Source organism: Carcharodon carcharias, chromosome 3 (genome assembly GCF_017639515.1).
Source record: "Carcharodon carcharias isolate sCarCar2 chromosome 3, sCarCar2.pri, whole genome shotgun sequence".
Taxonomy (NCBI): Eukaryota; Metazoa; Chordata; class Chondrichthyes; order Lamniformes; family Lamnidae; genus Carcharodon; species Carcharodon carcharias.
Genome location: NC_054469.1, coordinates 45,369,455 through 45,436,660, shown reverse-complemented (window position 1 = coordinate 45,436,660; position 67,206 = coordinate 45,369,455). Strand labels below are relative to the sequence as shown.

At 44.0% G+C, this 67,206-nt stretch overlaps 1 protein-coding gene across 1 annotated transcript; it reads left to right on the top strand.

Annotated features, from left to right (window-relative positions):
- Positions 1–26,316: 26,316 nt before the first annotated feature.
- On the top strand, positions 26,317–35,958 carry LOC121275988 (gap junction delta-4 protein). Its single transcript, XM_041183932.1, has 2 exons — positions 26,317–26,380; positions 34,715–35,958. Exons 1-2 carry the CDS (start codon positions 26,317–26,319, stop codon positions 35,956–35,958), a joined length of 1,308 nt encoding a protein of 435 aa, XP_041039866.1.
- The last annotated feature ends 31,248 nt before the right edge of the window (positions 35,959–67,206 follow it).

The window sequence follows — 67,206 nt, the reverse complement described above, 5'->3', positions numbered from 1 at the left end:
CTGACTGACATCATTGAAAGAGGTGGGAGTGGCAGGACCATGTTCCTTGTGGCTGGGATAGATCGCTGCAGGAAGAAGAATTATTTCTTAATGTATAATGTGTCAGAAACCACGTAGAATACCCACCACAACCAGTTCTGTCTTCACTGGGACCAACTTAAAGTATGCTTGGATGATCAAATGTGCTTATTGTGCCAATGGGGTGAATGTTTCAATGGAGCATTTCAAAGAGTGTTGGTCAGTACTCCTGACAGTGTCCGCCAAATTTTCCTGACTGCACTCCAACCCGCTCCCCACCCTGTGAAGCAGCCACACACAATGTATTATAAATTGTTCCGGTGCCTATCCTTTCCTTGGTATCTGGGACAAGGTCAACATCTTGCTGCTCTTCCAATGGTGGGCGCCACTTGAAGAATTTTGGCACCACTTTCTATTACCAAACCACTGAGATTCATAGCGAACAAAGGAACATTCTTTAAATTCACTATTATGGGCAAATACACCCTTAGGGTGGAATTTTCCGCACTGCTGGCGTCGTTTCCCCCACATCAGATGTTGGGAACCTCATTGTATTACATCAGCATTTCACAAACGCACATGAAAGGCGTGCACTTGGCCGGCTGCACTTTGAGGGGAGCTTGGAGGTGAATACACAGTAACGTTGTGCAGTACTCTCCAGAGTCGCCTGTTTGATTGGGGGATCGGGTTTAAGGGCAGCCCTACCATTGAATATTCCGCACAAGTATTTGGGGTGAGGGGTAGGGTGGGCGAGGGAAGTGACCACACATTAGGAAAACCTGTATAAAGTAACCATTTCTCTGCAACTCAGGCACAGCCACATTGATATGACCGGGGTCGGGCTCCTAGCTTATCCGCCCACTCAAGCAACGCAGAGGCATCAAGGTGCCACCAAGTTCTCCAGAGTTCACCACACCACCCGCCTCCCCCCCAACCCACCCCAAGTGGACTACAGAACAGTTGGATGAATGAACACCTTGTACAATCTCCTTGCTAAAGCTAGCCATATAGCATGGTGGAGGCAGCCCCTCACAATGTCAGCATCCCGGTTTGGACCAGTCTCCCCCATGGTTCAAGCCAACAGGGCAGCCATGCAGAACACTAATCTGCGGCCATCCAAGTGGCCAGCACTAACCCGGAAGAGTTAAGGGGCCATCACACTTAACCAGGACAGGTTCTTGGTACACCCATGCTAACCACGTGTATCTCTCTTTCATCCTGCAGGAGAAGTACATCAGGATCATAGAGCCTGGTGAATTAGCTGTATGCCTGATGGCCTACAGAGCGCGAAGACAATGGAGGAGAGAGTGACTGAGACTCCTGGCTGCGCAGAGGCAGGAAAGCAACCTCAGGAAGAAGGGGCAACAGGGGCTCCCTCCCAAGAGCCACAGTGAGCTGACGCTGGTCGGCACCTAGCGACACCCAGGGTCTATAGACGCTGCCTTTTGTTCCTGCAGTTGACCGAGAACCAATGTAGCTGAAGACTGTGCATGTCTAGGGAACTGGTCGGTCACATCTGCCAGCTACTGCAGGATTTGGTGTCAGGGGGACATGGAGGGCATCCACTGCCAGTGGCTGTGTATGTGACCGCGGCACTCGATTTCTGCGCCAGTGGCTGCTTGCAGGGCTTCACACGTGTGGGATCTCACAAGATCCAACAAGAAATGCACCCATGAGGTCACAATGCCATCTTTGCGAGGGCACATAACTTTGTGCATTTCGCTCAGGACCAGAGCATTGGATTCACCCAGATCTCGGGTTTCCCACAGGTTCAGGGTGCGATCGACTGCATTCATGTGGCACTCAGATCTCCATCGCAATACATGGTGGACTACAGCAACCATAAGGGGTTCCATCCACTAAATGTGCAGCTGGTGTGCAACCACCAGAAACACATCCTGCAGGTGTGCACACGGTTTCCAGGGAGTGTGCACAACGTCTACATCCTCAGCTGGTCACAGATCCCTGGGGTCTTCCAGGGTCCACAGAAGCTGCAGGGATGGACCATAGGGGACAAGGGCTGCTCGCAGAGGCCATGGCCAATGACACCCATGTGGTGGCCTCAGACTGCAGCAGAGCAAAGCTATAATGAGGCTCATGCTGCAACTCGCAACTTGGTGGAGCAGAACATCGGGATGCTGAAGATGAGGTTCCGGTACCTGGGCCGGTCTGGTGGAGCTCTACAGTACAGTCCGCAGAGGGTGCCACACATCAACATTTTCTGCTGTGCCCTTTAAAACCTGGTGCTCCAACAGGGAGATGAGTTGTCTGAGGAGGAGATGGAGGAGCTGCATGCATCCTCTGTTGAATAGGATGCTGACAGGGATGATGGTGGGGTGGTCCTCAGGGGCGATGATGACGGGGATGAAGCCCTCACACTGGCTAGACAAGGCAGGTGCACTTGGGAGGCCCTCTTGGCTGCTAGATTTGTGAAGGATGATGACAACATGCAGTAAGGTGACCCCATAGATCCACATCGCAGTTGTGAATGTTTGACTCCAGTCTGGCTTATGGCAGTGTAAGTACCCTCTGTGAGAATGCTCCTGTCATAGAGATGCAGTAGAGGCCCTAACAGTCAATTGATTGCAGGAGGATGACGACGACAGGCAGTGAGGACACTCCATAACTCTTAACATAGCCTCTGAGAATGTCTGACTCCTGTCTGGCCGAGGGCAGCTTGCTTGCGCTCTGTGATCAGGGTCATAGCAGGGAGACGGAGCCATAAAACTTTAAAAGCATCTGATCCTTTGACGCTTTCCGCACCTGAGCCCCTCAGGAGCACAGCGTCACTGGTCACAGATGCTGAAAAGATGGGGGCCAGACTCATCTTAAAGGTGCTGAGAGCACACAGAGAGAATGAGAGAATTCTGTGGTGCCTGCCCATTACATTCTGGCATCAATGATGAGCACCATCGAAGTACAGGCATCAGTAATATTACCAGGGAGTGTGAGGCTGGACCATCACTTTGGTCCGGAGGCTGCTCAGAGCACAGGGAAGAGGCCCTGGACTGAGGCACCTGCCGTTAACTTGTGCAGAAAGGTTTCATATCTGAGTGACAAGAACACTGCTCATTAGAAAAAGGGGCCATAGGCAGGGAGACATTCCTGGGAGTTTATCAACAATAGTGAACATTATGTACAAGTGATTAACACCCATGCCCAGGTTGTGCTTCTTAAGTTTCCTAACCCTGCCGCTACATCTTGGTGCTCCCCGGACATCCACAGAGGAGTTAGAGGCAGCCTGTTGACTACAACGCCCTGTCTGTGATGATCTTGGAAGACGTTCTCTGGAGGGCCAAGACTTGGAGGGCCCCAGCCTGCTTTCAGGTTCCTGCTGTGGGCCAGATGCACCCTCCTTGGCCTGTAGAGCTGGAGCTGCTGAGGTCACAAGAACAGGGGATTCGGATGGACTGGACACTCTAGGAGTCACCTGGATGGATGGCCCTGGAGCGTGCACCTGCTGATCCTCCTCCTAATGGGTGCCCAAGGGCTGCAGCTGACTCCTTGAGGAGAAGGGGTAGCTGGATTGAGATCGGGTTGCTCTGCACCCCTCTTGCGTACATACTGTTGGAGGCCAACTGTGGCATCAGCAATGGAGTTGAGACCGCGCATCAGCGCAGAAGTGACGTCCTGGATCAAGGTCTCCATGGCGGCCGCCATCTCCAGAGAACATCCTCCAAGGTCATCACTGACAGGACATTGGCATACCAGTGCTATCACCTCAGTCTGAAGGTGGATGGACTCCTCCATCATGCCTTGCAATCTGAGGAGTGCAGCAGACATCTCTTCCTGATGTTTCTGAGCTTGCCTTTGCAGCTCCAGCAACTGTGACATGACCAAGTCCAGAGGCTTGTTATCTGAGTCAGACTCAGCAAATTTCTGGCCTCCAGTGTTATGACACAGCTGATGGTAAATGCTGTGTTGTTAAAATCATAAAGGGAAACTTGAAACAACTGCCACAACTTGTTTTGAAGTTTGTGTAAGTTGCGTGCCTTGAATTCAGTAGTAATAAGATCACCAAGTCTTATAGCTTTTACAAAACTAGATTAAACATTTATTTGTTGGAGAAATGATTTCAAATACATACATAGATCAACTACTATGATAACTTCTAAATTCCCTAATAAATTTAACTCCCTGTAACACTCATTAAGGCAACAGGAACATACGTAAATTTTAAAAGACCCAGGCAAAGAAACATAATACCCTGAACAAGTTGAATTCAAAGTGAGTTTTCTTAACTTCAGTTCTTTGAAAACAGCAGCTCGAGGCATAGATGCCGAAAGCTTTTCACATTTGTAAGATTGTAAAATGCTTACCCTTACACACAGCTTTCGCTCCTTTATACATATTTTCTCCTTTGAATGCAAATTCCCATTGTTTCATTATGTCTTTGGACTTTACCTTCCTGATAATAAAAAACTCTCATAGCACTAAGTTTTACCAGTAAACTTTGGGAAAAATAAACACTGTTTCTAAACTTCACCTGGCTGGGTGACACATTTCACCCCCTCCTTTGAAAACAATCCAGTCTGGTTTATTTAAAAATGCAAATGTTCTTTTATACCTATCATTCTAAACTTTCCCCATGTTTACATCAAACCCTTCAGACCAGCTGCCTTTATTCCAATTAAGTCTCACACACACACACACACACACACACACACACACACACACACACACACACACACACACACACACTGACACTCTTACTCTATTTTACAATAAATTCCAATAACATTATGAGAACTATTATATCTTCCTGACATCCAGCAGTCCTTTGAGTGCCGGACACCTGGGAAGTCCCTGCTGCTGCTTGCTGTGGCTCAGACAGTGCAATGTGCTCAAAGATCCTGATCCCAAAGCAATTCTAAAGTTAAGACCCACCGAGGTGTTTGCCTCTACACTGGTGGAGGATCTGGGTGAGCGCTGTGACGGGACTTCAGGGAGGGTGCCTTAAGATTCCTCTTCCGAGGTATCTTGGGGGCTTAAGGAGGTCCTGGGCCATGGACTCTTTTGGCTATTTCCCAGATGTGCCTGTGGAAGCAAAGTGAGATCATGAGTGCATGTCAGTGGCCTGTGAAACAGGACACATCACTCATAGCCCGGTTGTCTGATGGGTGTTGCACTGCTGGATCCTCACTTGCTAGAGCAGAGTCAACTTCCCCATCAGCACAGGACTGGTTCAGATCCTTGCCAGCCGGCTGGATGGCTCTATTTTCAAAGTCCATGAGGACCTTGATCTCAGGCATTCCTTCACTGGTCTCCGACCTCTCCCCCTTGTTGTGTGCCAGCTTGTCCTGCATGTATAGAAATGGAAAGAGTGTAAACAGGATGTCTACCAGGCCAGATGATAAGTATGCCTGGCATGCATGGGTGGCGCGTGGTCTCATGGACAGGATGAGGACAATAAAAGTATGTGTGAAAGAGTGAATGGTGATGTCCCTTGAACTGGCAGTGAGTGAGGGCCCTGTGGATGTGTGATAGGTTTGTGAGTGTGTGAATTGAGAGTGATCAGAAGAGTGACTTAGTCTGGCGGAACGAAGGAGATCATTCATCCTCTTGCGGCACTGGGTGGCTGTCCTCTTTTGAAGGGTGTTGGTGCTTACCACTGCTGCCACCATCTCCCAAGCTGGGTTAGTGCTATTGCTACCCATCCTGCGGCCAGAGAGGGGATAGAAGACATCCTGGCGTGCCTCCACGGCATCCAAAAGGTGCCCAACGGATGCATCGCTGAACCTGTGGGCTGCAGTCTTCTTCAGTTTCAGGGCCATGTCTTGTGTGCAGCAGCGGTGGTCTGGAAGCACTGATGTGTGCTTGCGGCTGGACTTTAAATGTGGCGCCCGGTATGATGCAGTGACAGTGATGGCGGGAGGGCGTATGAGAGCCTGCCTGCCTTGGAAACGGCGTGTTTCCCGGGAGTGCATAATTAATGCAGCAGGTTTTGGACCATATGGTGTGAAAACCTAACATTGCGGCCGGCAGGTAAAACATTGTTTAACTGCCCACTACTGCACTTAGTGCAAATCTGGGACGATTCCGCCCTTAGTTTTCACCACAGGGTTAGAGTGCCTTTTTTCAGTTGTTCACATTTCTGTACTGCTAATCATTAGTGAAGCCCTCCAACAGAATGTGAATTGGAAGAAAGCCAACAATTAAGGCTCACTAAAAGAAATGACTGAGAATTATATATACTAATTCTATGACTCAACTTAAATTTGCTAATAAATGTGATTCAGTTTTCATTAAATGTTAAAGAAAGAATAACAAGGGGAGTGAGTAGGAATTGCTGTGTTCAGTATTTGAGGTGACAACATAATTGCATTCAGAAAGAACATGTTCGTGATTTTGCTAAGCAGAGTAATTATTTCCCCAAGGTGCACAAACCAAACTATTTGAAACATATTTTGGACCCCAGGAATTTTGTACTTTAATGAAGGAATTTGGTAAAAAGCAACCATTTCCAAAAACATAGAGAGGATAGAACAGCTTCACAAATTAACGAAATTGGAAAGTACAAGATGAGGACTGCAGAAAACATCTTAGTGGACCAAATAATCACTTAAGGAAATATGTGGGTGCCCCATAATAAAAGCCAATGAAGCAAGAGTGAGTTGGAACTATTCCATGACAATAGTTATTGACTGCTGCAGAAAGGAAAATGGCCACACAAATTTTTTTCACTCTGGGAGCACTAAGCTCTTGGACTCAAAAAAGTTTCATTTTTTTCTTTTAAACCTTTGTTATAAAAATGCATGCTGTGCCTGCAAGTAGCAAAACCGCATAATATGTAAGCACACACCTGTAATGCCCATTGCCCTTTTTGGTTGTGCACCATTAGATTTTGAAAGCAAAATTTAACTCATGTCATTATAAGGAGTCCTTAAAAATACAGTTTCAGATGATGCAGACTCGAAAGCACATCTGTTCAGAAATAATCCTTGCAAGCCTACACAACTTTTATTCATATTCCTGTCCAGAGTTGACTCGGAATGATAAATTATCTGAGTAAGTTGAAAATAAGAGGTGGTTGTGGCAAACCAGGGGGTGTCGAGGGTGGGGGATGGATGGGGGATGTTGGGGGTGGTGGAGAGTGTGGGCATTACTTTTCTTAACCACTGTTGCAATAAGTAATGTGAACGTTTTATAATCTTTTTTATTCTTTCATGGGATGTGAGCATCACTGACTAGGTCAGCATGTGTTTCCCATCCCTAATTGCACTTGAGATAGTGTTGGTGAGCTGCCATCTTGAACCGCTGCAGTCCATCTGGTGTAGGTGCTGCCCCAGTGCTGTTAGGGAGTTCCAGAATTTTCATTCAGTGACGGTGAAGGAACAGCGACATAATCCCAGGTCACGATACTATTTGTCTTGGAGGGGAACTTGCAGGTGGTGTTGTTCCCATGCATTTGCAGCACTTGTCCTTCTAGACAGTGGAGGTTGCAGATTTGTAAGGTGCTGCCGAAGGAGTTGTTGAGTTGCTGCAGTGCATCTTGTATATCGTACACATTGCTGCTACTGTGCATTGTTGGGATTGAATGCTTAAGTTGGTGGGTGGGTGCCGATCAAGCAGGCTTTCCCCTGGATGGTGTTGAGCTTCTAGAGTGCTGTTGGAGCTCCTTGATCCATGTCACACTCAGTCAAATGCTGCCTTGATGTCAATAGCAGTCACTCTCATCTCATCTCGGGAGTTCAGTTCTTTTGTCTATATTTAGACCAAGGCTGTAATAAGGTCAGGAGATGAGTGGCCCTGGTGTAACCCAAACTGAGCGTCAATGGGTAGGCTATTGCTATGTAAGTGCCAACTGATAGAACTGTCAATGACATCTTCCAACTCTTTGATGATCCAGAGTAGGCTGATGGAGTAATAATTGGCCAGAATGGATTTGCCCTTCTTTCTGTGGACAGGACACATCAGGACAATATTCAATATTGTTGGGTAGATGCCAGTTTTGTAGCTGAGCTGGAACAGCTTAGTTGGGCACGCCTAGTTCTGGAGCACAATTCTTCAATACTATTGCCAGGATGTTGACAGAGCCCATAGCCTTTGCACCATCCAGTGTCTTCAGCTATTTCTTGAGGGGTGAATCGAATTGGCTGAAAACTAATGTCTGTGATGCTGGGAGCTTTAAGAGGAGGCTGAGATGGATCATCTGTTCAGCAACTTTTTACGTTTTCACAGAATGGGGCATCATTGGCTAGGCCAGCATTTATTGCCCATTCCTAATTGCCGTTGAGAAGGTCGTGGTGAGTGACCCTTCTGAACCTCTACAATCCATGTGATGTAGGTACACCCAAAATGTTGTTAGGGAGGGAGTTCCAGAATTTTGACCCAGTGACAGTGAAGGAATGGCGATATATTTCCAAGTCAGGATGGTGAGTGGCTTGGAGGCGAACTTCCAGGTGGCGGTGCTCTTATGTGTCTGCTGCCCTTCTCCACCTGGGCGGTAGAGATCACGGGTTTGGAACATAGAAAGAACCTTGCTGACCTCCCGCAGTGCATCTTGTAGGTTGTACACTGCTGCCACTGTACATTAGTGAAGGTGACTGTTGAAGGTGATGGATGGGGTGCTAGTCAAGTGGGCTGCTTTGCCCTAGATGGTGTCAAGCTTCTTGAGTGTTGTTGGAGCTGCACTCATCCAGGCAAGTGGGGAGCATTCCCTCACATTCCTGACTTGTGCCTTGTAGATGGTGGACAGGTTCTGGGGACTCAGAAGGTGAGTTACCCACTGCAGAATTCCCAGCCTCTGGCCTGCTCTTGTAGCCACAGTATTTATATGGCTAGTCCAGTTTAGTTTCTGGTCAGAGTGTTGTTGGTGGGGGATTCAGCGATGAGAATGCCACTGCATGTCAAGGAGATATGGTTAGATTCTCTCTTGTTGGAGATGGTCACTTGTGTGGTAACATGAATGTTACGTGCCAGTACTAGCCTAAATGTTGTCCAGGCCTGGGCACGGACTGCTTCAGTATCTGAGCAGTACGAATTGTCCTGAGCAACCTGCTATCATCAGCAAATATCCCCACTTCTGACTTCAGGATAGATAGAAGGTCATTGAGGAAGCAACTGAAGCTGAGGAACTTATGCAGTGATGCCCTGGGGCTGTGATGATTGTCATCCAACAACCACACCCATTTCCCTTTGAGATAGATACGGCTCCAAACAGCGGAGAGTTCCCTCCGATTACCATTGGCATCAATTTTGCTTGGGTTTCTTGACACCACACTGTTACGTACAGGAAGCGGTGGGGGGTTAATTTAAACCACACTAATTTCTCCACTCATCACCCGTCTGTAAATAGAAAGGTGTTTTTGATTTGCTTCCTTCTTTATAAGTGGTGGTGTATTTCCCAATCCCTCAGTTTTGGTGTGATCCAATTTTCTGTTAATAACCCCCAGAGCACACTCAAGATAGGATGAACTCAAAGGGTTAGTTTATTGGCACACACTCAAATGCAGGAGGAGGGCAGCAATGGTTGCCTCATAGAGAGAGAGGGAAAGAGAAAAGAAAGGTTTACAGTGCAAAAACCACAGAGAAAAGAAATATTATTTCAGGTGGGTCCAGAGTCCAGAATCAAAGCCCAATGAGGTATTCCTTCATGGAGGTCAGCAGGCTGAAAACCAATGTGGTATAATGTACTTTTCTGGTGGTGTTGACTTCACATGATGAGATAGTCATGCAGAGATGAACCAATCTTGTTGGCAATAGTGCAGAAGTTGCAGTAGAAACAGTGTAGATGGGGCCAGGTATTCAGTCTGGGCAGAGCCCCCTTTTTGAAATGTTGCTGGTTAGATGGTAGAATGGCAGACTGAGATTTTACAGTACAGCAAGGCAAGATTACTGGTTACACAAGCTAGAGGTCCATGTTACATGACTCCCATCTCTCCACATTGTCTTTGACAAGGGGATGTGTATCCCTCATCTGGCTTCCCAAGATGGTTAAATGTTCCAGCCATTAAGAATTGAAAGGAAGGTTGCAGGACCCTTTCTTCTAGCAGACCAGTAGCAGACCAGTATTTACGTGGTCTCATGAAGGAAAAATAGGAAGTAAGGAAGTATGCATTCATTCTCTCGTTCACACTGGCATGGCAGACAGGCAGCTAGCAGGAGCAATGGCAGTTCCCTGCTGCATTTTCCTTCTTTTGAGTTTTAAATCTGCGTTAGTGCATCAGAAAGGGCATTGTCTTGTCCTCAGATGTGGAATATTTAATTGACCTGGGAAGGTTCAAATCTATCCTTTTGGGGAAGTCTATTCAGGGTTAAGAGTTCTGAATTTCCTTGGTTGGGGATCAGACCTGAGCAAAGCCATTGGTTTCAGATCTTTGCCTGGCCAACTCCTGATGAATTGTCCTCTTAAAGGGTCTGGGGGTTTTACAGGGCAGTTAGCACTCGGTGGGTGAGTGATGGCGAAGCTACTCTGGACTATCTGCAGGGGAATGCTGGGCATCTCACTCTGAGTGCCACATCTTTTGATCATAGGGCTGAGTAGCTCTTGTCCAGCTTAGCTCCTCCCTGTCCACCTTGGTAACCTGTGGCAAACACAAACAGAAAGTGCTGGCAAAACTCAGCAGGTCTGGCAGCATCTGTGGAGAGAGAATCAGAATTAGCGTTTTGAGTCTGTATGACCCTGGTAACCTGTGGGTTCAGCTGTTGAGACCCAAGGGACTGTGGTTAGGCTGATTGTCGGGGGATTGGGATGTTTTATTGGGACTTTGGCCTCTTACGGAGATTCTGGTTCAGTGTCAGGCTCAGGCGTTAGCAAACTGGGGTGTTCCGGTTTCTGTTGCTAGGTGCTTTAGGCTGGCATGGCAACAGGCAGACAGCCTTTCTGGGCCCGGATGATAGGAAGGTGGCCTTCTGGAAGGGGTCCCTCCCGCATCCATACCAGGAAGAGCTAGGGGGGTTGTTACAGATCATTTTAAATGCAGGGGCAATCCTGTCAGGCTGCCTCACGATTCTGCCTTAAGATGGGTGAGAATGGGATCCAGTCTGGTTTTTGGATCCCTCTGCTGGTCAGTTGGGTCGTAGGCTCCATGTCTTTTGAAACATTACTGCCCTCTGGTGGATGGTCAGCTCTTGCTCTGCCTCCTAGTGGCTTTTCAACTCAGTGAGGCATCACCTCTACTCTTTCTGGGCCAACTTGGGAACTTTCCTGATTCCCATTTAAATTCACCATAAAGCTGTCAGCTAAACCAATCATTGGCGTCCTAACTGGGGCCTTTGGCTTGGGAGCGAATGCTCTCCTAACTTGTTTCCTGTCCCCTGGAACATCTCTGCCCTCAAGTGGAGGTGTAGCTCCAGCTGTAGACCCTTAAGGCTTTTCAAACGGGTGAGGCATCTCATTCCCTATCTGCTCATCTGTTTGTCCCTCTTTAAGTTTGGAAGAAGGTTAATGCCAGCCATACTTCAGGCGATTCCTTAACCATTTCCTTCCCTGATTTCATAACTTGCCTTCCTTCAGGCTTTTCAACTACATAGGGCATCTCCCTCACTATCTCTTTCCGTGCTCTAGGACTTCTCCAACCTCTGTTTAATTCTGGGATATTCTGTAATCTGTGTTAAATTCTATTGGCCCTTCCGGGACCTCCTTTAACTTTACTGGCCTAGTTTTGGCCTTGCTACATTTGAACAGCTCTTGCTCAAGGCTTATGGATGCTATTTCACCCCTTTGGGCCTCTGGGTCTTCCCCAGCTTTCTGCTCTCCTGCAGATTTCTGCTGGTTGGCATTGGCCACTTTTCTTTCACTGGCTGCCACCTTGCTGCCAACCAATCATTCCCAAGGAGGAAATCGATTTCTGGCTACTGGTAGTTCAGGGACAATTCCTACTGTGACAGGGCCTGAAACAATGTCGACCCCATGGAGCGGTGAAAGCACAGATTCTACACCCCCCGCACCTTCCCCCCAACCCCCGCAACTCCACTGCTCAGGACTTTGGCCTTCAGGGACGATTCGGGGGCGGGTTTAATTTTCCTCCAACATCAAGAGTCCAAGTTAAGATGAGCCAAATTTGAGATAACTGAGCCAATTGAAAGGAAGGTTGTGGGGCCCTAATGTCCTAGCGGATGAATAGATCTGGTTGGCCCACCTGGGTTATGAAATGCTGATGGACTTTGTACAGCTCTTTGAATTTGGTCTTTGCAGCCCACAAACAGGTTAGTGTTTCATCAGAGATAATCAGGTGTCAGTTTCTTTGATACTGCCAGGGTAGCTCCTTTAGTTCAAGGGTGAGCGACAGACATAACTTCAGCCATTTTAAAAGGTCTTTATTCGGTTTTTAAAATTTTGGAAATAGACATAAGGAAATCTATATCTATTTTATTAAACATATACAGGGTGAAGTCTTAGTCCTCTCACACTTTCTTGATGTCAACCAAGATATCACGATGGACAGCACAACTCTGCCCATCACTTTAGCTCGAGGTCACTTTTTAGTTTACCTAATGCTGAGGGTCATTTGCTAGCCCTTACCAGACACTTGTGTAGATAAAAGGTACCATCCTATTGACTGCCAACATGGAAGTCTGAACTAAGATACCTCAATATCACTGGGGTCCGTTTATGGGTTCTTTCAGAGAGAGAAAGAAAATAGTTTCTCTGCCAAGGCGACCATATGCTATGCCTACCAATTCCATGAAATCCTATCCTTATTCTGAAAAGTATCATTTATTAAAGATCTGATTTCTTAGAGGCAATGAGCAAGATTGAGAATGGTGGGGGGAGGAGCAGCCCACCGGCACAACTGAAGCAGGTCTGGCAGGACATAGAAGTGATTGTGAGAGTGGCAGAAGTAGTAATAAGTCAATCCTGGATCGACAGCCAAGCAGCGGCCAAGAGAGCAGAAGGAATCAGAAGAGTCACCGTCACACCTTATAAATGCAACCTCTACCTGCGCAGACATATCTACCTCAATGGATCCTTGCTTGAAGTTAGGTAGGATGTCACTGGGTGAGGAGCACAATAGTAGTGTGCAGGAGGAGATGCCAGAGGCATTGGGAGTTGTGGTCAACTCCGCTTGTAGAAGGGAGGATAAACACAGTCCTATTCAGTTGGATATAAATGTTGGGCCTCAGGAGTCACTGGAATGGAAGCTCTACCTAGACCAGCAGTAGCAGATGTGCTCCCACATATTAGATTTCCCTGACCCACAGTGGGGTTGTGAGCTGAACATGGAGTTGTCCATCCAGTTCATGTGCATACGCTATGGCTCAGGGCTATGAGTGATAGAGTGGCCTGTCTCATGGAGAGGTATATACAGCATCACTCTGGTATGGATGCAGGAGCTGCACACTGGCTTGCACAGGATCCCTGCCACAATGTGTAGCCTGGACTCAAGTTCTGTCGAAGGGTCATGAGGACTCGAAACATCAACTCTTTTCTTCTCCGCCGATGCTGCCAGACCTGCTGAGTTTTTCCAGGTAATTCTGTTTTTGTTTTTGTTTTGGATTTCCAGCATCCGCAGTTTTTTTGTTTTTAGCACAGAGCTGCTTGGAGTGGATGCCATTTATGCCCCAGCTGATGTTCACCTCTAGATATGCAGTGCGCCTACCAAGGGCCATAGATGTCACACAGGAGAATGAGGGTGCCACCCCCTCATGGTTACCATCAGCTTCCTTGGCCCCTCTGACTGAGGGATCATCTGTACTGTGGGAACAAGTGACAGAGGCTGTCCCTGCAATGATACAGGTGGAGTAGCCTCTGGAGATGTCCCATGGGCACCTCAATGATGAGGACGTCCACCACATACACGACGAGGATGACTGCCACATACATCTCAACTGGCAGCAGAGACAAGTGAACAGGCTGCCTCCATCACTTCTGAGGCCACAATGTGTGCACCACATTGGAGTGGCCTAGCATAGAGGGCACCGCATAGCACCGAGCACTGAGTGGGCCACTGAGGTGTCCTCTCACTGTCTTTGAGAACGATGTACAATTCTTTGTGCTATATACGTAATTACACTTTAAGTCACATGCCTGAGACTCATCTCATTGCTGAGATGCCCAGGAAAGTGGTATGAGGTGAATGAAATCAAGGGATCCTCCACTATGAGGGCAAAGCCTATGGTCAGATGTACTTCCTTCATTGGGACTTGGTCATCTCCATGTAGCTCCATCTTTACTGTAGAACGTATGTTGGGGGGGTGTTATTGCCCAAGTGCCCTTCCAGCCCATCGCTCCTCTCCTCTACCCTTGTGATGCCCGGAGCTCTATCCTGTCTGCAAGGGCGTTTCCCTCCGACACAGGGGCTCCACCATGTGACCTTATTGTCAGCTGCTGCTTTCCTGTACTCATGTGGATGTACAATTGTCCTTGGCATCCTTGTCTTTGTTCTTATGCTCCTCCAATGCCAGAAGGTCAATGGCCTTCTTGCACTGCCCAAGCACTGACTGATCACTCTCCCCACCAGCTGTGCAGTGCCAAGAGCACCTGTTTCACAATGGTTGGGTCTCTCTGTGCATTGTTTCAACTTTTAGACTCTGAAATAATTCACTGGAGCAGCCATCTCTGGCTTCCCAATCTGTACCACCCCCTTTCACCTGGTCTAACTCAGACAGTAAGTGTAGTCCCCGTGAAACTCACAACACTGTTAATGAGCCCTGGAGGCACTTTAATTAGCATTCATTGACAATGTAGTGGGATTGTGACCCAGCCCCTCTCACATTGCTGGTTGCATGGAGATAGCCAGTGTCTGGAAACTGGCACACCCGCCATTACCCGTATGTTTGGGCCCTGTCTGCCTCTGACCCCGATGTTGGTGGGGCTTAAAAATTCATCCTCATGTGTCATACCTGCTACTTTCTCCTGTCAACTCATCTACTCCAGAACAGCAACTAAGATAATTACATAACAACAACTTCAAAAACTTATATTTGAAGCGTCTTTAACAATGAAAGATCCCAAGGCACTTCACAGGAGCATTATAAATCAAGGTATGACACTGAGCTACATAAGGAGATATTAGGTCAGATGACCGAAAGCCGAGATAAAGAGGTAGGTTTTACGAAGGGTTAAAGGAGGAACGTGAGGTAGAGAGACAGAGAGGTGTAGTTTGGGGCCTAGGCAACTTAAGGTACTGCCACCAATGATGGAGCAATTATAATTGGGAATCGCACAAGAGGCCAGAGTTAGAGAAGCACAGATAACTTGGAGGGTTGTGGAGCTGGAGGAGATTAGAGAGGTAGGGAGGGGCAAACCATGGAGGGATTTTAAAACAAGGATGAGAGTTTTAAATGAAGAGCTTGCTTGACCGGGAGTCAATGTCGGTCAGTGAGCACAGGGGTGATAGGGGAACGGGACTTGCTGTGAGTTAAGACACGGGAAGCAGAGTTTTTGGATGATCTCAAGTTTAAGGAGGGTAGAATGTGGGAGACCAGCCAGGGGTACACTGGAATAGCCAGGTCTAGTGGTAACAAAGACATGGATGAGGGTTTCAGCAGCAGATAAGCTGAGACAGGGGTGAAATCGATCAATGTTATGGAGATGGAAAGAGGCCGTCTTAGAGATAGGGAGAATATGGCACTGACTGTCTTATTCTCAGACTGTTGCCATGGAAAGAGATAGATATGGAATGGAGTTTGGAGTGGGAAAGTGAAAACAATGGCTTCCATCTAACAATATTTAGATAGAGGAAATTTTGCTCATCCATTATTGGATGGTGGATAAACAGCCTGATAATTTAACAACAGTGGAAGAGTAGAAAGCAGTGGCGGTGAAATTAGAGTTGGTATCATCAGTGTGCATGTGAAAACTAACACCGTGCCTTTGGATGATGTTGCTGAGGGGCAGCGTGTAGACGAGAAACAGGTGAGGACCAAGGACAGATCCTTGGGGATACCAGAAGTAACAGTGCGGAAGCAGGAAGAGAAGCCACTGCAAGTAATTCCGTGGCTATGATTAGAGAAAAAGAAATATGGATTTATATAACACAATTCGTCTTCAGGACATCCCAAAGTGCTTCACAGGCAATGAATTACTTTTGAAGTATAGGTGTTGTTGCTATGTAGGCAAATGTGGCAGCCAAGGTTATTCATACAGCAACAAGGTGAATAATCTAATTTAATGATGTTTGGATGAGTGACAATGGGAGAACTTCCTGCTCCTCTTCAAATAGTATCAATGGCATCTTATATTTCCACCTGAGAAAGGAGATAGAGCCTTGATTTAGTATCTCATCCAAAAGATGGCAGAGGTGAATTGCTAGGTGTTTCTCCCATCTAACCACCATAACTCTGGTGAAACACATGCAGAAACCCAAGAAAAATGGCACGGCCATATAAATTTCATGGAAGTTACAACAGGTCATTGGAAGAAATCCTATGGGAGTTCACCAACAATGCTGTACTCCTTCACTGAAGTGGCACACCAGATTAGTGGTTTGAACCCACTAACTCTGACTCAGGAACAAATGTACCAACTCTGAAAAGCATGATAAGAAACTAATAGTGCTCACTTGACATATACAATCTGTGAGAACACAAGAGCATAAGAAATAGGAGCAGGAGTAGACCATATGGTTTTGACTCTGTTCCGCCCTGCCATTCAATGTGATCATTGTTAATCTTCTGCCTTATCTCCATTTTCCCAACAACTCCCATGTCCCTTGATTTCCTGAATGACCAAAAATCTGTCTATCTCAGCCTTAAATATATTCAATGATGGAGAATCTACAACCCTCTGGGGTAGAGAATTCTAAAGATTCACAAACGTTTGAGTGAAGAAATTTCACTTCATCTCAGTCCTCTTATTCCTGATACTATGTCCCTTGTTCTAGATACCCCAGCCAGAGGAAATAGCCTTTCATTGCCTACCCCTTCAAATCCCCTCAGAATCCTGTATATTTCAATGAGACCACCTCTCATTCTTCTAAACTCTAGAATATAGGCCCAAGTTGCAGCTTCTCATCATAGGATTCTCCCATTCAAATCTACTGAAACTTTGCTATACCACCTCTAAGACATATATATCCTTCCTTAAATATGGAGACCAAAACTGCACACAGTACTCCAGGTAAGGTCTCACCAAAGTCCTATACAACTGTACAAGACTTCCTCTACTCCAGTCCCCTTGCAATAAAGGCCAACATGCCGTTTGCCTCCCTAATTACTTGCTGTACTTGATGGTAGCTTTTTGTTTTCCTTATACGAGTGCACTCAAACATCTCTGAACATCAACATTTCTAAGTCTCGTGCCTTTTGAAAATATTTTACTTTTCTATTCTTACTACCAAAGTGAATAATTTTACACCTCCCCACATTATACTGCATCTGCCACCTTGCTGCCCACTCACTTAATCATTTTATTTCTTTTTGCAAACTTTTTGTGTCCTCCTCCTAACTTATATTCCCATCAAGCTTTGTATCATCAGCAAATTTGGATTCATTATTCTCTGTCTTTGTCTAAGTCATTAATATAGAATGTAAACAGCTTAGGCTCCAGCACTGATCTGTGCATCACTCCACCAGTCACAGTCTACCAACTTGAAAATGCCTGGTTTATCCCTACTCACTGCTTCCTATCCATTAAGCAATCTTTCATCCATCCATACTATTACTTTAACTCCATGTGCCCTTACCTTGACTCTTAATCTTTTATGTTGCACCTTATTGAATCCAAACAGTCACTAATGATTTCTAAATGGTATAGTAAAAATTATAGTAAACAGGCTCAAATATTAATTTTTATTATCTTACCATCAGGACCGAAATATCCAAACATTTGGTCTTCATAAGCTGCTTCGTTGCATAGCATGGAATTTTGAGGATCACATATTCAGTCAAAATCATGTTCCTACTAAAATTGCTGATTGTAATAGATTTTAATGTTCAAATTTAGGTTTTATCCATTAATGAGGCAACTGTGGAAATTACAAGCCTCCCAACCTACAAAATTCAATGTAGACCAACAGAGAGTGGAACATACAAGTGTAAGTAGGACTGATGTCACAATGGTGTGACATGTGCATGTGTGATATTAATCTTTAATTTCGTTGGCTGGTTAAATATAATGAACTGCTTTAAAAGGACTTTTAAACAGCAAGCAAAGGCACTGACTTAAGATGGCTGCCATAAGTCACCTGACACTTGGTATTATAAGTTGACCAGTATCTGGAAGGTTCCATTGTGAATTACAATTAAAACATAATAAGGCAACCTCCAGTGAAAGTTCACACCTGCTGATGTCAAGAACTACTTCAAAAGCTGAACTGGAACTTTAGGGCTCTTACCATTGGCCTTTCTGTAAAGCTACCTTGTAAGCAGAGACAGAAAGTCTACCAGAACAATAACAAATGGAAGTTGTTCATCGAGGTGGAGGATGGGTCATTCAGGAGTTTTTGGCTAGGGCATTACAAAATCTAATTGCCTAGGCAATAACAATAGTAACAGTCTGTCCAAACATGAGCATAATCACTTAACTTCTGGAATCAGCATGGGAAGAGAGGTCATGTGACTAGAATAACCACTTTTGAATGTCATTTATTTCAACATCCAAGCTGCAATGCAGGAGTCTGGAAGAAATCTGCCAATGGAGCAGTACTCATTTCTCTCTCCCTTCTCTCTATTAAATTCAAGACCCTATTTCTATTGCAGTTTGAAATCCAGCACTGAGTTAGAGAATTTTCAAACGAAAGGAATATCGGGTGAAAAAAAATCATCCACTTTTGGAAAAGACAGATTAGGTTTAAAAAAGAGACCATCTTCAGAAATTGCAGTTTATGTTGGCTTTAACTCCACTGAAGTTTCAAGACCACCATGGAAAAATTCTGTCACAGCCTTGTATACCAGTGAAGGACTCATAAACAGTGAACTCTCTATCTTTGCCTTTTTATCATTGAATTTTAATTTGGCTAAACAGTAACCTCCTACTGTACAACTTGTTATTCTGCCTGCCTGTGTGTATGTGTGTTTCTGTGTGTTTGCTGCAAAGATTGGGATGTGGGTTTACTTTTTTGAATAGCTTTATATCTTACCCTGGGTGGGTTTTTAGCTCAATAAAAAAAACTAACCCTTTTGTATTTCAAAATCAAGAATGCCCATCAGATTTTATTTTGCAACCAGCACGTAAATGGTTAAGCACAGACATTGAGTTAATATATTCATTCTTATAAATTCACAAAAAGACCTGTTACGGTCAGACCTGGAGTGGTAGAAAAGGGGAGCTATTTTATCCCTTCTTATGCGATCATAACACTGAGGGGCCTGGGATTGTGGGCTGGGTGGTCACAACTTGACATTTGGACACTCGTGGGTCATGTCTCAACATTTATTTTTTAGTTATTTGTATGTGGGCATTCTCTGCTCATCCCTAGTTGCCACAACTACATGGCTTATTGGCATGGATATGTATATATAGGCCAGACTGGGTAAGGATGGCAGGTTCTCTTCCTTAAAGGGCTTTAGGGAAACAGTTAGGTTTTTATGACTGTTACTGATACCAGCTTTTTAAAACTGAATTCAAATTCTCTAACTACCGTGGTAGGATTTGAACACTTTCTCTGGATTATTACTCCATTCCTCTGAAATGATAGTTTAGGAACATAGCCACTAGTCTATCCTGTGGCCTAGAAGTAAAGTAAATAACCTCAAGACAGTATTGAACTCTGGATGGTCACTAGGAAAAATATGGGAGAGACCTGATGATAGCTCATCACTTTTTCCATTCTTGGAGAGGTGATTCCTCTGGTCTTCACTTGTTGCTTCGCTAAGGTCAATGAATAAGTGATCTGAGATGATTAAATCTGCAACTCTTTGATGGAATAAAAATAGAAAATGCTGGAAAGACTCAGCAGGTCATGCAGCATCTGTAGATTGAAACAGAGTCATGAAGGGTCATCAACCTGAAATATTGGTTGGAATTTTAGGGGAGGCAGTGGTATTGTGGAAATGTTGCTGGACTAGTAATCCAGAGGTCTAGGCTAATGCCTCTAAGGAACATGGGATCAAATGACAGCTGGTGGAATTTAAGTTCAATTAAAAAATAAATTTGGAATTAAAAGCTAGCCTCAGGAGGGACCTAGGGTTAGGACCTATACCCTCCTTTCTAATGTTGGGAGAGCTGTCCCACAGTTTACTCAAGCAACAGCCTGACATGACTATGGAATCACATGAACCATGTCCCAGGCTCCACCATCACCATCTCTGGGTATATCCTATCCTGTCTTGTCCCACAGACAGACCCACCAGAGGTGGTGGCACTGTGATATACAGTGGTGAGGGAGTAGTCATGAGAGCCTCAACAGTGACTCTGCATCCCATGAAGCCTCATGGCATCAGGTCAAACATGGGTAAGGAAACCCCCTACTGGTTACCACCTACCATCCCCCCACAGCTGATGAATCAGTACTCCTCCATGTTGACACACCAATTGAAGGCAGCACTGAGGGTGGTAAGGGCACAGGATGTACTCTGGGTGTGGGACTTCAATGTCCAAAATTGGCTTGGCAGCACCACTACTGACTGAGCTGGCCGAGTCCTAAAGGACTGGGTCTGTGGCAGGTAGTGAGGGAATCAACAAGAGGGAAAAACATGCTTGATTGTCGTCCTCACCAATCAACCTGTTGCAGATGCATCTGCCCGTGTCAGTATCTATAGGAGTGACAACTGCACAATCCATGTGGAGATTAAGTCCCATCTTCACATTGAGGATACCCTCCATCATGTTGTGTGGCAATGCCAAAGGGGATAGATTTTTGAACAGATTTAGCAACTCAAAACTGGGCATCCATGAGGCACTGTGGGCCATTAGCAGTATCAGAATTGCACTCAGCCACAATCTGTAACCTCATGGCCTGGCACATCTGCCACTCTACTATTACCACCAAGCCAGAGGATCAACTATGGTTCAATGAAGAGTGCAGGAGGGCATGCTAGAAGCAGCACCAGGCATACCTCAAAATGCATGGATCAATCTGGTGAAGCTACACCACAGGACTGCTTGTACGCAATAGTCAGAGCTAAATGATCCCACAACCTATGGATCAGCTCCATATTCCTGCCACAGCTAGCTGTGAATGATGGTGGACAATTAAACAACTCACTGGAGGGGGCTCACAAATACCTCCATCCCCAATGATGGGAGAGCCCAGGGCATTTTTTTTTAATTCATTCATGGGATGTGGGCATCACTGGCTGGGCCAGCATTTGTTGCCCATCCTTAGCTGCCGTTGTTCAGAGGGCCAGTACTATTGCCAGAATATTGTCAGGGCCTTTGCAATCTCCAGTGCCTTCAGCCACTTCTTGATATCACGTGGAGTGAATCGAATTGGCTCAAGATTGGCATCTGTGATGCTGGGGACCTCCAGAGGAGGCCAAGATGTATCATCCACTCGGCACTTCTGGTTGAAGATTGTTGCAAATGCTTCAGCCTTATCTTTTGCATTGATGTGCTGGACACCTCCACCATTGAGGATGGAGATAATTGATGCCCAGTTTGGGTTCCGCCAGGGCCATTCAGCTCCTGACCTCATTATAGCCTTAATTAAAACATGGACAAAAGAGCTGAGGTGAGGTGAGGGTGACTGCCCTTGACATCAAGCCAGCATTTGACCGAGTGTGGCATCAAGGAGCCCTAGCAAAACTGGAGTCAATGGGAATCAGAGGGAAAACTTTCCACTGGTTGGAGTCATACCTAGCACAAAGGAAGATGGTTGTGGTTGTTGGAGTTGAGTCATCTCAGCTCCAAGACATCACTGCAGGAGTTCCTCAGGGTAGTGTCCTAGGCCCAACCATCTCCAGCTGCTTCACCAATGACCTTCCTTCCTTTATAAGGTCAGAAGTGGGGATATTTGCTGATAATTGCATAATATCCAGCACCATTTGCAACTCCTCAGATATTGAAGCAGTCCATGTCCAAATGCAGCAGGACCTGGACAATATCCAGGCTTGGGCTGACAAGTGGCAAGTAACATTCGCACCACACAAGTGTCAGGCGATGATCATCCCCAACAAGAGAGAATCCAACCATCGCCCCTTGATGTTCAATGGCATTACCATCACTGAATCCCCCAATATCATCATCCTGGGAGGGTTACCATTTACCAGAAACTGAACTGGACTAGCCATATAAATACTGTGGCTACAAGAGCAGGTCAGAGGCTAGGAATCGTGTGATGCGTAACTCACCTCCTGACTCCCCAGAGCCTGTCCACCATCTACAAGGCACAAGTCAGGAGTGTGATGGGATGGGATACTCCTCACTTGCCTGCATGAGTGCAGCTCCCACAACACTGAAGAAGCTGGACAAAGTCCAGGACAAAGCAGCCCCGCTTGATTGGTACCAGATCTACAAACATTTACTCCCTCCACCACCGATGCACAGTAGCCACCTTAGCTCCCTAGACAGCACCTTCCAAACCCATGACCACTATGATTTAGAAGGAAAAGGGCGGCAGATAGATGGGAACACCACCACCTGGAAGTTCCCCTCCAGGTCACTCACCATCCTGACTTGGAAAGATATCACCGTTCCTTCACTGTTGTTGGGACAAAATCCTGGAATTCTCTTCCTAACATCACTGTGTGTATACCTACACCACATGGACTGCAGCAGTTTAAGAAGGCAACTCACTGCTGCCTTCTCAAGGACAACAGGGATGGGCAATAAATGCTGGCCCAGCCGGCAAATCCCACATCCTGTGAATGAATAAAAAAAAAGAACAGGTCAGAGTTTGGGAATTCTGTGTTGTGTAACTCACATTGTGTCTTCCCAAAGCCTGTGCATCATCTACAAGGCACAAGTTTGTAGAGTGATAGAATACTCTCCACTTGCCTGGATGAGTGCAGCTCCAACAACATCAGAGAAGCTCAACACCATTCAGAACAAAGCTAGCCACATGATTGGCACCTCATCCAACGCCTTAAACATTCATTCCCTCCACTACTGATGCAGCAGTGTATACCATCTACAAGATGCACTATAGGAATTCACCACAGCTCCTTCAATGGCACCTTCCAAACCCACGACCACACCATCTAGAAGGACAAGGGTAGCAGATGCATGAAAACACCATCACCTGCAAGTTCGCCCCCAAGCCACTCACCATCCTGACTTGGAAATATATCACCGTTGCTTCACTGTCACTGGGTCAAAATCCTCGAACTCCCTTCCTAACAGCACTGTGGGTGTACCTATACCACATGGACTGCATCAGTTCAAGAAAGCAGCTTACCACACCTTCTCAAGGGCAATTGGGGATGGGTAATAAATGCTGGTATAGCCAGTGATGCCTATGCCCTGTCAATGAATAAATAATTTAAAAAAATAATCCAGGCATTGGGGTTCTTGGCCACTGGCTGGAGAATGGGCAAAAGCCCCAAGTCACCACCTTTTGGGAAGGCCTGCTGTGTTAAATACCAGATAGGCCAGCAGCAGGCTATCTCTGGGATTTAGAACCCTGGACACAGAAACCCCAACCTCTTAAAGCTGCCAGCCAATCAGAGGCCTGCAGCTCCACATTCCTGTTAGGCTCACTGGGGTAGTGGTGATAGCGGCCAGCAATGCACCCATCAGAGGCCCAGGCTCAGCGAGGGACCTAGGCCCGAAGCAAATGAGGGTGGGATGGGGGTCGCGGGTAGGAGGTCACTAGCTGGGAGAGAGAGGTCAGAGGAAAGACAGGGGTGTTGGCTTTCAGCAGCTCACATACTTTCCCATGCCAGGTCCCTCGATCAGGCACTGAGTGGCTGACAACGAAAGGCCACCCCCGGCCCCCATGAGCCCACCAGCAAACAGGACAGGGGTTGCTTTCTGGGCTTCCCTTATGGCGACTGCTCCGCCGCTACCGGTTGAATGCCATTGGCGGCCGGATGAGGCCCTTCAGTGGGCATATTTAATTGTGGCTGAGGGGGGAAAGGTGGCAGGGGCCTCACCCGTCACAACCCTGCCTGATTAAATGCCACTCCATCTCCAAATTCACTTTGGGGCGGGCATTAAATTCTGCCCGTTAACTCTGTTTCTCGTCACAGATGCTGCCTGATCTGCTGGGTGTTTCCAGCATTTTTCTGATTTTATTTCAGCTTTCCAGCATTCGCAGTATTTTGCTCTTGTCTCTTTGAGGCGGAGCTGCCCAGTGTCGCTACAGTCCCCCGTGCTGCTTATATATGAAACTCAGTAACTACTTCAAAAATCATAAAGGCAGACGTGAAAAGAGCAGATTTAATGGTGAATATCCTGGGTGGAGTGTAATGGGGAAGAAGAGTAAATGGCATTTGCTCAATTGATTAAATGATTTCATTGAAATTAATTTCTGGGGTTTGGGAATTCATGTTATTAAGTTGTCCCTATGAGTCATGTTTGTATTCCAGTCGAGCTGCAGGTGGTTGGGACAGGCTATTTGTTTTCCATTCCCTCTTCCCGTGCTCATTGTTGTAAATTGCTCGGCTGACATCAATCCTTTATTTTCTTTCTGTGCTGACTCTTAATTCACCTGTCCGATTAATAAATCATGCCCCCAACACTATCCCTAGGAACTGTTAGGCTTGGGGATGGTGTGCTTATTTTTGTTTTCACACCTATCCAATTTGATATAAACAATAGTTTCCATCCTTCAGTGTGTAAGGGACTCGTGCAAAGACTGCAAGCCTCCCAGGGATCCTCTATCCCTTAATCCCAAACATCAGTGCAAACTATCTAATGAGAAAGAGTACTTTCACTCCAGAAAATGTGTTTTGTTAGTAAACTGCAGCTGAAGTAACATTCAACAAGCGTCTCAACAACTGTGCGAATATATAAAATGCACTCGACTCACAGGGGTACATCTTTGTATTTTGTACAAAGGGTTCATGTGCCAGAAGGAATAGGAACATAGGAATTGCTAGAGAAAAAAATGACCAAAGTTCCACCTAGTTAGCCTTTCACCATCCTGGTAGGCGTATGATATAGTGAGAATGGAGTTGGTGATTAATCGTAGCGATCAATCTCTACCAATTAGTCTACAAGCAGCCCGCTTGATTGGCACCCCATCCACAAATAGTCACTCCCTCCACCCCCGACACAGAGTAAGCCGCAGTGTGTACCATCTACAAGATGCACTGCAGCAACTCACCACGGCTCCTTCAACAGCACCTTTCAAACCCATGACCACGACCGTTTGGAAGGACAAGGGCAGCAGACACATGGGAGCACCACCACTTGGAAGCTCCCCTCCAAGCCACACGCCATCCTGACTTGGAAATATATCGCCGTTCCTTCACTGTCGCTGAGTCAAAATCCTGGAACTCCTTCCCTAACAACACTGTGAGTGTACCTACTCCATATGGACAGCAGCGGTTCAAGGAGGCAGCTCACCACCACCTTCTCAAGGGCAACTAGGGATGGGCAATAAATGCTGGCCCAGCCAGAGAAGCCCACATCCCAGGAATGAATAAAAAAAAGAGACCCAGGCACAGGGTGAGGAAAACCCACAGCAGGAGAAAGCTTTGGGAACTGTAGGTCCAAAGGCACCTGTTCCTCCCAATTAAACTACACTTGCCACATGTGATGTCTCAAACTACTGCTGCCCAAATATTATCTTCTGAAAGAAATAAAGTCGAAAGTTGGCCCCTCAGCCAGAATTATGATTGTCCCTGGCCCCAGATGGGCGGAAATCGGATGGTCAGGTATTCTGGGATCCCTTGCGGCCCAGGAACCGTGAGTAGGCCCCAGTTTGTCAACCCAGAATACAAGTCATATCAACAAAGACAGCTCCAGATACCGATACTGCCTGCACCTCTTTGATCATAAATTTCAGCCTTTTACCTTCGATGCTTACTGACTGCCAAATAAATCGAACAAGGCTTCCCAACTCCACTGGATTCTGCTCCTTTGTGACAAATGTGGGGACACAAGATATTTCCACACGAGTCTAAGGGAACACCCTGGTGATCCGATCTAATCCTGCGGCTTCTATCATTTTCCTGAAATGGGCTGCACCAAAATATCTGAGATCGGATGCTGGAATGCCTTTGGTCGGTAAGAATAGCCCTCAGTGGGAGAGGAGATGCGCCGAGACTCTATTGTCTGTGCAGTTGTCACAAGGGAGCGAGCTTGTGAAGGTGACACAGACACGGCATTAGCTCTTCTGGCTTGGACGCCTTAAGTTTCCAGAGTCCAGCATCCACGCACAGTCGTCTGTAATCTTTACATTTAGGTTTAGGGAAATAATAATAAAATGACAATATTAATGCTTAATCCTAAAACGACCGGTACAAATTCTGACTATCACTTTTTTCTCTTTCAGTGTTAAAGGTGCCCTGTCATTATTTTGGCCGGAGAGACTATTTTGTCTGGAGTTTGTCTTGGAGGCGCCTGTTCCTGTTGGCCGGCTGGAGATGGGAAGGTTGAACAGTCTGGGTCTAGTGACTCTCGCCCTCAACTACAACCTTACAATAGTCGGTGAGTGAGACACAGTCAGTGTATCGAAGATGCCGAGTTGTATTTAGCTGACCTATGTTGTAACTGCCAAACTTACCGATTAAAATACTCCTGTGACTATCTCTCCGATTGTTTCAGGGACAGTCTGGCCGTCATCACATCTTCCCGGCTATAATGTTAAACATATTATAAAGTATTACATAACATTCCACATAATTACAAAGAGCAGTCAGTTTTAAGTGTCTGTCAATGCTATGCATTCAGTTACTGGGGCTAATAATGAGTTCAGCTGTGTTGCACAGAAAGTATGCAGTCATTAGGAAAGTATCAGCATTAATAAATAAATGATCACTAATAAGTATTTATAATCTCCTGGCCATTGTGCCCCTTTCTCTAAATACTTCCAATCCAATATTTTCTGAGCGTCTTGAGTCTCTGGGGCCTGGAATTTCCTCTTTGGGCAGAACCTTAAAGTTAGACCTGAAAATGTGCTCAATACTGTACCCACTTTGTCATAGTTAAATTACACTCAAATACATTCCCAATCCCATTCGAATACACCCCAATTTAAAATGGGTGTCAATCAGCATTAATAACTAGAGTCCAGAGAAACACCTGTTTCTTTCTTAAATACGAAAGTTTAAATTTCCACTTGTTTAACCATCATCCATGTAAATCTGGTGCAGTGCATTTAGAAACCTGCAGCCTAGGAAGCTTTTCAATTTTTAATGTGGCTTCTACTTATGCCATAAAAACCCATTCAAAGAAACAGAAAACACAGAGTGGGTCTCAGTGATTATTTATTTTTAAAAAACACATGCAAAAATGCAATCAAAAGAGTAGAAAAATGATTGTTTCCAACTGAACCTGAAAATCTGATTGTAATATTGAGACACGCCTCCCTTACCTCAGAAAAGTCCAATTGGAGGATGGAAGCATTTGAGAATCAGGCTGTGGCTGGTTTTGTGGGGGGCAGAGATTTGACCGGACAGAAGGTTTGATGAAAAAACAGCAAAGATTGAGGAGATAAAAGCAAAATACTGTGGATGAGGAGACCTGGGTGCATTGTAGGCTTTTAAGCTGCTTGATTTGTGTACGCCAGATTCTGGGTGTAAATACAAAGGAAACTCCAGGCTCCCTTCTCTGTCTTTTTGCGTTCCTCTTCTCAACCTCCACTTTGGCATGGGCTCTTACACTCTTTCATGGGTTGCTTCTGCCTATCTATATTAGCTCACTCTTTGTCCTCTCTTTTGGTTTCTGAGTGCAGTATTTAAAGTTGAATCAAGTGTTAAGAAATGTTCCTCTTCTCCCTGACGCCCAACATCCCTACTCAGCTTATGTGTCTTTGACGCCAACAAGTGACTGTCCATGCCCACAATTTTTTTACCCCTAATCCTGTGATTTTTGACTCCCATGGCCAGCAGGGGGAGAGAGAAGCACCAATAGGAAGGCTTGGTGGGTGATATCAGCAGGCTTCAGATACAAATCCCTCCTTTCTCCGGTAAATTCAATTAGAACAAAATTCCCCTCTGTGAAATAAACACTCCTTTTGATAACTTAAAGCTGCCCTTACCTAAATTCACACTAGCTCTAAACCCGAGCCCGAGCTTTCAGCCCATGCCCATGCCAAGCCCAAACTCTCAGCCCAATCTGTAACTTTTGGCTAATGCCCAAGCCCTCAATCCAGACATTCAAATGGCGCAAGCTCCTCTAACCCCAGTTTGAGAAAATTTTATTCAGGGAGCAGTTTACCAGAACTCTGGGAGTGGCAGCAAAATGGGAATGACTTCATGTATGAGTGCGCACTCAGAACACTTAACATTAGGGATGCCAACAATCTCATGCAAACCACCATGGTTACACAATTGACCCTAATTAAGCCTCCTAACCCTAAAGTGGTTAAATAATCTCTTTTTAAACTAATGCTGTCACTTGTAGGTAAAAACATCAATAACAAAAACAACATTCTTTTTTACAAATATCTTGACTTCAAACTGAGATAAGATACTCACTATTGTTAAAAACAATCTTATTTGGTTGTCAACTGATAGAGTTTGATGGGGTACTGCAAAGCATAGCCTTTCTTAGAATTGATAATTCCATTTAACTTCACCAGTCCTTGCTATTGCTGCCTATCATTGCTCCCTGTCATCAGTTCAACCTGTGGAAAAGTAGCAAGAACTAGAATTTTTCTTTCTTTCATGGGATGTGGACATCACTGGCCAGGCCAACATTTGTTGCCCTTGACTTGTTAGGCCATTTCAGAAGGCGGTTAAGGTTCAGCCACATTGCTGTGGATCTGAAGTCACATGTAGGCTAGACCAGGTAAGGATGGCAGATTGCCTTCCCTGAAGGACATTAGGGTTTTATGACAATCGATGATAGTTTCATGCTCACCATTACTGAGTCTAGCTTTATGTTCCAGATTTATTAATTGAATTTAAATTTCACCAACTGCCATGGTGGGATTTGAACCCATGTTCCCAGACAATTAGCCTGGGCCAATGGATTACTAAACTAATGACATTACTTCTGTCTTCCACCCCCACCAAATCACACTCTGAAATGTTGAGTTGAGATGCAGTGTCTGACGTGGAAAGAAATGAATTGCATTTTTTTAGAGAAGCTGCCAATAGCCCACTGAAACAGTGCATAGAACTGAGAGTATCCCAAACTAGATTCAAATTATAAAGAAGCATGGAAAGGAGCAGCAACTTCTAATCTTAGAGTAGTGGCAAAGTGTGGTGGAATGGCAGCAAAGCAGAGTGACTCAGGTCCTGCGCTAATAATGGCAGATCTGTGAGTACAGTCTGCAAAATCAGATGTGAGAAAGGTCTTTTCATAATCTTACAAGATTCAACAGACAATCCAAAAAGGCAACATTGAAAATTGCTCAAAAGCATGAAGAATAGATACCATATGTGCTCAGAATGGCAAGAGCCAGCACAGCATCTTAGACTGCCCAGGCTTACATTACACTTACCTTTACACCTCTTACATATGTTCCTTTAGTGATTCAAAGGACTGGGCATGCAGCTGTCACTTGGCTGCATTGTGGGGATGGGTTGAATTAGCCAGGATTCCCAATTCCTCATCACTATTCAGCATTTGCAGGACAGTGTTAGGCTTAGGAGTGCTGGCAAGTCACTGTGTAAACTTAATGGCCCCTATGCCCAAGAGTCAACACTTTAGGAGATGGAGACAGATTGCAAGCTCTGACTGGGTGTGCAGAAAACCTTTGAGCTGCCCTCATTATGTGATATGCAGTGAAAATGAAGGGTTGTTGGGGAATAGATATGTATTTTAAAGTTTTTCTTGATATCAAGGAGTAATTATGCATGACATTCATAATATTGACTGGGAGTGGTAGATTACCACAGTCTGTAGAAGGCAAATGCTTGACAGCTGAAGGAACTTTTCAAATAGTAAAATGAGGAAATCCTCATCAACACATCATGATGTCATGCCATGTAATGGTCAGAGCATAAGAACATAAGAACTAGGAGCAGGAGTAAGCAATTCAGCCCCTCGAGCCTGCCCCGCCATTCATTACAATCATGGCTGATCTCATTTCGGCCTCAAATCCAATTTCCCGCCCTCTCCCCATAACCTTTCAACCCGTTACTAATTAAAAATCTGTCTATCTCCTCCTTAAATTTATTCAGCGTCCCGGCATCCACTGCACTCTGAGGTAGTGAATTCCACAGATTCACGACCCTTTGAAAAACGTAATTCCTTCTCATCTCTAATTTAAATCTACCACCCCTTAGCCTAAAACTACGGAACCGTTATCTCCACAAGAACAAAGTTTGATTGGTTTATTTTGTCAGATGGACCTTGAGAGCTTGTTACCTTCCTGTTGCATTCCCAGATACCATGGTCTTGATATTAACCCCCCCCTCCATGATGGATGGGACAGGCTTTAGAGTGTGGTGTGGTTAAAAAGTGAAACGTGTGCAAAGCGATCCCAACTGCCTGCACACACACCTGTGCCACTTTTACACTGGAAGTATACTAGAGACTCCGAGGTCCTTATTTTAACTCAGTGTGAGTGAATGGGTTTTGAGTAAGTTAATTTTGAAAAAGATCCTTTTCATGTGATTTGGGCATTGCTGGCTAGGTCAGCATTTATTGCCCATCCCTAATTGCCCTTGAGAAGGTGGTGGTCAGCTCCCATCTTGAACCGCTCCAGTCCACGCAGTGTAGATACATCCACAGCACTGTGAGGGAGGCAGTTCCAGGATTTTGACCCAGCATCAGTGAAGGAACGGTGATATATTTCCAAGTTAGGATGGTGAGTGGCTTAGAGGATAACTTCCAGGTGGTGGTGTTCCTATGTATCTGCTGCCCTTGTCCTTCTAGATGGCAGCGGTCGTGTGTTTGGAAGGTGCGGTTTAAGGAGCCTTGGTGAGTTCCTGCAGTGCAACTTGTAGATGGTACACACTGTTGCCACTGTGCATTGGTGGTGGAGGGAGTGAATGTTTGTGGATGTGGTGCCATTCAAATGGGCTGCTTTGTCCGGGAAATTGGAGTTGAGGCTGAAATGAGATCAGCCATGATTGTAATGAATGGCGGGGCAGGCTCGAGGGGCTGAATTGCTTACTCCTGCTCCTAGTTCTTATGTTCTTATGCTCTGACCATTACATGGCATGACATCATGATGTGTTGATGAGGATTTCCTCATTTTACTATTTGAAAAGTTCCTTCAGCTGTCAAGCTTCTTGAGTGTTTTTGGAGCTGCACTCCTCTAGGCAAGTGGAGAGCATTCCATCAAACTCCTGACATGTGCCTCGTAGGTGGCGGACAGGCTTTGGGGAGTGAGGAGGTGAGTTACTTGCCACAGGAATCTTAGCCTCTGACCTTCTTTTGTAGCCACAGTATTTATTTAGCTAGTCCAGTTCAGATTCTGGTCAATGGTAACCCCAAGGTTGTTGATAGTGGGGGATTCAGCGATGGTAATGCCATTGAATGTCAAGGGGCAGTGAATAGATTCTTTCTCTTTGGGGATGGTCATTGCCTGACACTTGTGTGGCGTGAATGTTACTTTCCACTTGTCAGCCGAAGCCTGGATATTATCCAGGTCTTGCTGCATTTGGGCATGGACTGCTTCAGTATCTGAGGAGTTGCGAATGGTGCTGAACATTGTGCAATTATCAGCGAACATCCCGACTTCTGACATTATGATGGAAGGAAGGTCATTGATGAAGCAGCTGAAGATGGTTGGGCCTAGGACACTACCCTGAGGAACTGCTGCAGTGATGTCCTGGAGCTGAGATGACTGACCTGCAACAACCACAACCATCTTCCTTTGTGCTAGGTATGAATCCAACAATCGGAGAGTTTTCCCCCTGATTCCCATTGACTCCAGTTTTGCTAGGGTTCCTTGATGCTACACTTGGTCAAATACCGCCTTGATATCAAGGGCAGACACTCTCACCTCGCCTCTGGAGTTCAGCTCTTTTGTCCATGTTTGAAATCTCACCTTGAGTGTCTTGCTATGGACAGGGGGTCGGGGGAATGAGAGGGAAGCACTTATTAAAGTGCTAAAAAAAAGCCATCTCGACTCCCTCTGGGTACTGTCCTTAGCCTAACCATCTTCAGCCACTTCATCAATGACCTTCCTTCCATCATAAGGTCAGAAGTGGGGATGTTCGCTGATGATTGCACAATGTTCAGCACCATTTGTGACTCCTCAGATACTGAAGCAGTCCATGTCGAAATGCAGCAAGACCGGGACAATATCCAGGCTTGAGCTGAGAAGTGGCAAGTAACATTCACGCCACACAAGTGCCACGCAATGGCCATCTCCAACAAGAGAGCATTTAACTATCACCCCTTGCCGCTCAATGGCATTACCATTGGTGAATCCCCTACTATCAACATCCTGGGCACTAACATTGACCAGAAACTGAACTGGACTAGCCATATAAATACTGTGGCTACAAGAGCAGGCCAGAGGCTAGGAATCCTGCGACGAGTAACTCACCTCCTGACTCCCCAAAACCTGTCTACCATCTACAAGGCACAAGTCAGGAGTGTGATGGAATATTCCCTGCTTTCCTGGATGAGTGCAGCTCCCACAACACTCAAGAAGCTTGACACCATCCAGGACAAAGCAGCCCGCTTGATTGGCATCACAACCACAAACATTCACTCCCCTCCCCACCACTGATGTACAGTCGCAGCAGTGTGTACCATCTGCAAGATGCACTGCAGGAATTCACCAAGGCTCCTTCAACAGCACCTTCCAAACGCACAACCACTGCCATCTAGAAGGGCAAGGGCAGCAGATAGTTGGGAACACCACTGCCTGGAAGTTCCCCACCAAGTCACTCACCATCCTGACTTGGAAATATATCACTGTTCCTTCACTGTCGACTTTTGTTGCTGGGTCAAAATCCTGGAACTCCCTCCCTGACAGCACTGTGGGTGTACCTACACCACATGGACTGCAGTGGTTCAAGAAGGCAGCTCAACACCAGCTTCTCAAGGGCAATTAGTGATGGGCATAAAAGCTGGCCCAGTCAGCGAAGCCCACATCCCATAAATGGATTTTAAAACAAGAAAAGCTTCTACAATGTTTCTACGGTTTGTAATTAACTTGTGCTGCATTGTGGAGAAAGCTGGCAGTGAGAGAGAGGCAGGAACTGTGGGCTGTAGAAGCTAAGTGGCTTTTTCATTACTCCTTGTGGAGGAGCATCTTCCTTCCCCTGACCACTGCCCAACCAACACAAGACATAGGAGCAAAAGTAGACCACACAACCTATCCAGCTGGTTCTGCCATTCAGTATGATCATGGTTGATCTTGGGCTTCAGCCCCATTTTCCCACCTGCTCCCCATATCCCTTAATTCCCCGAGAGACTAAAAATCTGTCTCTTCCAGCCTTAAATGTATTCAACAATGGAACATCCACAACCCTCTAGGGTAGAGAACTCCAAAGATTCATAACCCTTTGAATGCAGCAATTTTTCCTTATCTCCGTCCTAAATGATCAGCCCCTTATCTTATGTATGTGTCCCCGTGTTTTTGATTCCCCGACCAGCAGATACAACCTCTCACTGTCTACCCTATCAAGCCCCTTCAGGATTTTGTAGATCACCTCTCATTCTTCTAAACTTCAGAGAATATAAGCCCAATTTACTCAGCGTCTTGTCATTGGCCAACTCCTCATCCCAGGGACCAATTTAGTGAACCTTCGCTATACCTCCTCCAATGAAAGTATATCCTTTCTTAAATGTGGAGACCAAAACTGCACACAGTAGTCCAGATGTGGTCCCACCAAAACCCTGTACAACTGTAACAATACTTCTTTATTCTTGTACTCCAATTCCCTTGCAATAAAAGCCAACATGCAATTTTCCTTCCTAATTGCTTTCTGCACCTGCATGCTAACTTTCTGTGTATCTTCTATGAGCACACCCAAGTATCTTTAAACGTCGACACTTACAAATTTTGCAGCAGGCCTTCAAGGAATCGTGTAGCCTGCCCCAGCCCTCCAAATTGAAAGCCTCCATCTCTCCCCCCCACCCGCCATTGCCAGGCACCAAAGGTTCCTGGCTGCAGCCTCCTGCCTCTGGTGTTCTCTTTCACCCACCAACCAGGCTGTCCATTTGGCCAGCTACCTAGCAGAAGAATGTTAATGAGGGCTTGCTGTCAGGACCTCACGTCTCCAGCTTGCTGCGTTCTTCAGTTGTTTGCGGCCTTACTTGGACCTGCATCCTTTCCATCTCCCTGTAAATATTGGGGCCCATTAATTTCCATGATGGTAATGGGAAAATATCAGAATTGTTTTTAAACCATTTCACTACTTCCCATTAAAAATTTTTTGCTCAATTCATGGACAATTTTCTGTCAAAACAACAAAATAAAAATGGTTTGTTATCTGTTAAAGCGTTTGGGGAAATCCTGAGTATGTGAAAGGCGTTATTTAAAAGCAAGTTATTTCTTGTAATAGGGAATAAATGCTGACCTGTTCTATTTTCCAATGCCATACCTAATATGGTTGCAGTTTTCAGGTGGCTCCAAATCAAGATTAGCCAGAATTTCACTGATAAATAGCACACCTATCATCAAAGATAATCACAGAGAAGGAAGCTATTTGACCCACTGTGATTATGCTGGCTCTTTGAAAGAGTTATCCAATAGTTCTCACTTACCTGCTGTTTTCCCATAACCCATTTGTTTTACAAGGAATAACTTTCCCACATGCTAGCTTCAAGTGATCTAGAGATACTTTTTTTGTTGCAATTGTGATGACTATTTCCCTAAAATATTTGTTTTTGAATGTAAAATTATGACTATATGTACAGTACTCTGTATGTAATTATGTAATATTTTCTGTATGCTTCTTTCAGGGAAGATCTGGATAACAGTGATGGTAGTGTTCAGGCTACTTGTGATCATTGGTGTTGGCTATCCTCTGTACCAAGATGAGCAAACAAAATTCACTTGTGACACCATGCAACCAGGATGTTCCAATGTGTGCTATGATGCCTTCTTCCCTATATCTCACTGTAGATTTTGGTTTGTACAGGCCACCGCACTCTGCTTGCCTTTAGCGATGTTCATCATGTATGTGGCTCATAGAGTGCCAACGCAAAATGCAAAAGAAAGCTCTCTCCAGTGCCCTCAGAGCCTGGCAGAAACTTCATCGATCAGAAAAGTGCCAGTGGGAAGAGCTTCCTTAACCAGGAAAAGCAGTGAGACAAATTTCCATTTGGAGGGCAGCCATGGTGAAACCAAGGCAGTAAATGAGGAGGTCAGGATAAGGCAAAGAATTCTTAATTTCTGTGAGGCGTATGTGCTTCAGTTACTTCTGAGGACTTTATTGGAGGTCGGATTTGGGGTTGGCCAATATTACTTGTTTGGTTTTTTTGTACCAAATAAGTTTGTCTGCTCCAGCTATCCATGTGCCAACAGAGTGACCTGTTATCCCTCCAGACCCACTGAGAAAACGCTGCTGGTTAATTTTATGTTTGGAGTCACTGCATTCTCCCTTCTACTGAACTTTGTAGATCTGATTTATGTGATTAAGCAGGCTGTAAAACAAAGCAAGAAGAATAAGTTGAAAATGAAGAGTTTTTATCATGAAGAGTCATACCACGATATCCCAAGCGACACTCGTGAGCTTCCTGAACACAAATTAGTCCAAGAGTATGAAATGCGTGCGCGAGAAAGGCGAGAGAGCGTTGCAAGCTCATGCAGTGAAGCTAAATCTTGCAAATCCGGGCAGGAGGAGGGAACTTTTACCCGCTCAGAGGTGCAGTCAGAAGACGTGGCTCTCTCCAACACCAACAGCAACAACACACACCTCACTACGATCACATCAAGCTCTGCTTTCATGGGAGGATCCCCTGACAGGAGTGGCAGCAAGCTGGTCCTCTGTGATGGTGAGCAGGAAACCCCTGCCCGTTCATTCAGCAGGTGCACGGATCAGCAAGGCTCCAGACTAAGGCAGCACGCCCTGCCGAATCGGCCCGCCGAATCTCCATCAAGCAACAACCAACTGTTAGAGTACAGACTTGTTCATATGCGGGTTACAGACTGCCAGTCAAACTGCAGCAAAGACAGCAGGAGAAAGAAATCTGAATGGGTTTAACAGCAGAGAGCAAAAAAAAAATCCTGAGCATGGATCAAAGGTCAACCGACCTTGGCTGAAATATTTCATGCATTTGGGATATTCTTAAAAGTACTGTGATCAGTGGTGTGCAATGTGAGAGATAGGAATGGGAATTGACTTATTCACTGTTTAAAAATGTCATAACTGCAGGAAGACAGCAGGTGGCACTGTTTGATGTAGTTCTGAGAAGTGGATCAGGACTGCAGAAACAGTCTGTCATGATGGAAGTATTTAGTGAATGACTGAATGATAACCTGCTGAGTGTATTCTAAACCAGTGGGACTGAATGGCTGTAAAGAGTGTTTTTGAATAATAACATAAATCTATCCGCTCTAATTGTGATATTCAACATTGATAACCTGCAAGTGATGATTTCAAAGTTTAAAATCAAATTCTATTATACACTAAATGTGGCACTTAAAATATAATGGGGGCAAAATTTTGATGCTGCACTCCACCAGTGCAAAAACAGCCCATTGTCATCCAAAATAAAGACTGACAACCTGTTCCAGGGTCAGTAGTATAGTTGGGATAGCTGTAACAGAGGCACTACCCCGGGGGAGAATTTTCTCCCTGTCGGAGAGGTTGTGCGGGAGCGGGTGCGGGTGTGCGTGCAGATGTTCGCTGCCCGTGATTGGCTGGGCAGCGCTATTTTATGTGGGCGGGCCAATTAAGGCCCAACCAGCATGACACGCGCCTGGAAGTGCTGTGTGCATTCCCTGTCCGGGTGGGGGGTAAGTCGGGGCCTGCGCTCTTTCATGCACAGAGCTGCCTCAGGGGGATTAGTTTAAGTTTAAAGAATTTTAATAAAGGAAAAGGACATTTTTTAGGACATGTCCCCTCATGTGAAACTGCCACATGTCTATGAATTTTATTTAAAAAATTTTCAAACCTTTAAAGATTTTCATGAAACTCCATCCCGCCCGTGGATGAGGTTCCATGAAAATACGAAGGCCGCCTGGGCTCTTCGCCTGCCCGCCAACCTTAAGGTTGGACGGGCAGCTCAGTTTTTGTTTTAATTGGTAGTTAACAGGCCTTTGACAGTTCGGCGGGCATGCAGCCGACTCAGGTGCGTGCCCGCCGAACTGACAATCTCAGTGACACGCGGTGACATCGGGACACACACCCAACGTCACCGTGCGTCATTTTATGCCCCGTCCCTGCTCGCCGAGCCGAAGATTCTGCCCCTAATCCGCCTGCTGGAAGGCAGAATGGGCACAGCCACTCCTCTAGAAAGACCCCAAAGCCCTACCTGGGTAAAAACACAGTGGCCTACAAAGTCTACGGCTCAAGGGACCCTTTAATGATTAAACTGAGGTCACCAATTCTTACTATCATTTACCTTATTACTGGTAAGATCTGGAACGTCGGCAGGACAGATGCCAGCTCTCAGGTGTCATGAATTCCACAAAGCCTTTTTAAGGATTTAAAGGATGGAATTCCTAGTGTGCCTTGGGGAACACACCCAAACATGACTCCGTGATAAAGTGGGCTGGGCAAAAAAAATCTGGAAAACAGCAGCACAGAGAACACCGGGCAAAATCCATGCACAACCCGGTTCTATTCCACTTACCAGCCCCCACTCTGGAGTTCAACAAGGCATTCACCTTAAATCTCACTGGAGTTTCAGGACGAATAACTTTTAACTGCAAATTTTAGACTTACCAAGCGGAACTGATTGGAATCGCAGCTCAATCCAACTCTGCTCTCACCCAAAGTCCTCAGTCAAGCACTTTTCAGCAGAAGTCATTGTAAAGCAGCGATGAACAGGAACCCAGGCCGATGTTTCCTCTCTGCAGTCGAGTTGCATTGGCCCTTTGCTGCACCATCTAAGATCATGTAACTCAGCTCACACTGGGAACTGAACCTAGGATTTTCTTGTCTCTTTTATCCCTACTCCATAGCAGTAAGCCACTGGGGCATTATTATTTTTCCTGCAAACAATTTGGAAACATTTTTACTCTACATGTCTTCCATTCTCCTTATTGTCTCTTCCTTATTCAGTCCTTCTACATTTTTGATTCTGTGCTATAATACATATTGTTTCCTAGTGCTGCACATTCATTCGACTGCTTAGATCGCACATGCGCATAATGTTGAGCACCACATTTCACATTTCATTGGGGATATGCAAGAGAGCTGCAGGGAATTGCAGTATGTATGACCCCAAATGTAAAGAGGATGTGCCATGAGGGCAAGTTTCAGCCCTGCGGGCTGGAAAAGAGAATGGACGGCAGGATAGAGGGGTGGGGAGGGCGGGAATTAAGGGAAGTCATACACAATGGACGAGGTGAACCCAGAACATTATTTAAATCTCAGCCCAGTAGGGAAAAAAAAGACATAAATTTAAGTTGGTGAATGAAAAAAAAATTCAAATGATGATAAATGTTTGGAATGCGCTAACAAAAAAATTAGAAACAGAAAAAGTAGGGCAAGGAAATAAAAACGGAAATTGCTGGAGACATTTAGCAGCTCAGGCATCATTTTCAGTATGAAAAGCAGAGTTAATGTTTAAGCTTGATGACCTTTTGAGTGAAGGATTTTAGGGAAATTCAAACTGTAGTTGGAGGCTAGGCTGATGATCTTTCCTTGTCCTTGGTATTTTTTCTCATGTTTCTTATGTTGTAACAGTTTCAAGTTTTAAAAAGGATACTCATGGTAAGGTCTTTAAATTAGATCGTGCAATACTGTTGGAGAAATTAATAAATTTTGAAATAAATAAATTTGCTTTTGCAAAATTAAATGTCTCAGTCAGAAAAGGAGAACATTCAACCACAGGTGAACTCTAAAGTACTGGATATAGACTCTCCACCAGTAATGTAAACATTAAATGTTGCAACATACAAATCAGGAAGGTCTGAGAAATGATTCTTAAACCAGAGTGTCAGTGAGGGAGGGGGTAGGGGGAGAGTTCCATTATTGCTCTGTTAGGTAAGGGAAAATCAGGCAACGTTCCTTGATCCTGTGACTTCTACTGAAAAGTGATGTGTGGATGATTACGAGACAGGGTTGAAGTGGGCAGAGGGAGTAGATGGGAATGGGCTTAGTTGTGATGTGCTCCCTGCCCATGTTATCACATAGCTTGCTGATGCACACCGTCTGGGCTCAGATGTGACGAACAGCCACTTAGGTCTGTGGGCTGCTGTTTACACAAGTCTTTTCAGTAGACAGTAGAAAAGAGATTTAAAAAGAACAGTTGAAAAAGAAGCGCTGCATTTATTTGTGAAGCATTACAGATTGCATAGTTGAATATCTTATTTGAGTTTGGTGTGATTGAAGTTGCCACAAGTATATGGAATAGTCAGGATTAGTTTTAAAGCTGCTTATGTAAGCATACATGTAACACCAGATCAGTATAGTGTACACTTTTGTATGTTATATGGTGCATATTTTATTGTATATATTGTCATATATGCTTTCTTAAAAGATGGTTGGTGCAATATTTTGAATTTAGATTTCATTACTGTGCATTTGATTCAATATTATAAGGCCACAAGAAAGCAGGATGGTATTTGGCTTATTGAGCCTGCTCTTTCCGTAGAATGGTTTGCCCCTTCTCCTGTTTCTTATGCTACATGTAGAAGATCAGCCATCGTCATTTTAAATTCCAGAGCAGATTCCAAGGGCCACAAGATCTACTCCTGCTCCTATTTTTTATGTTCTCATATTCACAGGACTTGTACAACCTCAGATGCCCCTCAGGCAGGGTCCGCTTCCCTAATTTTGGGTGTGACTGTATTAGATCTTTTGGTGCAGTCAGTAGAGGCCTAATTCTGTTATTCGGTCCTGTTGCTCCCTCCTTTCTTCCTTCTCCCCATTTCTCGTTTTTTATTGTTGCCCTGGCGGGTCCTTTGCCATCCCAGCCGGCTCTCCAAAATTCACCCATTGCTGTTTGATCTCTCTTACAAACAGCTCTTACCTTCTGTCTCTTCGCAAATCTTCTGTCAGTTTGAGAGTGACTCAATAAAAGACTTGAGAAAATCGCCACAGAATTCAAGTAGAGTTTATTAAAATATTTCCTCCACTCTTCTTGGACAGATGGCCAGCACATTCTCCTTTGTACCCTAAATCACAACAGTACTGCAGCACACTTCAAAAGTAATTCATTGTCAATGCTGGTTTTTGGAACAGCCTGAGAATGTGATTGAGTGCTGCATAAATAAAACTGGCTTTTAGATTGCAGTCCGTTATCTGGGTATCCCTAAGAGATATTGAAGCCTGAACTGTAACAAACCAATTCAACATCCTGGCCAAAGTTTCTGCATTAATCCTTTCTGTTCCTCATAGGCAATCAAGTAAAAACCCAGAAAGGGCAGAGCCTAAAAATTAGAGCCAGACTTTTCTGGAGTGAGGTTAGGAAACCGTTCTATGTACAAAGGGTGGTAGGAGTTTGGAACTCTTTTCCACAAGCGGGAATTGATACTAGATCAATTGTTAATTTTAAATCTGAGATTGATAGAAAGGAAATAAGGGAAAGGGGGCAAAGGTGGGTAATGGGGTTATGTCACAGATCAGTCATGATCTCAGTGAATGGTGGAGCGTTCTCGAGGGGCTAAATAGCCTACTCGTGTTCCTATGTTCCTAGAATGCCTTATTCACCCCCACACTTCAACTATTTAACTTTGGCCTGCTGACCTCCATAGACAACACCCCCATTCCTCAAACCCAGCTACCCAGGAACTATCATGCCCCAGGGACCATTAGATCATCTCAGTCCATATTTATCCATATAATCTTCTGTCTCATTCTCAACTCTGTTTTTATATAGCTTTCTTTTACAGGAATTAACTATTTTGACAAAAGTCTATTTCACTTACTCATTACTTTGCCTACATATCCATAACTTCAATTCAAAACTTATTAACTGGCTGTGATGGGGCATTTTGATAAGATGCTATTTAAATGTAACCCTTTGTATAGGAAAGCAAATAATCTGATTCTCAGGCTTACATGAGGTTTCTTAATTCTAACCCTGTTTTGCAAAGCTCAGTTGTCACTATCTAAGTCAAGCTGCCTGTGTTTAGCAGCATTTGAAAGTTCTGGATCATGTCCTTCCTCTATTTTTCTCACAAAACAAATTCAACTTTGCAACGCATATATAACTTGTTTCTAAACCCGGGAGCTATCCTTAATGCTCCCCTCAAAACCATCTCCAATGTGTTTATGATATCTTGAAGGTGGAGTAGCCTAGCTAGTGAATTCTTATGTTAGGATGTCAAATACCCTTGAGCTGGTGGTAGTGACACTGCTTGTACAATTTAGGTGAAGTGTTGCAAAATTATAATGAGATGGATTCTGCAGACTTGAATAAATTCACATTTTTAAAAATAATCAAATAAATAATGATTCAAGCAAGATGATTTCTTGCTGTATACTGTTAAAAAACTGACAATGTTTCCATAGAAGTTTGGCTTAATGATGTAGATATTTGTGAGTATTAACTCTGAGCGTGCATCAACAGAATTAAATATATGACCAATTATATAATTCTTTGCCTGAGATTCTTTCTGTAAGTGTAAATGTTTCTTCACATCTTGCTGATCAATATTTTGCTCTAATTTGATTCTTCCCTGGTTTGAGGTGATGGTGGATTGGGAGGAGTGATTCTCAAATTGGGTTTAGAGGGAACAAAACATAGATGTGTTTTCAGTTTCTAAATTAGGCCGATTCCCTGAGGCCGTGAGAAGACCGGCACTTTCAAGAAGCCCAAGTTGGGAAATCACAGGCCCAATTGCTGGGTACATGTTGGCATGGATTTTCTGACCAGGCACCCTTAGAGGTTGAAGACAGTTATGATCCTTCATGATGTGTGTCTCATTTAAACTGGAAAACTGACACAAAGTAGGGTTCCCCTACCTCACATTTTCTATTGTTTATTTTTTATTTGTTCATGCAATTTGGTCTTGCTATCAAGGCAAATATTTATTGCCCATACTTAATGGCCCTTGGGAAGGTGGTGCTGAGCCACTGCAGTCCCTTGCGCTGTAGATACACCCACAGTGCTGCTACTTAGGAGTCCCAGGGTTCTGACCCAGGGATGATTAAGGAGCAGCAATATATGCCCATGTGAGAATGGAATGTAAATTGGAAGAGAACTTGAAGTTGGCGGTGCCCGTATGTGCTGCTTCCCTCATTCTTCTAGGTGATAGAGGTGATAGGTTAGGGAGGTGCTGTTGAAGGAGCCTGTTGAGTTGCTGCAGTGCATCCTTTAGAAGGTACACACTGCTGCATGGTGCACTGGAAGCGGATGGAATTAAGTGGTGGTGGATGGGATGCCAAGCAAACATACTGTTTTGTCCTTGATGGTGTTGAGTTTCTTGAGCATTTTGAAGCTGCACTCTTCCAGACAAGTGGAGAATATTCCATTACACTCCTGACTTGTGCCTTGTAGACGATTGAAAGGCTTTGAGGATCCGAAGTTGAGTTAATTGCCACAGAATTCCAACCTCTGACCTGACCCTTTAGCCACAGCATTTATGTGAGTGGGGGTCCAGTTAGTTTTCTGGTCAATGGTAACCCCTAGGATGTTGATGGTGGGTATTCAATGATGGTAATTCTGTTGAATGTCAAGAGGTGATAGATTTTCTCTTGTTGTCATTGCCTTGGAACTTGTGTGGCACAAATGTTGCTTGCCGCATATCAGTCCAGGCCTGAATGTTATCTAGGTCTTGTGGCATATGGACTGCTTCATTATTTAAGGAGTTATGAGTGGTTCTGAACATTGTGTACTCATCAGCAAGCGCCCCACCTCTGATCTGGGGTTGGAGTGAAGGTCATTGATGAAGCAGCTGAAGATGATTAGGCCCAGGACACTACCCTGAGGGACTCCTGCATCCATGTGCAGGGGCTGAGATGACTGACTTCCAGCAATAACAACATCTTCCTTTGTGCAAGGTATGACTCAAACCAATGGAAAGTTTTCATTGATTCTCATTGATTTCAATTTTGCTAGGGCTCCTTAATGCCTAACTTGATGTCAACCAGCCACTCTTACTTCACCTCTGGGATTCAGCTCCTTTGTCCATGTTTGGACCAAAGTTGTATTGAACTCAGAGGCTGGGTGGTCCTGGTGGAACCCAAACTGAGCATCGGTGAGAAGATTATTGTTGTGTAAGTGCTGCTTGATAGCACTGATGATGACACTTTCCATCAATTTGCTGATGAAAGTAGACTGTTAACTGGCTGGGTTGGATTTGTTCTACTTTTGTGGACAGGACACACCTAGGCAATTTCCACATTGTCGGGGTGTACTTGAACAGCAAGGGTTAGTACTTGGGCATCAGCTTTTTACAATCTGTATGAATGACTTAGATGATGGGACTGATTGCAATGCATTCAGGTTTGCTGATGATACAAAGTTAGATGGGAAGTTAAGTGGTGAGGAGAATGCAAAGATGCTGCAGAGGGATATAGACAGGTTGCGTGAGTGGGCAAGAACATGGCAGATGGAATACAATGTGATAAAGTTATGTATGCCATCAATAGCAGCAGAAACTGTATTCAACCAAAATCTGTAACCTCATGTCCAGGTATAAACCTCACTCTACCATTACCATCAAGCCAGGGGATCAACCCTGGTTCAATGAAGAGAGCAGGAGGGCATACCAGGAGCAGCACCAGACATACTTAAAAATGAGTTGTCAACCTGGTGAAGCTACAACTCAGGACTACATGCATACCAAACAGCAGAAGCAGCATGCAATAGACAGACATGCGATTCCACAACCAACAGATCCCATCTAAGCTCTGCAGTCTTGTCGCATCCAATCATCAATGGTGGTGGACAATAAAACAACTAAGAGGAGGAAGAGGCTTCACAAATATCCCCATCCTCAATGGAACCCAGCACATCAGTGCAAAGGACAAGGCTGAAGCACTTGCAACCATTTTCAGCCAGAATTATTGAGTGGATGATTCATGTCAGCCTCCTCCTGAGATCCCCAGCATCACAGATGCCAGTATTCAGCCAATTCAATTCACTCCATGTGATATCAAGAAATGGCTGAAGGTATTGGATACTGCAAAGGCTATATATCATTCTGGCAATAGTACTGAAGGCTTGTGCTGCAGAACTAGCTGTGCCATCTGTTCCAGAGTTACAGAACTGGCATCTACCCGACCATATGGGAAATTGCTCAGGTATGCCCTGTCCACAAAAAGCAGAAAACTCTAACCTAGCAAATTACTGCCCCACCAAGTCTACTCTCGATCATGAGTAACGTGGTGGAAGGGGCCATGACAGTGCTATCAAGCTGCACTTGCATAGCAAAACCTGCTCACTGACATTTAGTTTGGGTTCTGCCAGGACCATTCGGCTCCTAGCTTCATTATAGCCTTGGTCCAAACATGGACAAAAGTGCTGAACTCCAGAGGTGAGGTGAGAGTGATTGCCCTGAAATCAAGACAGCATTTGACCGAGTTTGGCATCAAAGAGCACTAGCAAAACTGAAGTCAAAGGGAATCAGGGGAAAACTCTCCACTGGTTGGAGTTATATCCAGCACAAAGAAAGATTGTTGTGGTTGTTGGAGATCAATCATCTTAGTCCCAGTACATCACTGCAGGAGTTCCTCAGCATAGTGTTCTAGGCCCAACAATCTTCAGCTGCTTTATCGATGACCTTCCTTCCACCATAAGTTCAGAAATGGGGATGTTCACTGATGATTGCATAATGTTCAGCACCATTCACAACTCCTCAAATACTGAAGCAATCCATGTCCAAATGCAGCAAGACCTGGACAATATCCAGGCTTAGATTAACATGTGGCAAGTAACGTTTATGTCACACAAGTGCCAAGCAATGACCATCTACATCCAGAAGGACAAGGGCAGCAGACACACCTGCAAGTTCCCCTCCAAACTTCACACCAATCTGACCTGGAACTATATCGCCATTCCTTCACTGTCATTACCTCAAAATCTGCAGCAGTTCAAGTAGGTGGCCCACCACCACTTTCTCAAGGGCAATTAGGCATGAGCAACAAATGTTGACCTTGCCAGAGAGGCTCTCATCTCTTGAAAGAATGAAAAAAAGAATTGCAGAATAAGCTTGAGCAGCTAAATGGCTTACCCTTGTTCCTATGCTCCTGTGTTTCTATGGGTGTATGGTGCATGCTGCATGGTAGGACACTTAAAGCAAATGTACAAAACCACGCAACAGAATATACAATACAGTTAACTACATCAAAAGAATACTGTTGAGGTAAAGGATGACAATTATTCAACTTTGCCACAATGTACGTTAATTAATTATTGGGTGAGTTTCCTGGTTTTGCTGGGACAGTCCCAGTTTTTCACTAAACATCCTGGTGTCCTGACAGTTTTTGTTTAGTGTCCCAGTTTTTAACTTCCTTGCGTCCCTTCCCATTTAACCCATTTACTGCCGGCAAACCCAACAAAGCCTTCTTCCGCTGTGCTGCACCCTGTGAATTGGAATGCTGCTACTCACTGATGGTTAAGCAGCTGCACTGGGACATTCCCTGACGCATGCAAATCCTTCTCACCGGCAACTGGAGCCGGGACGGAATCAGCCTGTGGGTGACAACTGAAGATTGACAGTGGCATCCACCAACCACAAGCTGCACTTGATGAGGTAGTTCCGTGGCATCCATTGGTAAACCACCAATCAGTGCTGAGGAAGGTGACAGGCAAGTCCAGTTGAGCTGTGACATGTTCAACCAAATTTCCTATTGAAAGCTGGTGTGCTTTCCTGCTTGCGGCTCTGGGTGCAAACAAAATCTCCCACACTTCAGGCATGCTTGTTTGTTTAAAGTCCTAGCTTGTGCCTGAATTTTTTCCAAAAATATATTTTATTCATAAAATTTGTAAAAGTACATTACAAAACATTTCGACTTGAAAATTACAGGAAGTGTGATAGAATTCAACTTTTCTCCATAGAGCATGTTCCACTTTGAGATGCCTCAATACAATTTCAATACTCTTGATATTTGCCATGCACGCACCTTGTCAGGCATATAGCCCGAGGGGCTATACACAGTTTCCCCCCTTCCTCTCCCAGACTCCTGCCATTGGTGGCCCAACATGTCAATCATCATAGAACCCTGCTGTCACATGGTTTTTCAATATGTTCTAGTTTGACTTTTGAAAATCTCGTCACCCTAATTAATTATCTTTTTTTTTCTATTTGTTATTTTCTCCCTTCTTCATGTCACACCTGAGCCAGTTGTTCATCTGATTAAAAGAGGAGACAACTCAACCTGCTTTCAGCTAACATTAATTCTGTCAAAAATCAATGTCCATGAGACTGGTGTGGGTTAAGGCATCCGGCCATTTTTTCCCTCTTACGGTTCATCTGTAGAAATGCTTCACCTTTGCTCCATTCACACCTAATAAGCTTAAGAACTCATAACTTATATAAAGTCACCCTCTGCCGACCAGAACTTTAGCAATGTGATACAGTTTGTTGTCAAACAGCTGCCATCTTTAAAACTTAAAAAGAAGATCCAGAGGGGATAAATAGAAAAAAGAGAAGTAAATCAGAAATAGAAACAGTGAAGTCTGGGTTATCACTATAGAGGACTGAAAGAAGAAAATAGGTGAAGACTCAAATTTTGCAGTCAGCGGTGAACCACAGGCGCTCGCCACTGATCTCCAGGAAAGCTGCCGACAAAGAACCAATGATCTCTGTGGCAGGGTTGACCCCTCTCCTAACAACAGTTTCAATCTGGTGCCAGGAGGATGTCTTGGCGTGCAGCCCCAGTGATGTCAGCAAGCGGGTAAGCAGCCAATTACATTGAAAATTCATACGCAGCAAACCAGCATGCTAAAAGCACTCCATATCCCCCTCACTTATGATTTAAATTTTTCACAAGTGAAATAAATGATTACGAGTAGATTCACATGGAAGCTAAAATAAGCAAGAATTTCAAGAAAGGAAAAAAATTGCTTTTTAAAAAATATGGATTTTTTTTTGAATGACAGATATAAAGTTAGCCAGTGAGTGTGTTTAACGCTAATTATGAAGTTAGTCTTCCGTTAAAAACCTAGTTACACCTTATTCAATGAGGTGTAATTTTTTTCAAGGACTTTTAGAGCGTAGAGGTGGAAATTTTTGTCAAATTGTCATTGTAATGGAGATTGCAGTCTGTGGGAACCGTATGGAGGGGCATATAGAGCTTTTAATTGGCATTTAATTGCATATGTGCGGACTCCCAAAGTTGCTGTCTATTTCAGTGAAGTAATTATGGCAAATGCTGACAGTTTCACCATCCTTACCACAGCAAAGTCCAGGCTGAAATGTGCTCAGAGAGTTATTATAATGTGGAATGCTTTAGCACTAGTGGCTATTGAGTCAAAGATTGTCACATTATTTTAAAGGAAATTGGGCAAATATTTGAAAAGGAAGAATATAAGGGGATATATGGGGAAAGGGAAGGAAACAACTTTAGCTGAAGAGCCAGCTCCTGCCCAGACATAATGATCCAAATGACTTCCTTCCCTGCTGTAATTTTTATGATTCTGTGAGAAATAGAAAATAAAAAGCAGGTTCCCTCAGCATCTGAAAAGAGAAAAATTGGGCTAATGCAGCAGGTGTAGACTCATTAGAACACATGCAGAAGGTCTGCTTGTCACTAAGGTTACCCAGCCACCTAACATAATTGTAAAATTCTGCCACTTTTATTAAATGCTTAGATACTTTTAAGTGAAAACTAAGGTCATTGACAGAGGCAGATGAAGTACAGATGTGCATGGGTCCCTTGTTGGACATTGCAATGCAAAAGTAACTTGAGTTGGGTCTGTAATTCACCAACGGCCATCCATTTATTTCCCTCTACATGTAAAAGATACTTCACTGTGTAGCCTTGGTGGGAATCAATTGGGAAACCAGCTGCTGCGGACTCAGCTTCACTATTAATCAGGGAAACAAAATCATGTAACATACAAGTATTAGATCTATGACTACATAGATTTCCAGTGTGCTGACAGAGTTTCCTCTATTTGTTTCTTTGCCAATATTTCTGTGTTTTGTTGTGATTTTAGACATTACTTGTGGTCTCCTTTGTTTCTGGAGGATGATGTCACCAGTGCTGCGATGTGTTTATGGTCAGCGTCTGCCGGTGCTGCGATGTTTCTAAAGGCAGTGTCTTCTTATTCTGAAACGTGCTTACAGTAAATGTCTACTGGTGCCTTGAGGTGTTTACGGTCAGTGTCTAATGGTGCTGTCATGTATCTAAGGTCTGTGTGTACTGGTGTTATGATGTGTCTATGATTTTCCATTGCCTTCCACTCTCAGGCAGGGTGAGGAGGTAGGCCCCAAGCCTACCTCAGCCGGAAGGGGAATCAAACCTGCGCTGTTAGTGCTATTCTGAATCACACGCTAGCCATCCAGCCAACCGAGATAACTGGACCATCTGGAACAGCATAACAAACTGGAAGAGGCTCGGGGTATGTTTAACTGTGTGGATCTGTTGTATGTTTGAAATGTGAACCTGCTATATGTGTAAAGGTAGACCTGTTGTACGTCTAACCATGTTATGTGATTGAGATGGCGCTGTACTGCAGTAACCACGTGATTTTACATTGCTTATTGCTTTAGATGACTTTGTTTAAGCTTTTCACCAGTTTTTCATGTTTCTTTTGTGAGTTATTGATATCAGTGTATTTGTGAAGGATGATCATGAAACTTGTGACTGTAATTTTTAGTTTGTCTGGTGATGATGTAATTTTTCTTTATCATTATATGTGATTTTTAATGGACAAGTGATGTACCCACAATGAATTTCCGAATGGACTATAAACCTGAATTGAATTGAATTGAGCAGTTAGAATTGTGAGATTTGCACATTCATTGAAGGTTCATAAGATTGCCCAGAAAATGGAAGGTAACACCTACAAAGCTTTGTTCTTTACAATTATTTACTATTAAAGTATTAAAAAAAGAATTGTGTTTACATTGCACCCTAGATGACCTCACAATGTCCCAAAGCACTTTACAGCCAATGAAGTACTTATGAAGTTCAGTCACGGTGTAGGAAACACAGTAGTCAATTTGTGCACAGCAAGCTCCCACAAACAGCAATTTGAGAATGACCAGATAACCTGTTTTAGTGATGTTGATGGAGAGGTAAGCATTGACTTGGACACTGGGGACAACTCCCCTGCTCATCATCAAAATAAAGCCATGGAATCTTTTACATCCAAGTAGAGTTTATCACAACCAGTAAGTTGTATTAAGTATTAGTAGGAATCTTCAATATTAGTAACATATATTGGTGTCAGTTTAAAGTCACATCTAAAAAAAAATTTTCATGGGACCTGGGCATCACTGGTGGGGCCAGCATTTGTTGCCCATCCCTAATTACCTTTGAACTGATAGTCACCATGGTCAGTATTATTGAGATTGGCTTTCGATTTCAGATTTTTAAATTGAGTTTCAATTCCATCAGCTGCCATGATGGGATCTGAACCCAGGTCCCCAGAGCATTAGCCTAGGTCTCTGGAATACTAGTCCAGTGACATTACTGCTACACCACTGTCTCCCTGAGCCTGGATTTTGATGTTAAAGTCTTTGGAGTGGAACTTGAACCCACAACCTTTTTAACAGAGTAATAAGACTGATACCAAGCAAACCTGCATTAATAGTTTGTCCCATGTTACAATGAAAGAAAAAATGGCCTCCCAAAGCTTGAAGTGGAAGCAACGCTTTTCTAGCAATGGTGCCTGTAGGTTCTGGTGCCCTACAGCCCAAAGTATTTGCATTGGAACTTTGGGACTGATTTTGATAGTAAAGCAACAAGGTAAATGGGGTTTACCTGTTCTGCTGAAGGGTCATTCGGACTCGAAACGTTAACTGTGTTCCTCTCCGCAGATGCTGCCAGACCTGCTGAGTTTTTCCAGGTATTTTTGTTTTTGTTTTGGATTTCCAGCATCCGCAGTTTTTTGCTTTTATCTTAATGTAAATGGGGTATCAGGTCAACTTGACAAAAACCACATTGGCCAAGTGAGAGGGAAATCCTTTAAAATACTTTACCAGCCTTGAGACAGCTTATAACCTTCCCCAGCCACACTATCATCCAGGATCCAAAATGCAAGAACAAAAATTCATTTCTGCAGATGTTACAGGATCGAAAAGGAAGACGGGAAAGGAAGCCAATCCCCCAAGGGCCATTAGCAAAAAGAAGTGAAATAAAGCTTATGCCATGAATCAAAATGTTGAAGAATAAAAATATCCCATTGTTCTACAATTTTTGACAGAGGGGAGACAGTCTCCTGAGGGATCTTTCAATTTGTCTGCTGCAGAAATGAGTTCACTGAAACTAAGCAAATGACAGGGAAGCTGGGTGTTGTAACATTGTTTAGTGTTTGTGCACACTGTACTACGGTTTTTCTTTACAAGCCTGTTTACAAACGAGTTTAGGTTCCACTAGGTTCACTCAGCTCCTGACCTCAATTCAGCCTTGGGTCAAACATGGATAGAAGAGCTGAACTCCCGAGGTGAGGTGAGAGTGACTGCCCTTGACATCAAGGCTGCATTTGACTGAGTGTGGCATCGAGGACCCCTAGCAAAACTGGAGTCAATGGAAATCAGGGGGAAGCCTTTCTGCCCTTTGGAGTCATGCCCAGCAAAAAAGATGGCTGTGGTTGTTGGAGGTCAATCATTTCAGTTCCAGGACATCACTGCAGGGGTTCCTCAGGGTAGTGTCCTAGGCCCAACCATCTTCAGCTGCTTCATCAATAACCTTCCTCCCATCATAAGATCAGAAGTGGGGATGTTTCTGATAATTGCAGTGTTCAGCACCATTTGCAACTCCTCTGATACTGAAGCAGTCCATGTCCAAATACAGCAAGACCTGGACAATATCCAGGCTTAGACTGACATGTGGAAAGTAACGTTTGTGTCACACAAGTGCCAGGCAATGACCATCTCCAACAAGAGAGAATCTAACCATCAGCCCTTGACATTCAATGGCATTACCATCGCTGAATTCACCACTATCAGCATCCTGGGTGTTACCATTGACCAGAACTGAACTGGACTAGCCATATATTCCATATGGTGGAATACTCTCAATTTGCCTGGATGACAACACTCCAAGAACACTTGCCTCCAACAACACTCAAGAAGCTTGACACCATCCAGGACAAAGCAGTCCGCTTGATTGGCACCCCATCCACAAACATTCACTCTCTCCACCACCAACACACAGTAGCAGCAGTGTGTACTATCCACAGGAACTCACCAAGGCTCCTTAGACATCACCTTCCAAACCCATGACCACTACTATCTAGAAGGACAAGGGCAGCAGATACATGGGGACACCACCACCTGGAAGTTCCCCTCTAAGCCACTCATCATCCTGACTTGGAAACATATCGCTGTTACTTCACTGTTGCTGGGTCAAAATCCTGGAACTCCCTCCCTAACAACACTGTGGGTGTACTAACACCACATGGACTGCAGCAGTTCAAGAAGGCAGCTCACTACCAGCTTCTCAAGGGCAATTAGGGATGGGCAATTAGGCTGGTTTAGCCAATGATGCCCACATCCCATGAATGAATGAAAAAAAAATCCCTGGATTAAGAAGTGTTCAGGTAAGATAGGAAAGGAAGAGAAGGCGGAGGGGTAGTGGTATTGATTAAGGAAAACATTGCAGTGCTGGAGAATGAGGATGTTTCAGACGGGTCAAGGACAGAACCTATTTGGTTAGAGCTAAGGCACAAAGAAGGTGCAGTAACGGGAAGGATGTAGAGGAACAAATTTGCAAAGAAATTACAGGGAGGTACAAAAATTATTGAGTACTTATAATGGGGACTTTAATTATTCGACTATGGACTGGGGTTGTGGTAGCGTAAAGGGCAGAGAGGAGCAAAGGTTCCTAGAGTGTGTTCAGGAAAATTTTCATCAGCAGTATGTGTCCAGTCCAACAAGGAAGAAGGCACTGCTAGGCCTGGTTCTTGGGAATGAGGTGGGAAAGTAGATCAAGTGTCAATTGGTGAACATTGAGGGAACAATGATCACTGTATCATAAGATTTAGGCTGACTATGGAAAATGACAAAGAACAATCCAGAATAAGAAAAATTAACTGGAGAAGAGCCAACTTCAATGGGGTAAGATCTGGGCCGAATATTTTGGAGTCAAATGTTGGCAGGAAAAACGCTAGCTGATCAGCCTTCAAAAAAAAGATGATTCAAGCACAGTCAAAGTATATTCCCTCAAGAGGAAAAGGTAGGGCAAATAAATCCAGAGCTCTCTGGATGACAAGAGAGATAAAAGTTAAGATAAAGAAGAAAATGTATGCTTATGACAGGTGTCAGGTAGAAAATACAGTTGAAAACCAAGATTCAGAGGAGATGTGAAGAAGCAAATAAGAGAAGCAAAGAGGGAGTTGAAAAGAGACTGGCAGCCAACATTAAAGGGAATCTCAAAGTCTTCTATAGGCATATAAATAGTCAAAGGGTGGCCAGACGAGAAGTAGGGATGATCAGGGACCAAAAAGATGATTTACAGATGGGGCGGTGGGTTTGGCTGAGGTATTAAATGAATACTGTGCATCTGTTTTTATCAAGGAAGAGGATGCTACCCAGGCCATGGTTAAAAAATGAGGTAATTCAGACACTAGATGGGTTTAAAATTGGAAAGGAAGAGGTATTGGATATGTCTGTACTTAAAGTGATAAGGCACCAGCATTGGATGAGATACTTTCAAAGGAAGTGAGTGGAAATTACAGAGACAATGGCCATAATTTTTCAGTCTTCCTTCGATTTAGGGGTGGACCCAGAGGACGGGAGAATTGCTAATGTTACACCTTTGTTCAAAAATGGGTGTAAAAATAACCACAGGCCAGTCAGCTTAACTTCGGTGGTGGGGAAAGTTCCAGAAACAATAATAGGAGCAAAGTTAATAGTAACATAGACAAATGCGGGTTAATAAAAGAAAGCCAGCATGGATTTCTGAAGCAAAAATCATGTCCAACTAACTTGCCGGAGTTCTTTGACAAGGTAACAGGGAAGGTTGATGAGGCCGCTGCTGTTAGTGTGGTGCACTTGAACTTCCAAACAGCATTTGATACAGTGCCACACAACAGGCTTGTGAGCAAAGTTATAGCTCATGGAATAAAAGGGACATTAGCAACAGAGATATGGAATTGGTTGTGAGACAGGAAACAAAGAGTAATGGTTAACGGATGTTTGTCAGGCTGGAGGAAGGCTGGTAGTGGAGTTCCCCCAGTGTCAGTGTTGGGACCTTTGCTTTTCCTGATATATATTTGTGACCTAGACCTTGGTGTACAGGGAACGATTTCGAAGTTTGTGGATGATACAGAACTTGGAAATGTTGTGAACTGTAAAGAGGATAGTATAGAACTTCAAAGGGGCATAGAAAGTGGTGGAAAGGGCGGACAGGCGCCACATGAAGTTCAATGCAGAGAAATGTGAAGTGATTCATTTTGGTAGGAAGAGCACGGAGAGATAATATAAAATAAAAGGGTGAAACTCTAACAGGGGTGCAGGAGCAGAGGAACCTGGGTGTATATGTGTATAAATCATTGAAGGTGGCAGGACAAGTGGAGATAGCAGTTAGTAAAGCATACAGTATCCTGGGCTTTATTAATAGGACATAGAGTACAAGAGCAAAGGAGGTGACATTGATTTTGCATAAATCACTAGTTCGGCCTCAGCCGAAATATTGCGTCCAATTCTGGGTGCTGCACTTTAGGAAGGATGTGAAGGCATTAGAGAGGGTACAGGAAAGCTTCATGAGAATGGCTCCAGGAATCAGGAGTTTCAGTTATAAAGAGAAGTTAGTACTATTTACTTGGAGAAGAGAAGTTTGAAAGGAGATTTGATAGAGGTATTCAAAATCATGAGGGGTCTGGACAGAATAGATAGGGAGAAACTGTTCCCACTTGTGAAAGGATTGAGAATGAGAGGACACAGGTTTAAAGTAATTAATAAGAGGTTATAGGAGAAGGTGGAGGAATGGTGCAGACATGATGGGCTGAATGGCCTCCTACACTGTAACAGTTCTGTGATTTGTGCCACCTTTCTGGGATCCAGTTCAATTGATACAAGTGGGCTTCTGTTACATTGCTCAAGTGACCATACTTCATTTATGAACCTGGGGACAGAGAAAGAGAGAGAGTATCAGTAGGCTGGTTGATTTATGGAGTACATCACATAAAACCCAAACTGCCCTCATCTGAAACCCACACAGACAAACCTTTTCTAGCTGGGGGTCACTGAAAAGAAAGGTTTCTTTATGCTATTTTTTGGAAGGTCTGTGAAGATGTGTGTAATACTTGTGTAAAATGAATGGTTTAATGGCTGTTAAAGAAAAATCTTTCATTTAGAGAGCAGCCTATCAAGTTGTTAAAAAAGATCGCAAATAATTAATTACTTTGGATTACTACTACTGCATAGGCCAGTGTGGTAACCATGTTACACACAGCATGATCCCATAAGCAGAAACCAAGTGAATGGCCCATTTTTTTTTATGGTGTAAATTGAGGGTAAGATGATAACTAGAACTCCGGGAAAGCAATCTACAGTTTCTTTGAATAGAGAGCGGTGATTTTTAATGTTCAGATAAACAGGACCCCAGTTTCTTTTCTCGTCTAGAGGAATGGCATCACTGACAGTGCAACATTGCCTCAGCTGTAAACTATAGAGTGAGCTTTGATTATGTACAGATATCCTGAAATGGAGCGTGAAACAATCCTATTTCCAGTCAGTTGGAGTTGAAACTGTTTTTTACATTAAGACACACTCAGTGAACACATGGGAAGAGCACAGCTCTGATATAAATTTTCTTTGCACAGCAGAGCAGTCAGCACTGAATACTTGTACCCCACGCGGTGTTGCACAATGCTTATGGGTTAAAGTCACTGTTTTGCACATCATGGCTGGATGCAAGAACATGATCGTCAACCTTCTGCAACTTTAACACCGAGGCCTCAAACTGACTTCTATAAAGGGTATGTTAGTGTTGTGACTATTGTCAGAGGACTAGTAATCCAGAGAAATTACATTCAAATCCCATGATGGTCATTTGAGAATTGAAATTGATCCAAAAAAAACCTGGAAATTCAAAAAAACTCTGATATCAGGAAAATAGTGACTATGAAGTTTTTGGATTGTCACTTAAAAGCCAACAGGTTCCCAAATGTGCTTCCTGATCTATATATGGCCTCAGTCCCATAGCATTGTTGACTGACCTCTGAAATTGCCAAGAAAATTGCTATTTCAAGAAAGGAAAGCCCCTGCCTCATCTTCTCAGGGCAATTTGGGTTGAACAATGAATGCTGGCCTTGTCAGTTACCCCTATTATCCTGAGATTCAACCAACCAAAATGACAGCATGGTTTATGTATCTTGGTAGCTTTATATTGCTGCCATCTTTTACATGAGATGTATGGCACAGAAACAGGCCATTTGGCCTAACCTGCCCATGCCAGTAAAAAAAACATTCTTCACTGGTGTCAGGCTTCTAGAGTGGGACTTGAACCCGCAGGTTTTCAACTCAGAGGTGATAGAGCACTATCCATTGAGCCACAGCTGACACCTTCAACAAATGAAATATACTAAATATTATTTAAGCATTTATTACCACCCACCACATACCCTCACCCCCCAAACCAACCCATCCCACACTCGCTGAGCTGCCTGACAGCGCTTTTAGTTCTGCAAGCGAATTAAAGTGAGGTCCAAGCATAAAAATAGTCTGGGCTTCTATCCAGTGCCAACAGGCAAGCAGTGCAATCGCTCTGCCCGCTCACTGCATGATTGGGTTTGGCATGCCCTCCTCCTCAACACTTCTCAATGAGCACTGGCTGATTGGGGACAGTGTCTCTGTTATCCACGACTTTAAGGTGGCACAAGGCTGACTGATCAATGAGAGGTGATGCACAAGAGGTAGAGGTGGCTTTAACCATTTTTTGTGGAGGAGATCTACAAAGGAGTCTTTCAGTTGCGTTGCCAGTCATTCGCCTTCTGAAGGCTGAAATTTCCCAGCCTGTGTGGTGGCGGGCTTGGGAGCGGGAGAGCAGGGAAATGGGAGGGAGGGGGGCTGCCAGGATGGCTCCCTGATGCATTCCTGCTGCTGGGGATCTTTCCCAGTGACGGGAGTAGGATTTGCTGCCTGCTACAGGGAGGCGGGCAGGCAATTAAGATGTTTAAGACCAAAATTAAGATTTTGCAAACTTGCAGACATTTTGCTGCCAGCAGAGTGACCTGACACGCGCCTCCCCCACCCCAAACAGCGAGCAGAGATGGCCTCCCTGTCGCATGCTGAGAGGCCACCAGAGTCTGAGGCTGCGATTGCAGGTCAACCAAATCAACCAGAGGGGTCCCCACTGAACCCCCCCCCCCCCCCCCCCCCCCCCCCCCACCACCCCCCCCCCACCACCCCCCCGCCAACTATTTTGAGAAGTCTAATGACTTTAACCCTCAAATTTTTAATTTAGATCTACACCTCCATGATTCTTGGTGGGGCTGCCAAGTCTTATCTTATTGAAATCTCACTGAAACATCCAAGATCCTGAGGGGACTTGACAGTGGATGCTGGAAGGATGTTTCCCCTTTTGGGGGAGAATGGAGCTAGGGGACACTGTTTAAAAGTAAGGGGTCTCCCGTTAAAGGCAGAGATGAAAAGAAATGTTTCCTCTCAGATGGTCATTAATCTTTGGAACTCTCTTCCCCAGAGAGCAAAGGCAGGGTCATTGGATTAAGGAAGAGGTAGATATTTTGACTAACAAGGGAGTCAAAGGATATTGAGGTAGGTGGGAGTGTGGAGTTGAGGCCAAAATCAGATCAGCCATGATCTTATTGAATGGCGGGGCAGGTTCAAGGGGCCAAATGGCCTACTCCTGCTCCTGGTTCATATGTTTGTATGTATGTTCCTATTTCTTCAGAGCTGCCAGTCCTCTAATAGGATGGAAAGCATGGAGGTGGCCAATTAATGGGCTACCTCCAGGAAGATTGCTGGGCTGGTCTTGCTGCTGGTAAGTGTGGGCTCAGGACCCCCATTTGGACCCAACATTGGGTTCCTGAAGCCCATGGAAAATCCAGCCTTGGGTTAATTTGATTGACTTAGTTTCTCATCAAGTTGTTGCAGTCATGAAATTTGGATTAGAAAGGTTTCAAACATTAACTATTTTAGGTACTGATTAGATAACAAAGTTCACAATTAGTTTTTGTCGCTGTCACCATGAGGTAAATATTCTTCAAAATTAAGGACATGCAATAATTGCGCCTTAGATCAAATTGAACCAGTTACCGTGAAAGCTCGTACCCAAAATATGGACTTGCCTTTCTTCTACACTTGCCATTTTTCAGGTGTTCATCCCAACAATTTCTCTCCTCCCCTCACAATTTCACTTGTGTTTCCCACTTAGTTCCCTTCTTTGTTTATTTGAATTTGTCACATCCTCCCACTGGTGCATGCTCAGTCCAGCTGATGATGTTGCAGAAGTGTGGGAAATTTAAATGATTGGTTATGATTTCCAGGTGAATGAGGAGTGGCGGAGTGGAGCTAATCTTATAGTTCTTTCAAAGCACTGGCACAGGTATGCCAAGCCGAATGGTCTTATTTTGCACTGTATGATTAGCAACAAATGCAAACAAGTAGATACTGGGTCTGAAATGCTGTTTGCCTGCACAAAGAAAGACGTTTGGCAGCTATAATCTCTCCCTCCTTCTCCCTCTCTCTTTCCCTCTCAGTTCTTCACCCTCAACTACTTCCTCTTTATTTCACCTATTGCTCTCTGCATTTCTCTTGTATCTGTTTTCCTGTTTCACACTTTCTTTCTTTCACCCTTTCTTATATATCACCATTGTCTACATATTCTCTGAGATATTTCTCTTCTCTTTACCTGGTCTTTCCCCCTTCCTTTCACTTGTTTCTCTTCCCTTCACCTGCTTTCCACCTTTTCCCCACCTGACTTATTTCCTTTAGTCAACCCATCTCTTTCTCTTGGATTGCAATGGTTTGCCAAGTCCAAAACCAAACAGTGTGCTGGAAAAAGTGAGTGCAGGGAGTAAGATTATGATTTAAGATCTAATGATTCCTTCGCTACTGATTGAAGACATATATTAGAATCTCCAAGGACTTAGTAAAAAGTGAGGAAGGTCCTGGGTTCAATCCCCACTTAGTCTTAAATTAACTGATTTCAACCAGAGTATTTGCAAATAACTAATACTCCATATCATAATGTACAGAAGGAAGTGTGGGGGGAAAAAAAGTTACATTTTTTCACCCAGTGGTTCACAATAACATAGCTAAATGAATTGTCTTTTAATGCTGTCATTAAAGTTTTCGTTGGAAATTCCTCAACCCTCCTCAAACTAGGGTTGATAATACATTGCTATGGAACCATTTATAGGGGCATTCATAGGAATATAGGAATAGTTCATTCAGCCCCTCGATTCTGTACTGCCATTAAATTGGACCACGAATGGTCTGTATTTTAATTCCGTTTACCCACCTTGGGTCTGTAAATCTCCCAAATTGTCAGATGATCAGTATTCCCAGTTGTGATATGTGAAAGGTGGTAAAAAGCAGAGTTGGTAGGGGGAAGCTGAAGTGGTTGGGGAGGCAATGGGAGAAAAGGTGAAGGGAGAAAGTGCCAGTGATGTAGGGAGGCAATCGGAGGGAGGTTTCCGAGAGACAATTACTCCTCATAAGCCCCACTTGAAATTGTAGCCTGCATCATTTGTGCTCCCTCTCCCCATCACACCACATCATCTCCCATGTGAAAGGAAAGAAGACTAAAGGAGTTAAGGCGAGAGAGGCAGAAGAAAAGATGCAGAAGAGCAGAACGGGATAAAGAAGGAATACTATGAAGGCTGCAGGGTCCATAGTGACCATATTCTCTGGCGTACTGTGTGTGTGATGCCATGGGAGATCTACACACACACACACACACACACAAATATGCACACACACGCATGTACACACACCAGCATACATAAACACAGGTCAGATAAAGTTGTCATCAAACCGCACCTTGAGAACTATGTCCAGTCTCTGTGAAACAAGAGTGACATGTAATCACTGGAGGCAATGTAGAGGAAATCCTCAAAGCTGATCCCCAATGTCATGGATTTGAGTTAATGAGATCAACTGGAATAACTAGCGAGACCTGCAATTTTCAGCCTGGAGGAGATGAGTCAGTGAAGAGGGGTGTAAGGTAGTAAAGGTTAATCTGGAATGCTTTTAAATAAAACTGTGGGAGTAAGACATGGGGATAAAAGTTCAAAATAATAAGAGACAAACTTTAGGGTTGGTATCAAGAAATTCTTCTTCACATAGAGAGTGCTCAGTACGCGGAATGATACTTTCAAGCAGAGTGAAGGAGACAAAAGCCCTGGAATCATTAAAAAAAAACTAGTGGTAGTGTTGGACGGTCCTCCTACATGGATGAATAAAAATGGGTTGAATGATCTTCCTCATTCATTAGTCTCTTACATAAAATATATTGTATTGCATTTTATTCTGTAATAACAATATTACTCACAAGAGGGCAGCAGTGACTGAATGGAATGGGCCACAGATATGTATTCTGCAGATAGTCTTTTTGAAAAAACTTTTCTTCAATTTCCCTATCTTCTCCTGAAGGTATGGACCTCTTGCTGAGGTGTGGTTCAGAGTGTTTTTAGTTTAATTCTTTCATGGGATGTGGGTGTTGCTGGCTGGGCCAGCATCTATTGCCCATCCCTTATTGCCCTTGAGAAGTTGGTCATCAGCTGCCTTCTTGAACCGTTGCAGTCCCTGTGGTGTAGGTACATCCACAGTGCTGTGAGGGAGGGAGTTGCAGGATTTTAACCCAGTGACAGTGAAGGAACGATGATATATTTCCAAGTCAGTATTGTGTGGGGTTTGGAGTGGAACTTGCAGGTGGTGGGTTCCCATGCACCTGCTGCCCTTGTCCTAGGCAGTAGAGGTTGTGGGTTTGGTGCAAGACACCCTCTGATGACTTGCTGAAGTGACCAAGTCTCCTGTGTGCACTTTGTCAATGAATGCTGGTGAGCGTTCAAACTCAGGTACCAATTCTCTCATGTGTGAAATTGAGATACCCACATTTCCTTATGGATTACTGAAGAGTGATCAGGAGGGGGACGACCAGTTGATCTCCAAACCAGGGATGTGAGGCCAATTGTAAGGTCTCTACTAAGAACAATTAATACAGCATAAGCTAGGAGCTGAACCTGGGATTGTCCAGTTCTGTGTGGCTCAGGTACATGCTGGGTAAACTCACTGGCGCATTTAGGAGTCCAATTTTCCTACTTTAATAACACTCTGAATTGGACTGAAGTACAATAAACAGATTTGAAAATAGTTCAGCGAGATAGCAGATTCCTACATTGTATAAGTTGAAATCAAATTGCAGCAGCCTTGAATTGATTGTGTACGTGAAATACTAAGCATACTGAACAAGTTATCCACTATTTATTCTACCTAGTGCTCTACCACCAGCCATGCTGTATACAGCTAACTCAGCATAGATCCAAGATGACTCATAAGGCTCACACTTGCAGCATAATCTGTTTTTATTCTTGTCCCTGTCAAAGCTACTCTTCAAACCACTTGTCCACCAAACCATACCTCCCTGTGGATCCGCCCACCCCCAACCCTGGACCCAAACCTGCACTATTTTCTCATTTCTTTCCTGTCTCCTCCCATGCCTTTCATAAGTTCATTTTGTCCATGAGCTGTACAGCTAGCTTGATCCCATTACTATTAAACACCTGACTATGTTACCTCCTTTAATGGGCCCAGTACTAGGTGATATTAAAATGGTTCCTGCTCCCTAGGAACTGTTGAAGGACAGTTCACCTCAATACACAGCAAGGATGAATTAACTGAAACCCTGACTCATTATTGGTTTGGAGAATGTTAACAACTGGACAATGCCATAAGTTAACTGAAATTATAGAAGAAGCATTAACATCAGAACAATGTTATGAGCTAAATGCCCATCAATGTGAGGGAAATCACCTTAAACAGCAGCGGAGGAGATAAGGAGTTCTGGGGTCCAAGAATCACTGTAAAGGGGAGGGAAAAGGAACCCCTTACACTGTCTTTCAAATTGCATCATACCTTCCTTCCTCAAGAAACCCTCAGCTACCAACAGTGAGTAACTTGGCAAGTCACACTTTCTACCTTCTAATTATTTGATGTTATTTTGCAAAACCATTTTAGAATTAGCACTGCCAACATTTGTGATTTACTTGAGTCCTATGATTTTTTTTGATTAAGGCTCACTCATTATGCCAAAATCCATGTCTTAAAATGCCTAATGTGACTCATTTACACATACTTCCAAAAATCACAGGATTCATGAGAGTTGGTGCCACACTGTGCACGGTTCTCCACTGACACTCATATCAAAGTTCAAACTGTCCTACTCAGAAAATAGTTAATCCCTTCTCTGTGCTTACCTTTCTTTCCTGGCAAGTTCTCCCTGAGCCCTATAATTCTGGCTTCATCTGATATCCACCATTGTCTGACATGGCCTTGTCTGTTCAGTTATTGCCCACATGGTACAGTGTCACCGGCCACAGTAATCGCTGATGTTCATTTACTTAAAGGTGGCTGAATGTCATCGTCTGCTGATGGTTTCAGTGTTTTGAACTGGCCAAGCTAAAGGTTTGGTAAAGGCAGCTTCTTCTTTCTAAACTTAAAGCATACTCCTTACTACCAATGAAGGAACAACCTTTCTATTCTTTTGGCAATTGAAAAAACTGGATTTGGACTCCAATGGCCGGAGATTGGGAACTAAGAGTTTAGACCTGGCCCACGAAAACTTCTTATCAAAGCTCATATATAAATAATAGTTAGCTATGGAAGGTACCAGATGATTCCAGTAAATAATGGGAAAAATTTAAAAGCTTTTGCTGTGTCATGGACATAGTGACTTTATTCAGTGTCATTAGGCCATGGTCATGTAGGGTTGCTTTAAATAAGTTCTACCAGTAGTGTCCTGGACACCCCTGACTCCCCTATGTCCTATGGCACAATGTCCCAAAACACGACTACACAGTGAGTTGTTATGGTCTGGAATGCATTACCCGAGAAGGGTGGTGGAAGCAGATTCAATAAAAACTTTCAAAAGGAATTCTTCAAATACTTGAAGGAGAAAATTTTGCAACACTTAAATATTTGATTTGTAGAGAGAAAAAAAAACAAAACAGCTGCCTGCATAGGTCACAGCACAGGATAAGTACTTCCCATTCATAGTGCTTACTTCTAGAGTATCTGTAAGATAAAACCATAGCCTTTGGTATAAAGATCCTTATAAATGTTCTTTCCCACATGTAAAGTTTGTATACAAATATCATGTAAAACTATTTTGGTTATGAAATATCAATAAATAGTGAGGTTTTGTGCAAGAAAGTAGCACTGGTGGGAGAAGCTTTAGGACTTGGAATAAATCACAATGATATAATGGAATTTTTCATTAGATCAGTGGCTAGATGAATTGCACAAATAAATTGAACTTAAATGTGTTTAATTTAGTTTATTTTAGCAGAGGCATATTTTAGACCTGGTTGCCAGAGAGTCATTCATTCTGATTAAGTATTTTCCTCCTTTAAATCTATTATATGTTACAGATAAACAAACTGAAATGTTGGAACAAACTGGGTTTCATTTCACTTGGATAGAATCAGGACCCTTAATAAAACGTACAATAATCAAATCAAAGTTCAGTGAGCAAGCTCGAGATTCAGCAGCCAATGTTTTGATTGCAGTCGTGGGTTACTTGGAGGATTCTAATTCTTTAGATTTATGGGGAGTTTAATTCATGGCAGAGGAAGTCCTCATGCCACTGTGTGGCAAGATGATCAGAGAACTCCAAACTCACTAATGTGGTATGTTTAGTACAGTATCCCTGCCACTCAACAACATAACCTATATAAAGCATCTTTAATGTAGTAAAATGACCTAAAGCACTTAGCTTTTTATGGTAATTTCACCTCTATCATTAACAAAATTCCAATGATTGACATTATAAATCTTCTGTGTGTGTTTGGGTGGCTGTGAGGAGTGTGGGGGTCAAAGATATTCCAGTCCAGAAAGTTCTCCACTGACACCATCAATATTGTTGCATGCCCCTGTAACTCCCCATCCATCCTTTCAATTCATTCAGCCATATTGACACTTACTCTTTGTTATTTGGGGGTCATGTCCTATGGTTCGTCTCTGAAGGATACCACTATGTAATTGAAATTATGGCAGTTAACGCTGACAAAACTTGTAGTCGCCTGCCTAATTTGGGCTCCTCCAATTCTGCATTTCACCGAGAATTTCTTATGACACAGGAAACATGAACTTGGAGTGGGCATTGGGGACAGTATAACTTTGCCAATCGCAGCCATTAGATGGCAGCAGCGACTAAATAGTGAATCCTGTCCGCTCAAAGTACATTTTCCCACCGATTCTCACAGCAACACTTTCTTGGATGATGGTACTGGACGATCAAAGTGTATTTTTAATGTAACCAGTATTGTTCTATTAATTTTCTCGCTTCAAAATCTCAAGGTTGTGTGCGGTGACTTAGACATGTCTTCACACTGGACTCTGGGGGAAACTTACACCAATCTTAACTTGCAATAGGAGATCATTTCAAGATATTGTCTTTCTAATTATACTCATGAAAAGTTTATGGACGAGGTAACCTTAAATTTAGAAAGTACTGGCTGCAGCCCAACAATCTTCATCTTAAAGGTCAAGTGAGGAGTTTTTCCACTTACTTTCCTGTAGATGTTAACTCCTTTTTGGCTGTACATTCCCGCCTTAGATGTGACTTCTCAGCTCTGCAACCGAAAGAGCAATGTTTCCACAGAGGTGAATTGAAAAATAAAATCTTGATTTAGGATTTTTTTTTAAACAACTCTGATTTATAATGCAGGATTGGATATCGTTAATATTGTGGTAAAACTAAGAGGGGAAGTCTACTGTTAAGCCTGGAGCCTTGTTGCAGCCCCATTCAACAATTATGTCTTGTACTAGTGATGGCACAATGCCAAAAGAGTTGGCAACATAATTATTCCACATTCATATATGCCAGTTTCCATATTAGGAGCGTTCATCAGTTTACATTGACTTGGTCCTGCAGGAAAGGTCTTATTTCCAAACAAATTCGTTTTTTTTAATGGATGTGCCTGGGAGTCACGCTATGCAGTGGTGATATGATGGGAATAACGAATACCGGATATACCCTGTCTTCTCATTTTAGCTCACTCTCAAACACACACTTCGAACCTCATTTGGTCGTAACGGGGTAAAGATAATTTACTGGGAGAAATGCAATAATGAATACGTGGACATGCTAAAGCCAGGAGATAGTGTTACCAGCGGCCTTGCAATGTTCAGGCAGACAGCACAATTAGCCCCTTGTTGTGCAGCGCATCGTCAGAAGCGAATGTCTCCAAGGCGTCCATGTACTACATGAAAAGAATCGCATCATTGTTGAGTGATAAGTTTGTCCAGAGTGTGTTTACAGCGACTACATTTTTTTCACATGATTAATTTTGACAGTAGCTATAACTTGTTTAAACAAAATTGCGTCTCTCGTGTGCCAAAAATGCCTCGATTTATCGGCCTGTGTTTGGTGACTGTGCAGTGCTAACACTCGATTTGAACGTTTTGATGTGGTTTTTAACACATTAAAGCAATTAAAGTAAAACACTGATTTTTTTTGGGGGGGTGTGAAAGGAGAAATCATAAAATGTGACTTAGCATTTTAAAGAAAGGTATAATTTAGCACATAATCTGTGTTATTTGTGAATTTAATGATTAAATGTTTGAACTTTGGGTGACAGGATTTGGGATGTCCATGAATGTAAAGAACTTTCACATGACATCATTGGCTTAGCTCACCCTTAGGGCCACTAACTTACAGTGAATGAGTAAGCCGCCCGCTTCTTCCATTACATTGGGATTGCTATCAGCGTATTGGGGATATAATAGTTCCGAGCTCCATCCGTTGCCCCCGATGACTACAAACCAACCGCCTTGCTAAACATCTGAGCCTAAACCCCTTCCATTAAAGGGAAAGTTCTTTTTTTTTGCTGGCTGCAGCTCCATGCTTCAGATCAATTCCAAAAACCCTTACAACACCCAAGGCCGTATAAACGCCCTTTAATGAGCAAAAGGCTTTTCATATAGCACACTGCACGGATGATGATGACCCCGGCAGTAGTGAGATGCTGCATTGACTCATTTCTCTTCAGATATCAATGTATATCACTGTCGCGAGTGCACGGAATTATGTAATAAGTGGAGAGCGATGGGACACCTTCTTTCTCCCTGTGAAGTACAATTCGGTTCTTGCTTCCATTATTCACAGGACTCAAGTCATCCGCCCTAATAAAGACTGAAGTGTTCAGCCACATGGCTAGATCAATGAGCAAAGGCAACGCCTATAACATTCAGAGTTTATGCTAGGAGGTTATATTAAGCTTTATAATCTTCAAAGCCACAAGAACCGAATTGGCCAGTAAAACAAATGCTGTAATGGTGTCAATTCTTTAACGTCAGTGTGAAGTGATTTGGGATGAGCATCAAGTCAGAAGTGGCGGTTTAAATTAGAAATTAGATTATCCAAAGCCTCAAAGCCTAAGAATCAGAAAGCGTTCGAGAGGCGGCGAAAATGTGGGCTGAGCCCGCAACAGAGGGGTGGGGGGCGTAGAGCTAGGGGTAGAAGTAGAGAAAAGGGGCCTTGGTCACAATGGGGGAAGAGGCTGAGTTCAAATTGAACAATGCGCCAAGGGTCCTTATACCACTGGACTAAGCCTGAAATGGCAACCAGGGCAAAAGGGTGTGAAGTCAAACCATTGAGCATGCAAGAGTTTGCGTGAGCTACACTGGATGGCTTTTGGTTTGGTTTTGCCGACAGTAAATTGGAGGAAGTTTACTTCATGCCGCCCTTAAAGCCAGAATGACAGCTGGAGACGGCAGCAACAGCCAGCCGTGCGAGGTGGTGAGGAAGCAGGGCTCGGTGACACGAGCAAATGTGTGAAATCTGGCCCAGCGCCTCCTCCAACTAACAGTATCAAAGGGCAGAACAGTAGTCGGTAAAATTGGCACGATGGTTATCAGACCCAGTGCGGAGAATACTGCTTGAAACCTGAAAAACAAAAGGCCAAGTGAAGGTCAGTATTGGCTTTCGATTCTGTGAATTGGATCCGTCCGACCAGTTGGCCGGTAGGAAAACCACACTGCAGCTTTAAGAAATTCCCAGAGCTGAAATGACATCCATCCGCGAGCGGGTCCAGCAAGGGCACTCGGTAAAAGTCGGCGTGTCTCTCACCTCCTCGGATTTCATCCCCGAACAGTTCGCCGGAGGTCACTAGAGTCCTTTCCAAGAGACATTTCCACGGGCTCGCGGTTACCATGACTATTTCTTCGCACAACAAGGAAAATAGCCCCACAGTATTTTAGGAATGCAGCTGGCTGGACCTAGTGAAGGTCCATTCCCAAGATTCCCTACATTGCAGAAACTAATGCCGTCAAGCCAAGCAGAAACAGGAATGTAAATACACGGACTCGTCTCCATTGAGACTTGTTGAAAAACTGTCCGCTGTTTGCGTGGGAAGATAGCTAAGCCTAACAATTTTTTGGGGGAGAGGAGATGAATATTTTTCAACATTTTATTTGATAAATCCGGTTTGTTTTAGTGCCTTGCAATTGACATCTGTGCCGAAGGAAAAGAAAATAAACCACTTCTCGCTGGTCTAAACTGCACCCAGCGAAGGAGAGATGTACCGAACCTATATTATCAATTGCAAAAAAAATCCAGTTTCCCTCCCTTCCTCTCTTTATTATAATCTACTAATAGAAAAACAGCATGGGTTGGGGGGGAGGGGGCGGTGGGGGGCGTCCACCTGCACATGTAACTCCATAAAAACTCATGTCAATTGAAAACTTGCAACGGTCAGTTAACATAAAAATTATTTCATGTATAAATACGAGTCAATACTGAAAGACAACTCCAGCCGCCCGAGGTGCTTTCGCTATCCATCAATGTCCCTGCTTCGAATTTCAACGACTAACATGATTGCCCGCAAAACTACCGTAAGGTTACCGCAATCCCCAGAACTGAAGGCTATTGAAGGGATGGTGAGGAAGTTTTATTGTAAACATGCCGATTCGAAATAAAGGATTCTGCACAGAGCCTCCATTTCGACTCTTCCGCTGTCCAAAATGACTTGTGTTTGTCATCCTTAAGCCGGTTTATTTACTTAATCTGTTGACATTTTCTGATTAAATA

Bases quoted from the DNA above. Each gene is read 5' to 3' on its own strand.
- LOC121275988 (XM_041183932.1), top strand. From the start codon at position 26,317: ATGGGAAGGTTGAACAGTCTGGGTCTAGTGACTCTCGCCCTCAACTAC. The intron at 26,381-34,714 runs GTGAGTGAGACA...TGCTTCTTTCAG, and splicing joins CTACAACCTTACAATAGTCG to GGAAGATCTGGATAACAGTG.